This window comes from Brassica napus, chromosome C1 (genome assembly GCF_020379485.1).
Source record: "Brassica napus cultivar Da-Ae chromosome C1, Da-Ae, whole genome shotgun sequence".
In the NCBI taxonomy this organism is placed as follows: Eukaryota; Viridiplantae; Streptophyta; class Magnoliopsida; order Brassicales; family Brassicaceae; genus Brassica; species Brassica napus.
In genome coordinates this window covers 34,108,694-34,180,782 of record NC_063444.1, presented here as the reverse complement: position 1 = coordinate 34,180,782, position 72,089 = coordinate 34,108,694, and the positions used below count along the sequence as shown (strand labels likewise).

The 72,089-nt window shown below is 37.7% G+C and overlaps 3 protein-coding genes, 2 long non-coding RNA genes and 1 pseudogene across 12 annotated transcripts; 3 read left to right on the top strand and 3 right to left on the bottom strand.

Annotated features, from left to right (window-relative positions):
* Positions 1-2,237: 2,237 nt before the first annotated feature.
* Positions 2,238-2,990, bottom strand: LOC125579954. Its single transcript, XM_048743874.1, has 2 exons — positions 2,897-2,990; positions 2,238-2,668 (listed from the first exon to the last, which is right to left on the bottom strand). Exons 1-2 carry the CDS (start codon positions 2,988-2,990, stop codon positions 2,238-2,240), a joined length of 525 nt encoding a protein of 174 aa, XP_048599831.1.
* Positions 2,991-20,713: 17,723 nt separating this feature from the next.
* LOC106376775 (replication protein A 70 kDa DNA-binding subunit B-like) lies at positions 20,714-22,973 on the top strand. 8 transcript variants are annotated; one of them, XR_007318498.1, is made up of 6 exons: positions 20,715-21,050; positions 21,324-21,395; positions 21,479-21,656; positions 21,744-22,232; positions 22,315-22,503; positions 22,578-22,973. XR_007318498.1 is itself a non-coding variant. In XM_022695099.2 (4 exons), exons 1-3 carry the CDS (start codon positions 21,329-21,331, stop codon positions 21,987-21,989), a joined length of 504 nt encoding a protein of 167 aa, XP_022550820.1. In that variant the 5' UTR covers positions 20,714-21,328; the 3' UTR covers positions 21,990-22,232; positions 22,315-22,973. The 8 variants fall into 8 exon arrangements, 1 of the variants encoding a protein (XP_022550820.1); XR_002655317.2 differs by having other exon boundaries at positions 21,315-21,395; XR_007318499.1 differs by having other exon boundaries at positions 20,714-21,050; positions 21,315-21,395; positions 21,466-21,656; positions 22,315-22,973.
* Positions 22,974-31,583: 8,610 nt separating this feature from the next.
* Positions 31,584-33,191, top strand: LOC106374796. Its single transcript, XR_001275090.3, has 2 exons — positions 31,584-32,602; positions 32,835-33,191. It is a non-coding gene; the product is annotated as an uncharacterized LOC106374796 (long non-coding RNA).
* A 561-nt stretch (positions 33,192-33,752) lies between these two features.
* On the bottom strand, positions 33,753-37,142 carry LOC106376774 (annotated as a pseudogene).
* An 11,219-nt stretch (positions 37,143-48,361) lies between these two features.
* LOC106373724 (putative G-type lectin S-receptor-like serine/threonine-protein kinase At1g61610) lies at positions 48,362-51,658 on the bottom strand. The gene is made up of 7 exons (XM_048745838.1): positions 50,306-51,658; positions 50,106-50,213; positions 49,729-49,940; positions 49,419-49,629; positions 49,116-49,353; positions 48,892-49,039; positions 48,362-48,806 (listed from the first exon to the last, which is right to left on the bottom strand). The coding sequence occupies exons 1-7, from the start codon at positions 51,600-51,602 to the stop codon at positions 48,507-48,509; spliced, it is 2,514 nt and encodes an 837-aa protein (XP_048601795.1). The 5' UTR covers positions 51,603-51,658; the 3' UTR covers positions 48,362-48,506.
* Positions 51,659-60,733: 9,075 nt separating this feature from the next.
* On the top strand, positions 60,734-62,465 carry LOC125580758. The gene is made up of 3 exons (XR_007318497.1): positions 60,734-61,168; positions 61,256-61,606; positions 61,715-62,465. It is a non-coding gene; the product is annotated as an uncharacterized LOC125580758 (long non-coding RNA).
* The last annotated feature ends 9,624 nt before the right edge of the window (positions 62,466-72,089 follow it).

Below are 72,089 nucleotides of genomic sequence, written 5' to 3'. Positions count from 1 at the left end.
GGGCCCACGTTCACTGCGGCTTGTTCTCGAGGCATGAGCTCGGAGCAAGCTCTCCGAGAATCAATGGTTGGGGCAGGTATTTTGACCTTTTCTGCATGTTGTAACGAAGAGGAAACCTTTGATTTGCCTATGTCCCTTGGTATTTCATATGCTAAGTTTATAGGGGAGTCGGGCCAGCTCTTGTCTATTTGATGTTAAGATATGTACCTTGTTAGCTGTAACACCCCCAAACCGTTTTAGACATCGGTCAGTCAACCGGGCAACAATCAAACAAGAACATGCCCGAATGACCTTCCTCTGCCAAGTCCGGAAGTGTTACGACGGGTTGAGAATAGACTTTCCAAGTCACAAAACATAATTCTGTAACCCAGAATATTCATTCAAAACTCGTTTCCTCTAATCTTCAGCCTGAGGCTTTGCAACTCGTACCGAATCATAAAGTTGTGTTAGGTTGGACTAACCTAATATTAGATTCAACACGTCACGGTTATAAATATACTTTATTTCATATATATAAAACACGAAGTTCACAAGCCCAAAATATTATACATTGGGTCCATGGACGCAGTCGAAAGTAAAACATACATTCATATATCTTAAAAATGAGTCTTTAGCAAAAGATGTCCAATCTACACCAGCTACTACAGTTCCGCGAGCGCTATGGTCCTTTCTACTGGTCACCTGCAAAAGGATGTGAGGAGTGAGTGAACTAGTTTCACTCAGTGAGCCTGGGTTCCCTATCTAGCATATACAACTACCCGTCATTCTAAACCCCACCCCAAACACAAGCAAGACGGGTAGTTCAACAATCAATATTCAAGATCATAAAGCATGACCGATTTAAGCAATAAACCATTAAACCGTAATAAATCAAACACTCTTTATGAGTGTCATATCAATCAACCATATATATATACTTCTAGGGCCCAACATAATCATTCTTCCTCCACATAAGGGACACCAGCAATCTCTTCACTATTACACCACACAGGCGTAGACGCTCGGGAATCGCCCGGTCATGGTCCTCAATCGGAATCGCCATTCCCCGGTCCTCTATCGGACTCGTCGGGGGCTGTCACATCCACGTGTGACACTCGGCCTTGGTGATCAAGCCAAGTTAAACCGAGCCCACCACTTTCCGGACCACGACCGGTTTAGTGGTACCATTTGAGGAAGCAATGACCTGCAAACTACTACTAGAACCACCACGAGGTTTTTCACACAACAGTACCAACACGAGGTACATACCATAACAACATATAATAATCACACAATCACAATAACCCGGGTGCTTAGACTAGTCTTGCTATCCACTTAGCCTAGACATCGTCTCAAGCCTCGGATCCACAAACTGACACCTAGACCGGTCCAGCTATCCTAGCTCGGAAGCCGTCTCCGATGTCAGGAACCTGTATTAAAAATTCGTTAACAAACAATTAACTGTGACTCACAGTGATTAAGCGATGTGGCTCGACTCTTTGATTCCAGATGTTGACCAAACCCTTTTTATCCCCTCCAAATCTTCGTCTTGGTACCATGATGTTAAATCCCAAAACTCAACCTCAATGTCTTGAATGAATTGGTCTGGACTGATCGCCTGTGTGTCGTCCTGGGTATATATAGAAGTTGTCGGCCAATAAGAATGAGCCACCTGATCGCCTGTGTGTCGTCATGCATGCTTCTGGTCGCATGCGTGGCGACACATGGGCGTCTACATGCCCTGTTGCATGCTCTCTAGCCATGCCAGAAGACACCTCCACTTCCACTTGCCCTTCAGCATGTCTGGTGTTCATGCATCGCGACACACGGGCCTCTGCATGTCAGTTCGCATGCGCAGATCGCAGGTATTGCGACATCTGGTGCTTCTATGTGTCAAGCTGCATGAAACTGCTTCATGCACGTCTACACCTCCTTCTTGTGTTGACACTCAGCAGGTTAAATGGTTGACACCACGTCCTGGTCCCTTAGATCAAGCCACCTCGAGCTTTTCGGTCGATTTGCGCGATTTCAGCCCTTCTGGTGAATTTTCGTCCCGCGATCAATCCCGAATATTTTTCCCCTCCCGTTCTGATGAGCTAAATATTTTTAATAGACTCCAGACTAACCTTAACCTTGAGGATAAAAATTTCCCGAGCCTTCGGCTTCCCTGAGAAATTCCATAAAATCGAAATTAGGTTTTTTTTTTTAAGATGGGGATTACATCCTCCTCCCCTTATTAGAATTCGCCCCCGAATTCTCTAAGGATCCGATGATCCCCCTTCTTCTATCACTACTTCTTCGTGGAAGAACTCTGGATGCAACGCTTTAAATCTTGATTCATCCTCCCAGGTCACAACTACACGGTTCCGTTTACCCCAGAAAACTTGGACTTGAGGAATTTCTCGATTCTTCAATCTTCGTATCCGACGTTCACCTATTCGGATTGGTCTCTCTGTATAAGTGAGGTTTGTTTGCAGGTTTTCGATTTGCTCTGTCTCAATAGCGTTGGGATCATGAACTTGTTTCCGCAGCATTGATACGTGAAATACCAGATGTATTTGCATCTCTTCAGGTAGGTTGAGGCGGTAAGCAACATCTCCGATTCGTTCTTCAATCTGGTAAGGCCCAATGAATCTAACAGCTAGCTTCCCGACCTTCCCGAATCTCTCCTTTCCTTTCTGAGCTGACACTTTCAGATAAACCCAATCACCAATACTGAACACCACTTCTCACCTTGATTGATCGGTGTACTTCTTTTGTCTATCCTGCGCTTTCTTCATTTTGGTTTAAATGATCTCTAACTTTTTCATCATCTCTTCTACAATTTCGGGTCCAAACTCTCTTCTTTCTCCAACTTCGGTCCAACATAAAGGTGTTTTGCATGACCTCCCATAAAGCGCCTCATATGGTGGCATACCTATGCTAGAATGAAAGCTGTTGTTGTAGGAGAATTCGACTAATGGTAAATGCTTTTCCCATCTTCCCGCCCAATCCAATATACGCATCCGCATCATATCTTCTATGGTGCGAATGGTTCTTTCGTTTGGCCGTCCGTCTCACGATGATACGCGGTGCTTATGAATAACTTAGTTCCCACTGCTTCTTGTAACGCCTTCCAAAACTTTGAGGTGAATCTAGGATCTCGATCGGAGACTATATCTCTGCCAATACTTCTACCTTATCGGTTTCCTTCGTAGGTAACAAGTGCGCCACCTTCGTCAGTCTGTCAACAATCACCCATATTGCGTTATTTGATCTACCTCGAGCCGGGGCTAACCCAGTGATGAAATCCATGGATATGGAATCCCATTTCCACTGAGGTACTGGTAAGCTTTGTAACAACCCTCCTGGAATCTGATGCTCGACTTTGACTTGTTGACAAGTTTGACATTGAGCCACCCATAGCGCCACTGATATCTTCATTCCTGGCCAATGATAATACCTTCGGATATCTCGATACATTTTCGTACTTCCGGGGTGGATACTGAGTAACGAATGATGCGCCGACTTCAAGATCTCATCTCGTAGCCCTTCTCCTTGTGGTACTGAAATCCTCCCATTAAGTAATAGTGTACCATCTGGCGCCATATGATAGCCACTTGGATTTGGACCTTCTTGACTCTTGACTTCCTCAATAATTCTCTTTAACTTTTCAACATGTTGTTGCTCCTGTCTGATCCGTGCGAGTAAACCCGCCTGGTTTACTGCATGCATGCCTAATGGCTCACTTGGCTCTCCTTCAATTGCCCATAAAGTCAACAACTTAAGTTCATTCGATAACGCTTCCACTTCATTTCCAACATCGGACGCCAACTTTCTACGACTTAGTGCATTTGCGACTACATTAGCTTTGCATGGATGATATTGAATCTTCAGGTCGTAATCCGCCACAAACTCCATCCATCGCCTTTGTCGGAGGTTCGAATCAGGCTGTGTGAACAAGTACTTGAGACTCTTATGATCTGTGAATACTTCCACGACTTCTCCATATAAGTAAGATTGCCAAATCCTTAACGCAAACACCATTGCCGCCATTTCTAAATCGTGTGTTGGGTAGTTCTCTTCATGTTTTCTAAGTTGCCTTGATGCATAAGCAATTACTTTGCCTTCCTGCATCAACACAAAACCCAACCCAAACCTAGAAGCATCTGCGTACACAGTGTAAGGTTTACCTTGTTCAGGTAATGCCAATACCGGTGTTGTGGTCAAAGCTTTCTTCAGTCTCTGAAATGCTTCCTCCGTTTCTTTTCCCCAGATGAACAGAACTCCTTTTCCAGTCAACTTTGTCAGGGGCTTAGCGATCGAAGAAAAGTTCTTGACGAACTTTCGATAATACCCGGCTAACCCGAGGAAACTTCTTACCTCGGTTACCGTTGATGGCCTTTGCCATTCCTTGATGGCTTTCACTTTTTCCAAATCTACGGAAACTCCTTCTCCAGACACACGGTGCCCCAAGCACCCGATCTCTCTTTTCCAGAAAGAACACTTGTTGAACTTGGCATACAGCTTCTGGTTTCTTAACCGTTCCAACACTAGCTTCAAGTGTGCTTTCTGCTCGACCTCTGTCTTGGAATATATTAAAATTTCATCGATAAAGATTATCATGAACTTGTCGAGATAATCGTGGAACACTTCATTCATCAATCTCATGAAGGCCGCCAGTGCGTTAGTAAGGCTAAAAGGCATTACTACGAACTCGTATTGTCCATAACGAGTTCTAAACGCAGTCTTCATGACATCACCTTCTGAAATTGGAATCTGATGATAGCCCGACGCCAAGTCGATCTTTGAAAACCAACTTGCTCCCCTTAGCTGATCCAACAACTCGTCTATCCTCGGAAGAGGATACTTATCTTTGATGGTGATATTGTTGATTCCTCGATAATCAATGCAAATTCGCATGCTACCATCCTTCTTCTTGACAAATAAGACTGGAGCTCCCCATGGTGAAGAGCTAGGTCTTATGAAACCTTTCTCCATTAAATCTTGAAGCTGTTTCTTCAACTCTGCTAACTCCGCAGGTGCCATGCGGTAGGGAGCCTTTGCTTTTGGCTTCGCTTCAGGTTCCAAGTTAATTGTGAAAGGGTTACTCCGAGGTGGAGGTAACTCTTTCAACGCTGCAAATACATCCTCGAACTCTTGTACTACCGCAATATCCGTAATTTCAACTCCACTGCTAGCGGGCCCTTCACTAGCAGTTATTGTTACCAGATACGCTTATCCATCCTTAAGCAAATCTTCCACTCTCAAGGCAGCTACTAAAGACACAGACTTGCTTGGACTGATCCCGTAAAACACTATTTGTCGTTGCCCGTTCTCCTTGAACAAAATACGACTTTTTCCACAATCTAATTGTGCCCGATAGCCTGATAACCAATCCATGCCCAAGATAACTTCATATCCTTTTAAGGGGACCACCAACAAATCTGCCACAAACATCTTCTCGCAAATGACTAACAGAACTCTTCTGAGGCAGTCTTTTGCTTAGAGGGTTTGGTCTCCGGGAGTCATCACAGCCACATCCATCCTGTCAATCAAAAATGAACCCACAAACTCGACAGCTACCTCAGGGGCCACAAAGATATGTGTTGCCCCTGAGTCGAACAATACATGTGTGGGACGCCCCGTAACATGTAAAGTTCCTACTACAACATCAATATATATCAACAACATAAAAATTATCCAATAGAAATTAACCAATCCATCACAAGAAATCACACAACACAAAATCAATATAGTAAGGTTAAAGAACCCAAATACCTGTGATGGGACCCTTAGATGGGCCTTGAGGTTTAGTATCCTCTAGTTCTAAAGCGTAAACTCTACCTCCTATAGCTTGCCTTTTTGGCGCAGGTGCGATTGCAGGTGGAGCTGGAGGAGGATGGACAGTGATTGGCGTAGCTGGGATAGGACGATTGACACTGCACTGGGTAGAGATATGTCCTTTCTTTCCACACGTGTAGCATGTAGGATTGTATGAGTTTGACTGAAAGGATCCAGGTTTCTTCCCGAAGCATTCACTTGACTTATGGCCTGTCTTGCCACACTTAAAGCATTTTCCTGTGAACAGAGGTCGTCGACTTGGCCCTCCCGATTCCTTTTCCTTATCTTTACCCTTAAAAGATCTTTGGTTTCCACCATACTTTCCTTCTTGATGCTGCTTGAATTTCTTACTTGCCGCCTTCTCAGCTTCCAATCCGATCTCCACATTCACAGCATTTTCCACTAGCTCGGTGAGACTCTCGTAGTTCCCGACTAACAGTCTATTTTTTAACTCTGGTTTTAGACCAAACAGAAAGTTGGATATCATGGTCTCCTCATCATCTTGTCCTCGCAGCACGTGTCATCGGAGTCGCATAAATTCAGATTCATATTCTCTAACTGTCTTATCTCCTTGTACCAAGTTTGCAAACTAGCGTTGAAGCCTTCGCTTGGATTCAGGAGTGAAGTACTTGCGTTCAAATTCTTGTTTGAATGCTGCCCAAGTGGTGACCAGATGTCCCACTTGGCGATCCCTACTCTCCCACCATTCTGTTGCGTCTTTGTCTAAGTAATATACTGCCATTTTCTTCTTAGACTCTTCAGAACACGTCAGGGTCTCAAAGTTTTTCTCCATAGTTCGAAGCCACTGGTCGGCTTGGAATGGATCTGTCCCGCCTTCAAAATGTGGTGTCTTCATATTCTTCATCGCAGTTATCAACGGTAACATCGGTGTAGCCACTGTAGGTTGTGGTGGCATAAGTGGCTGAGGTTGCACCTGAGGTTGTGGCAGTGACCTCGCTATCACGTCATAAAGCATCTCCAGAATGTGCTCTATTCCTACTCCTTGTTGTGGTTGATCATGAACTTCTGGTTCAATCGGGTTGTTCCGCCTCACTGGTCTAGGTCCTTGGACACTTGACTCGCTATCACCAGTTTCTGGTCTTCCCCTTACAGTACAGTTTGGTGGAAAGTTTTCTTTTGGTGGTATCTCTTGATCATATCCAAACAGATTGTTGTTTCTTCCTACATTTTCTTCACTGGATCTTTGGTTGGTGTGCACCAGTGTTTGCACCCTTCCCTCGGATTCATATCCCAGTCCTCTTCTTCTTGAGACTCTTTCTGTACCCAACATCCAATCATGTCCTCCTTCACTCTTTCCCCTTCTTGCCATCTGCAATCCACGAACAGGGAATTTCCTATTAAGAATACTAATTAAAACGGACATCTGCTGGTTTCCTAACACATCTTTTGCGACACATTTGACTCGATAAAACACGGAAAGTACGTGATTGACCGCATGATCTAAACCATGCTATGATACCACCTCTGTAACACCCCCGAACCGTTTTAGACATCGGTCAGTCAGCCGAACAATAATCAAACAAGAACATGCCCGAACGACCTTCCTCTGCCAAGTCCGGAAGTGTTACGACGGGTTGAGAATAGACTTTCCAAGTCACAAAACATAATTCTGTAACCCAGAATATCCATTCAAAACTCGCTTCCTCTAATCTTCGGCCTGAGGCTTTGCAACCCGTACCGAATCATAGAGTTGTGTTAGGTTGGACTAATCTAATATCACATTCAACAAGTCACGATTATAAACATACTTTATTTTATATATATAAAACAAGAAGTTCACAAGCCCAAAATATTATACATAGGATCCATGGACGCAGCCGAAAGTAAAACATACATTCATATATCTTGAAAACGAGTCTTTAGCAAAAGATGTCCAATCTACACCAGCTCCTACAGTTCCGCGAGCGCTATGGTCCTTTCTACTGGTCACCTGCAAAAGGATGTGAGGAGTGAGTGAACTAGTTTCACTCAGTGAGCCTGGGTTCCCTATCTAGCATATACAACTACTCGTCATTCTAAACCCCACCCCAAACACAAGCACGACGGGTAGTTCAACAATCAATATTCAAGATGATAAAGCATGACCGATTTAAGCAATACACCATTAAACCGTAATAAATCAAACACTCTTTATGAGTGTCATATCAATCAACCATATATATATATACTCCTAGGGCCCAACATAATCATTCTTCCTCCACATAAGGGACACCGACAATCCCTTCACTATTACACCACACATGCGTAGACGCTTGGGAATCGCCCGGTCCCGGTCCTCAATCGGAATCGCCGTGCCCCGGTCCTCTATCGGACTCGCCGTGCCCCGGTCCTCTATCGGACTCGCCGTGCCCCGGTCCTCTATCGGACTCGCCGGGGGCTGTCACATCCACGTGTGACACTCGGCCTTGGTGATCAAGCCAAGTTAAACCGAGCCCACCACTTTCCGGACCACGACTGGTTTAGTGGTACCATTTGAGGAAGCAATGACCTACAAACTACTACTAGAACCACCACGAGGTTTTCACACAACAGTACCAACACGAGGTACATACCATAACAACATATAATAATCACACAATCACAATAACCCGGGTGCTTAGACTAGTCTTGCTATCCACTTAGCCCAGACATCGTCTCAAGCCTCGGATCCACAAACTGACACCTAGACCGGTCCAGCTATCCTAGCTCGGAAGCCGTCTCCGATGTCAGGAACCTGTATTAAAAATTCGTTAACAAACAATTAACTGTGACTCACAGTGATTAAGCGATGTGGCTCGACTCTTTGATTCCAGATGTTGACCAAACCCCTTTTATCCCCTCCAAATCTTCGTCTTGGTACCATGATGTTAAATCACAAAACTCAACCTCAATGTCTTGAATGAATTGGTCTGGACTGATCGCCTGTGTGTCGTCCTGGGTATATATAGAAGTTGTCGGCCAATAAGAATGAGCCACCTGATCGCCTGTGTGTCGTCCTGCATGCTTCTGGTCGCATGCGTGGCGACACATGGGCGTCCACATGCCTTGTTGCATGCTCTCTAGCCATGCCAGAAGACACCTCCACTTCCACTTGCCCTTCAGCATGTCTGGTGTTCATGCATCGCGACACACGGGCCTCTACATGTCAGTTCGCATGCGCAGATCGCAGGTATTGCGACATCTGGTGCTTCTATGTGTCAAGCTGCATGGAACTGCTTCATGCACGTCTACACCTCCTTCTTGTGTTGACACTCAGCAGGTTAAATGGTTGACACCACGTCCTGATCCCTTAGATCAAGCCACCTCGAGCTTCTCAGTCGATTTGCGCGATTTCGGCCCTTCTGGTGAATTTTCGTCCCACGATCAATCCCGAATATTTTTCCGCTCCCGTTCTGATGAGCTAAATATTTTTAATAGACTCCAGACTAACCTTAACCTTGAGGATAAAAATTTCCCGAGCCTTCGGCTTCCCTGAGAAATTCCATAAAATCGAAATTAGGTTTTTTTTTTTAAGATGGGGATTACATCCTCCTCCCCTTATTAGAATTCGCCCCCGAATTCTCTAAGGATCCGATGATCCCCCTTCTTCTATCACTACTTCTTCGTGGAAGAACTCTGGATGCAACGCTTTAAATCTTGATTCATCCTCCCAGGTCACAACTACACGGTTCCGTTTACCCCAGAAAACTTGGACTTGAGGAATTTCTCGATTCTTCAATCTCCGTATCCGACGTTCACCTATTCGGATTGGTCTCTCTGTATAAGTGAGGTTTGTTTGCAGGTTTTCGATTTGCTCTGTCTCAATAGCGTTGGGATCATGAACATGTTTCCGCAGCATTGATACGTGAAATACCAGATGTATTTGCATCTCTTCAGGTAGGTTGAGGCGGTAAGCAACATCTCCGATTCCTTCTTCAATCTGGTAAGGCCCAATGAATCTAACAGCTAGCTTCCCGACCTTCCCGAATCTCTCCTTTCCTTTCTGAGCTGACACTTTCAGATAAACCCAATCACCAATACTGAACACCACTTCTCACCTTGATTGATCGGTGTACTTCTTTTGTCTATCCTGCGCTTTCTTCATTTTGGTTTAAATGATCTCTAACTTTTTCATCATCTCTTCTACAATTTTGGGTCCAAATTCTCTTCTTTCTCCAACTTTGGTCCAGCATAAAGGTGTTTTGCATGACCTCCCATAAAGCGCCTCATATGGTGGCATACCTATGCTAGAATGAAAGCTGTTGTTGTAGGAGAATTCGACTAATGGTAAATGCTTTTCCCATCTTCCCGCCCAATCCAATATACACATCCGCATCATATCTTCTATGGTGCGAATGGTTCTTTCGGTTTGGCCGTCCGTCTCAGGATGATACGCGGTGCTTATGAATAACTTAGTTCCCACTGCTTCTTGTAACGCCTTCCAAAAATTTGAGGTGAATCTAGGATCTCGATCGGAGACTATATCTGTTGGCACACCATGCAACCTCACAATTTCGTCCACATAGATCTCTGCCAATACTTCTACCTTATCGGTTTCCTTCGTAGGTAACAAGTGCGCCACCTTCGTCAGTCTGTCAACAATCACCCATATTGCGTTATTTGATCTACCTCGAGCCGGGGCTAACCCAGTGATGAAATCCATGGATATGGAATCCCATTTCCACTGAGGTACTGGTAAGCTTTGTAACAACCCTTATGGAATCTGATGCTCGACTTTGACTTGTTGACAAGTTTGACATTGAGCCACCCATCGCGCCACTGATTTCTTCATTCCTGGCCAATGATAATACCTTCGGATATCTCGATACATTTTCGTACTTCCGGGGTGGATACTGAGTAACGAATGATGCGCCGACTTCAAGATCTCATCTCGTAGCCCTTCTCCTTGTGGTACTGAAATCCTCCCATTAAGTAATAGTGTACCATCTGGCGCCATATGATAGCCACTTGGGTTTGGACCTTCTTGACTCTTGACTTCCTCAATAATTCTCTTTAACTTTTCAAGATGTTGTTGCTCCTGTCTGATCCGTGCGAGTAAACCCGCCTGGTTTACTGCATGCATGCCTAATGGCTCACTTGGCTTTCCTTCAATTGCCCATAAAGTCATCAACTTAAGTTCATTCGATAACGCTTCCACTTCCTTTCCAACATCGGACGCCAACTTTCTACGACTTAGTGCATTTGCGACTACATTAGCTTTGCATGGATGATATTGAATCTTCAGGTCGTAATCCGCCACAAACTCCATCCATCGCCTTTGTCGGAGGTTCGAATCAGGCTGTGTGAACAAGTACTTGAGACTCTTATGATCTGTGAATACTTCCACGACTTCTCCATATAAGTAATATTGTCAAATCCTTAACGCAAACACCATTGCCGCCATTTCTAAATCGTGTGTTGGGTAGTTCTCTTCATGTTTTCTGAGTTGCCTTGATGCATAAGCAATTACTTTGCCTTCCTGCATCAACACAAAACCCAACCCAACCCTAGAAGCATCTGCGTACACAGTGTAAGGTTTACCTTGTTCAGGTAATGCCAATACCGGTGTTGTGGTCAAAGCTTTCTTCAGTCTCTGAAATGCTTCCTCCGTTTCTTTTCTCCAGATGAACAGAACTCCTTTTCCAGTCAACTTTGTCAGGGGCTTAGCGATCGAAGAAAAGTTCTTGACGAACTTTCGATAATACCCGGCTAACCCGAGGAAACTTCTTACCTCGGTTACCGTTGATGGCCTTTGCCATTCCTCGATGGCTTTCACTTTTTCCAAATCTACGGAAACTCCTTCTCCAGACACACGGTGCCCCAAGCACCCGATCTCTCTTTTCCAGAAAGAACACTTGTTGAACTTGGCATACAGCTTCTGGTTTCTTAACCGTTCCAACACTAGCTTCAAGTGTGCTTTGTGCTCGACCTCTGTCTTGGAATATATTAAAATTTCATCGATGAAGATTATCACGAACTTGTCGAGATAATCGTGGAACACTTCATTCATCAATCTCATGAAGGCCGCCAGTGCGTTAGTAAGGCTAAAAGGCATTACTACGAACTCGTATTGTCCATAATGAGTTCTAAACGCAGTCTTCATGACATCACCTTCTGAAATTGGAATCTGATGATAGCCCGACGCCAAGTCGATCTTTGAAAACCAACTTGCTCCCCTTAGCTGATCCAACAACTCGTCTATCCTCGGAAGAGGATACTTATCTTTGATGGTGATATTGTTGATTCCTCGATAATCAATGCAAATTCGCATGCTACCATCCTTCTTCTTGACAAATAAGACTGGAGCTCCCCATGGTGAAGAGCTAGGTCTTATGAAACCTTTCTCCATTAAATCTTGAAGCTGTTTCTTCAACTCTGCTAACTCCGCAGGTGCCATGCGGTAGGGAGCCTTTGCTTTTGGCTTCGCTTCAGGTTCCAAGTTAATTGTGAAAGGGTTACTCCGAGGTGGAGGTAACTCTTTCAACGCTGCAAATACATCCTCGAACTCTTGTACTACCGCAATATCCGTAATTTTAACTCCACTGCTAGTGGGCCCTTCACTAGCAGTTATTGTTACCAGATACGCTTATTCATCCTTAAGCAAATCTTCCACTCTCAAGGCAGCTACTAAAGACACAGACTTGCTTGGACTGATCCCGTAAAACACTATTTGTCGTTGCCCGTTCTCCTTGAACAAAATACGACTTTTTCCACAATCTAATTGTGCCCGATAGCCTGATAACCAATCCATGCCCAAGATAACTTCATATCCTTTTAAGGGGACCACCAACAAATCTGCCACAAACATCTTCTCGCAAATGACTAACAGAACTCTTCTGAGGCAGTCTTTTGCTTGGAGGGTTTGGTCTCCGGGAGTCATCACAGCCACATCCATCCTGTCAATCAAAAATGAACCCACAAACTCGACAGCTACCTCAGGGGCCACAAAGATATGTGTTGCCCCTGAGTCGAACAATACATGTGTGGGACGCCCCGCAACATGTAAAGTTCCTACTACAACATCAATATATATCAACAACATAAAAATTATCCAATAGAAATTAACCAATCCATCACAAGAAATCACACAACACAAAATCAATATAGTAAGGTTAAAGAACCCAAATACCTGTGATGGGACCCTTAGATGGGCCTGGAGGTTTAGTATCCTCTAGTTCTAAAGCGTAAACTCTACCTCCTATAGCTTGCCTTTTTGGCGCAGGTGCGATTGCAGGTGGAGCTGGAGGAGGATGGACAGTGATTGGCGTAGCTGGGATAGGACGATTGACACTGCACTGGGTAGAGATATGTCCTTTCTTTCCACACGTGTAGCATGTAGGATTGTATGAGTTTGACTGAAAGGATCCAGGTTTCTTCCCGAAGCATTCACTTGACTTATGGCCTGTCTTGCCACACTTAAAGCATTTTCCTGTGAACAGAGGTCGTCGACTTGGCCCTCCCGATTCCTTTTCCTTATCTTTACCCTTAAAAGATCTTTGGTTTCCACCATACTTTCCTTCTTGATGCTGCTTGGATTTCTTACTTGCCGCCTTCTCAGCTTCCAATCCGATCTCCACATTCACAGCATTTTCCACTAGCTTGGTGAGACTCTCGTAGTTCCCGACTGCCAGTCTATTTTTCAACTCTGGTTTTAGACCAAACAGAAAGTTGGATATCATGGTCTCCTCATCATCTTGTCCTCGCAGCACGTGTCGCCGCAGTCGCATAAATTCAGATTCATATTCTCTAACTGTCTTATCTCCTTGTACCAAGTTTGCAAACTAGCGTTGAAGCCTTCGCTTGGATTCAGGAGTGAAGTACTTGCGTTCAAATTCTTGTTTGAATGCTACCCAAGTGGTGACCAGATGTCCCACTTGGCGATCCCTACTCTCCCACCATTCTCTTGCGTCTTTGTCTAAGTAATATACTGCCATTTTCTTCTTAGACTCTTCAGAACACGTCAGGGTCTCAAAGTTTTTCTCCATAGTTCGAAGCCACTGGTCGGCTTAAAATGGATCTGTCCCGCCTTCAAAATGTGGTGTATTCATATTCTTCATCGCAGTTATCAACGGTAAAATCGGTGTAGCCACTGTAGGTTGTGGTGGCATAAGTGGCTGAGGTTGCACCTGAGGTTGTGGCAGTGACCTCGCTATCACGTCATGAAGCATCTCCAGAATGTGCTCTATTCCTACTCCTTGTTGTGGTTGATCATGAATTTCTGGTTCAATCGGGTTGTTCCGCCTCACTGGTCTAGGTCCTTGGACACTTGACTCGCTATCACCAGTTTCTGGTCTTCCCCTTACAGTACAGTTTGGTGGAAAGTTTTCTTTTGGTGGTATCTCTTGATCATATCCAAACAGATTGTTGTTTCTTCCTACATTTTCTTCACTGGATCCTTGGTTGGTGTGCACCAGTGTTTGCACACTTCCCTCGGATTCATATCCCAGTCCTCTTCTTCTTGAGACTCTTTTTGTACCCAACATCCAATCATGTCCTCCTTCACTCTTTCCCCTTCTTGCCATCTGCAATCCACGAACATGGAATTTCCTATTAAGAATACTAATTAAAACGGACCTCTGCTGGTTTCCTAACACATCTTTTGCGACACATTTGACTCGATAAAACACGGAAAGTACGTGATTGACCGCATGATCTAAACCATGCTATGATACCACCTCTGTAACACCCCCGAACCGTTTTAGACATCGGTCAGTCAGCCGAACAATAATCAAACAAGAACATGCCCGAACGACCTTCCTCTGCCAAGTCCGGAAGTGTTACGACGGGTTGAGAATAGACTTTCCAAGTCACAAAACATAATTCTGTAACCCAGAATATCCATTCAAAACTCGCTTCCTCTAATCTTCGGCCTGAGGCTTTGCAACCCGTACCGAATCATAGAGTTGTGTTAGGTTGGACTAATCTAATATCACATTCAACAAGTCACGATTATAAACATACTTTATTTTATATATATAAAAAAAGAAGTTCACAAGCCTAAAATATTATACATAGGGTCCATGGACGCAGCCGAAAGTAAAACATACATTCATATATCTTGAAAACGAGTCTTTAGCAAAAGATGTCCAATCTACACCAGCTCCTATAGTTCCGCGAGCGCTATGGTCCTTTCTACTGGTCACCTGCAAAAGGATGTGAGGAGTGAGTGAACTAGTTTCACTCAGTGAGTCTGGGTTCCCTATCTAGCATATACAACTACTCGTCATTCTAAACCCCACCCCAAACACAAGCACGACGGGTAGTTCAACAATCAATATTCAAGATGATAAAGCATGACCGATTTAAGCAATAAACCATTAAACCGTAATAAATCAAACACTCTTTATGAGTGTCATATCAATCAACCATATATATATATACTCCTAGGGCCCAACATAATCATTCTTTCTCCACATAAGGGACACCGACAATCCCTTCACTATTACACCACACATGCGTAGACGCTCGGGAATCGCCCGGTCACGGTCCTCAATCGGAATCGCCGTGCCCCGGTCCTCTATCGGACTCGCCGGGGGCTGTCACATCCACGTGTGACACTCGGCCTTGGTGATCAAGCCAAGTTAAACCGAGCCCACCACTTTCTGGACCACGACTGGTTTAGTGGTACCATTTGAGGAAGCAATGACCTGCAAACTACTACTAGAACCACCACGAGGTTCTCACACAACAGTACCAACACGAGGTACATACCATAACAACATATAATAATCACACAATCACAATAAACCGAGTGCTTAGACTAGTCTTGCTATCCACTTAGCCCAGACATCGTCTCAAGCCTCAAATCCACAAACTGACACCTAGACCGGTCCAGCTATCCTAGCTCGGAAGCCGTCTCCAATGTCAGGAACCTGCATTAAAAATTCGTTAACAAACAATTACCCGTGACTCACAGTGATTAAGCGATGTGGCTCGAGTCTTTTATTCCAGATGTTGACCAAACCCCTTTTATCCCCTCCAAATTTTCGTCTTGGTACCGTGATGTTAAATCCCAAAACCTAACCTCAATGTCTTGAATGAATTGGTCTTGACAGATTAGAACTCGGAAAGAACCTTCTTTCTCTTCTGGACAGTCTTTCGGAACTTCCCGGCAGTTTATCGGTCTTCGAAAAATGTCTATACTTCTAAAGCACCTCACTTCTTTCTCTCTCTATCTCTCTCTAAGCCACGTTTTGGAGTGTCCTTGGTGTGTCTGAATGAGCAAAAATGAACCAGGGTAGTTGGGTATATATATAAGTTGCCGGCCAATAAGAATGAGCCACCTGATCGCCTGTGTGTCGTCCTGCATGCTTCCGGTCGCATGCGTGGCGACACATGGGCGTCCACATGCCCTGGTGCATGCTCTCTAGCCATGCCAGAAGATACTTCCACGTCCACTTGTCCTTCAGCATGTCTGGTGTTCATGCATCGCGACACACGGGCCTCTGCATGTCAGTTCGCATGCGCAGATCGCAGGTATTGCGACATCTGGTGCTTCTATGTGTCAAGCTGCATGGAACTGCTTCATGCACGTCTATACCTCCTTCTTGTGTTGATACTCAACAGGTTAAATGGTTGACACCACGTCCTGATCCCTTAGATCAAGCCACCTCGAGCTTCTCGGTCGTTTTGTGCGATTTCGGCCCTTCTGGTGAATTTTCATCCCGCGATCAATCCCGAATATTTTTCCGCTCCCGTTCTGATGAGCTAAATATTTTTAATAGACTCTAGACTAACCTTAACCTTGAGGATAAAAATTTCCCGAGCCTTCGGCTTCCCTGAGAAATTCCATAAAACCGAAATTAGGTTTTTTTTTTTTAAGATGGGGTATTAGATTTTTAGTTGAAGTTTTAGAAGGAGTAGTTATGGTGGAAATACTAAATGAACTCCTCACCAACATTGTCCCTTTATGGGGTGACTTGATGTAAGAGAGGTTTCTAGATCCGACTCTCACGTTGCAAGAATCCACATTATTGTTAACAAGATATGGTCTATTGGAAACATAGCGCAAAATTTGACATATTCACAGTGAACGAAACAACAGTAATGTTCAGAATCCATTTCTGGAATCGGAGAATCCAGTGAGGATGGAGCTGGAACAGAGTTTTGTCGAGTTAAATAATTTTATCTACAGTGTCGCGTGATTTTATGAGTGATCACCATTGCTGCAACTCCAAAGCTTTGGTTAGCCAAAAACTTCTAAATAGAACTTGATTAGAAGATTCCCGATGAAACTCAAATGATGAGGCAGAATCTATGAAGATGAATGAATCAATTGAGATTTAAGCCTCAATAGTTCTGGTAACATGTTCAGTGGCGGGGGCAGGATAGCTTTCCACTAGGGTCAGTCTGATAACAACTCAATTTACAAGGGTCAATAGGTTAGTTTTCTAATATTTCATAAAATTTTAGAAGGAAAATACAAATAATTATTTTTTTTGCATGGGTCATTTGACCACCCTAATTACATGCCGGCTCCGCCACTGAACATGTTAGTGAAACTCAAGTAACATAGAAAATGAGAAATTAAAAAAGATTATATTATTGATTAACTAATTCTGTTACACAGCTCTCTTATATATGAGGGATCAATCTCGTTTCACAACTATACCAAGACCAATTACATTGGTACCCAATCCATAAATTTCAACTTTGACCTTATATTCCAAATCCTAAATCTAAACTCTAAATATAATATTTTAAAACTTAAACCTAGACTCTACATCTCATTCTTCAAATCCTAAATATCAAACCTAAACTCTATATCTAAACATAAAAACATTAACTAAAAAATAAATGTTTCAAATTTTGGCATCAAATCTTAAACATAAACTTTAATTATATTTTTTTCAAACCGTAAACGCCGTACTACAAATTCTAAATATTTATAAACCCTAAAACTCAAGTCTAATCATAAACATAAAATTACAAACCCAAACTTACTAAAATATAACCGCTTAATTATATATACATGAATAAGACTAATATTCTTTTTTTTTTTTACAAAAATTACATATATACTTTACATATTTCAGTTACAAATATTATCATCTTTAAATCCAAACCAATAGACACAATTTAGTATGTGGCAAAATTGTGACTAGTTCGTGTATGTTTAGTAACAAAATGCCACATATTAGTTTGGTATCCATGCTATAACCATATTTTCGTGACAAAATGTGGCTATAGAGATTCTAGGCACGATTTTGGCCATAATCGCCTTTTAATTTATGGTTATGCGCGACAGATTTTTACTAGTAACATCGGGTATAAAGCAATGGGACTGAGATACACGCACTCATGTTTGCTTTTGCCATAGAATTAGGGTTTACATGGTGAAAATAATAACCTTAAGGACAACTCCACTGTTCCTCTAAAATTATTCGTTCTCGTTAAAGTGTTTGTTTGTAAATATTTAAATAAGTGTGTTTTATATAGAAACCCTTATATATTAATTAAAGATCATTTAAAAAGTTGTGACTTTGAATTTGTACTAATTAAAAAGAGACTTTGCTTAAATGTTACTTAATTAAGATAGCAATTTAGCTTACGTGACAGCTTAAGAATCAATTGAAAAAATGTTGGTCAAAATCTAATTAATAGGAAACATTATATCAACCCAAAATATAAGAAGTGTGTATTTTTTCCTTAAATAAAAACTACAGAATTACCTAATATTATTAACATATATATGACAATTAATGACTATAAATAATAAAGATTTAATAACAATTTTTGCATCTTTCTTCATTTTGTTTAATTTTACATTATTAAAAAATTAAACAATCACATTAACCATATAATAAAAAAATACATTTTTTTCTTATATGCTATATTTTGATTTTTTTTAAATGACTTTAAATTACAAAAATGAGGAAACCTTATATGTTATGTTTTAAAATTTTTAAAATGATTTTAAATTACAAAAATGATGAAACCTTATATGTCATATTTTTCTTATATGTTAGATTTTTTCTTATATGTTATATTTTGAATTTTTTAAAACGACTTTAAATTACAAAAATGTAAGTTTTCTTTAATTAAGCATACGACAAAAAACATTAAAATAACATATATCAATTCGATGGTTGATCTGAAACCTTTCAAAACCATATGGAAGATAAATGTCAAAATAATTCAATTGTGGAAACAATACTGTTCACTTTTTTCAAGGATGTGTTTGGTGGAAAAAAATTAAGTTTTTTGTGTCATAATTTGTTTAATGTCCAATCCGATCAACCAATGATATATTAATTATAGTTTAGTTCCACAATTTTTAATAAAAGTTGATCATGTCCATTGGAAAGAAATTATATAATAATAACAAAAAAATCTTATATATATAAATAAAATGATCACATATATAAAAACTTTTCCATAATATATACAAATAAACTTATCTTGCATAAAGCGCATGTCTTACCCTAGTTGGATAACTATTCATTTAATAGTTAAACTTGGGAAAGTGAACAGTTAAACTTGGGACCAAAAATTAAAAATTTGACGCTGTTTAAATTAAGAAGGAGGTAAATTTGGTGTTTGGTCGTTAGTGGCTTAAACAATCAAACACGTTACTAACACGCATGGTAAAATAATATTAAAAATATTTTTAGTTTGCATTATGTTAAGATAGAGGGTGCTAAAATTACTGTGAATTTTAACTGAATCTTTATATAATAGATGGTATTATTTGGGTTAGTACTACATGAAGCCATCACCAATTTTAAATTTATTTTTCGAATATCTAAATTTTTGCATATAAATCTATCCCCTATATATTATTTGTGAAACATTACAACTTCTTTTTGTAGCCACATGTCATCACTAGGATGATTCTTAGAATTACTAGAGAAATATGTTGGTCCATCTAATTATATAATAAACTTTTTATTAAACTAACCATAAATTCATTATTAATGTCAATTATTATTTCCTTAAATAAAGATTATGGAATTGCCTAATGTGAGTAAAGTATATATGACAATAATGATTTTGAATAAAAAAGATCTGATAAAAAAAATGTATCTTCTATCAAATTTGTTTAATTTAAAACTATTAAAATAACTTTAAAAAACAAAATAACCATATTATAAAAATTTAGATTTTTCTGTATATTTTATATTTTGAATTTTAAAAAATGACTATAAATGACTAAAATTGTTAAAAGTCTCACATTCAAATTTTGCGATCCATGGTTTAAAATTTTTGTTATGACAAAATACAAATGATTACAAAATCATATAAGTAAAAGTCTAATTTAATTAATCATTAAGATTTAAAATATATATGTATATATATATCATTCTAAATTAAACTATAAACCATATTGAATAAATAAATATTTTAGTTTCAAAATTTACTTTGAATAATTTTTTTGATAAAAGTTTTGAACTAACATTGATAATTTTTTTTTAAATTATCAATTACTAAAATTATTAGTCCCACAATGAAAATTTTGTTATCAGTAATTTAAAGTTTTTGCTATTAAAAATACACATGATAAAAAAAAACATATGAGTAGAAAACACCATTAAAAAAAAAATAGACATTAATATTAAAAATATACCATGTATGTTAATATCATTTAAATTTAATTACATATCCTATCAAATTTTTTTTAAAAAAATTGTTTGTATTAATAAAATTGATTTATACGTTCACACCAATTTTATTATATATGTAATAGTTACTGACTTTTAATTATTTAATATATATTTATTATTTCATAATATGTAAGAACATATAATACATAATAAAATAATTTATATATATAATTTTTATCCCGCGCAAGGTGCGGATCTTACTCTAATCTAGTACTTATTATAATGGGACAGTTTGCTCACTTGTCCACGTGTGCACTTTTTTAAAATTTTGTGGGCCCCACGTCTTTTTTCTGGTTTTGTCTAGTAAACTAGGTTTGGAGTTTGGTGGTTCACATATAGTCGGATAAATTAGAAAAGAAGTGAAACATTGCGGCTTATGCTTGAGTCGCTTAGGGCTTCCTTGATATTGTTTTTCCACAGTTGTATCTTGCCGTCACCGTTTTTGTTAATCTGCAAAGCTCATGATTTTCCTCTCATCTCTTAACCTTCCATGTCGTTCAATGTTTCAAAAATCGCATCCTCACCATCGGCTTCACTCTCAACACCGGAATCAGGAGGATTGAGAATCCGTCTTTCTCAGTCGCCGGCTTCGTTGACCTCGATTCCCTAGGGTTTCTCGATTACGAAGAGGCGTCGTCTGCGAAGCTCAGGAAACTACTACTGATTGTACGTTCTCTCTCTCTCTCTCTCTCTGTTAATATCACTTGGTCGATTCGGTTTCAATTAATCTTCTATATCAAGAGAGATCCTTCGAAAATGTCTGATTCTTTGATCAAAGAAACCAATAAATTGTTCAGTAAACATATGTACATAACTAATCTTTTGTCTTGTCTTGTCTTGTCTTATCTCTTTCTTCTAGATATTTGCTTGTAACAAAATGCGAGGCTGTTGTTTCTGCACTTGACTCATAGATTAAATTTGAGCTTAAAGCTTTTACAGGCATAATGTTGAAACCAAAGCAGGAGTTTTTCGCTAAGTCAGTTTCACAGATTATCAATGAGCAGAGAGGAAGTAAGAAGATTTTTTCTACAGCTTATTTTCATCATACTCATTGTTATGAAGATTACTTACATTTCTGTAGTTTTTTTTTGTAGTGCTGCGCCAGGTGCAAGAATGGCTATGACCAGGAGGGTGCATCCGCTTTTGTCCTTGAACGCTTACCAAGGAAGTTGGACCATTAAAGTCCGTGTTACAAACAAAGGTGTGCTGAGAACTTACAAAAATGCTAGGGGAGAAGGGTGTGTCTTCAATGTGGAACTAACTGATGAGGAAGTAAGACTCCTTTGATGAATCGTATGGTTCTGATTATTGTCCTAGAATTTATGCGGTGGTTGATTTTCTTTGTTTCTAAAAATCCAGGGAACAGAGATTCAGGAAACGATGTTTAACGCAGCTGCAAGGAAGTCTTATGACACATTCCAGAAAGGAAAGGTCTATTACATATCGAGGGGATCACTTAAGCTTGCTAACAAGCAATTCAAGACGGTTCATAATGATTATGAGATGACTCTGAATGAGTATGAAGCTGGGAGCGAAGAAATGTTTATCACTGAAACAAAATTCAACTTTGTACCCATTGACGAGTTGTTGGTAAGAGATAATTAGTCACTTGAATGGTGATTATTTCATTTTCAGATGTCATCGGTGTTGTCCAAAGTGTTTCTCCTACCATGAGCATTAGAAGAAAGAGTGACAATGAGATGATCCCAAAGAGGGATATAACTTTAGTTGATGAGGTAAAGAGTCTCTTTGGAACGATGTAGCAACTGACTTTGGACAACAACTTCTAGACATGGCTGATAAGTGTCTGTCATTGCGAACAAGTCTCTTAAAGTTGGAGATTTCAAGGTACAATCTTCAATTTTCGTTTTAAGTGACACATAGGCTGCATTTTGTCAAATCAGTTGCTGATAGAAACCAATTCCTCCAGGTGTTTCATTATCCACTATCAAAAGCTGCAAAGTTGAAATCTTGGTATGATTCTGAAGGTATAGAGACATATATGTCTGCTATTGTCTCTGGGATGAGCCCCTCTGCGAACAAAGGATCAAGGTCCATGTATTCTGACAGAGTCTGTCTCTCTCACTTCACAACCAACCCCTCTTTAGGCGAGGAATTGGTACTTCTAACACTTCTACTTATTAATATCTAAGGAGGAAGAAAAGTTGGTTTATGTGAGCCTGTTTTCTTCAGTACTAGAGCTTACATAAGCTTCATCAAGCCAGACCAGGAAGGTGAAGCGAATGAGTTTCAGACAAAACTGAAAGAAGCTACGTGGTCGTCTCATCTCTTCCATGTTAGTGTTTCTCAACAAGAGTATAACATCGAGAAGAGACAGAGGATAACTGTAAGACGTGTTTCTCCGATTGATTTTGCTGCTAAAACAAGATTATTGCTCCAAGACGTTTCCAAGAACAAGAAGACATCGCAATAGTTCTTGACATAGTTAATCTAGAGCTTTGCTAAACTGAAGTCCCAAGCTTTGTATTATACAATTTTTTATGCAGTCAATTAATTTGGTTTTGTATGTCATTAAAATGTTGATTCAAGTTGAAGTTTTCCTACTGAAGAACATGAAATTTTCCAAGATATGTGGGTCTAATGATATGCACATTATTAACAAACCGTAATAGCATAAATAGCTAAGGCAATTTGATTCTTTTAGGGAATATAACAAACTTTCCATTGATGTCTGTAAGTGTTTAATTAATTTTAATTAACTAATTTAATTAATTTTTAATATTTTATCTTTAATTATAGCATTATATTTATGTTATTATAAAATATTTTACAACATTTAAAAAAAGTCATCCGAATATCATAGCACGATTTAAATATTATAAAATATTAATTTATAACTCACGAATAAACACTATAATATCTCTACTTATTTTAGCATATAACAAACGTTACGATAGAGGAGAGAGTCTATTATAGCTGCGATTATCATATCGTTTTTGGAAATGCAACAAAAACCTTATGGAAACGTTCACGGTGTGCTACTAATATTTCTTATAGTGTGAATTTGAAAAATGACATAATTTTAAATATGACCAATCAAACAATGAAAATATATATAGAAAAGAGAGAAGTGATATACTCAGTAAATATAACAAAATAAAAAACAACATACACAAAACAAAAACCATGGGCAAACAAAATTTTGTGAAAAACAAACAATACAATCATATACATAAACAACATAATGCATCGATAATGTATCCACCTCCACGCTTGAGCGGGGCTATGCCTTTAGTGTTAGCTAAGAAAGAAATTAGTTACATGAAGTCATCAGTTGGTCGCCAATCCCTTATATATTAATTGAGAAACATTACAACATTGATTGGTACCCATGCGTCACCATGAGAACGAAATTAAGAATTCTTAGAGAAATAAGTTGGTCTATCTTAACTTATATTATACTTTTTATTAAACTAACTATTAAATTGATAAATAGAATATAAAAGAATATTCTCGCACTTTCCTTAAATAAAAGCTACGGAATTTCCTAATATGATTAACGTATATATGACAATCAATCATTATGAATAATAAATATTTGATAATAAATTTTGTAATCTTAGCTCTTTTTCGTTTAATTTTATATTATTAAAATATATTAAACAACCACATTAATTATATAATAAAAAATTCTTATATGTCATATTTTGAATTTTTAAAACGACTATAAATTTCTAAAAACGTTAAATGTCTCACACTAAAATTTTGTGATCAATGGTTTAGCTTTTTTTTGGTAATAACAAGATACAAATGATCATAAATTGCATGAATATGAAGTCTCATTTACTAGATATTCATATTATATATTAAAATTTTAAAATTAAACTATATAACATAGAAAAAATACTTAAATATGATAATTTCTAAATTTGTATTGAAAAAGTAATGAAACCTTAATATTTTAATTTTGAAATTTGCATTAAAAAAATCGCACATTAGAAATTTTGTGTTTATCACATGAGTATCAATTTTCAATAATAAATATTAATATTAAAATATACTATATATATATGTCCATGTCATTGAAATTTAGCTATATACCTTATAAAATAAATAAAATGATTATTTTGCTTTATTTACCAAAAGTGTATCGTAAATAAACAAGTTGTATTGTTTTGATTTATGTCATTATTCTAATTTAATTATACATATAATACGTAAATGATACAGATAAATAATAATAGATAAAAAATAGTTTTATATATAACATTCATTCCGCGCAATTGCGCGGATCTTAAACTAGTTAATAAAAAAAAACAAAGACAAATCAATCATAATCCCTAAACTAAACTAGAAGCAAAAAAAAAAACAAACTAAATCAAAATCAGTTATAAGTTTCATGTTGTTACCTATTTTGACATAAATTTTATTCTCTGTGAGTTCGCCCGTGAATCCATTGTTGGTGAATCTCAAATTACATGAATCGAATGAGAAATTGATGGAATAAGAAATTAGAAAATTATACAGGCGAAATTGTAGAAAATGATGGTGTAGAAATTAAAATAGAGATAGTGTGTATGTGTATATATTTTTGTAGTTAGTTTAGTGTGAGAAATTCCCAATAATAACACTAAAAGTTTTGGGTTTTTTGCAAGATTGACTCAAAACTCAAAGTCAAACCTAAAACTAACACATATTTTTCTTGGAATTTTCTTTTGTCCTATTCACCCCACAAGTTCATATAATTCACGAAAATGCCATCAATTTTTTTTTTCTTTTTCCGAAAATGATATTTTTACTCTCTCACCCTCATCATCTTCAAGTAATTACAAGATTGCCATTGTCATCAATACCCCAACCACCATGAACAACCAATTTGAAGCTCTTAATGCACCTAAAATCGATTTACACACTCTCTCTTTCTCATTGTTATGAACTAAAAACAACATCTCTTTCACTTTGCCTCCATATTCATCCAAAAAACTCAAGCTTTTGATTCAAAATTTTTTTTATGGTTGCTAGAGCCATTCAAGCATACTATTCTTGGTGGGTTACTTTCGTTTGATATTTTGGGTGGTTGGAAAAGACTCTGTGTGCTAAGGAAGTCATCTCACTAGTTTAAGGTATGAAATTGAAATTTTTTCCAGATCTGTTCGTGTAGAAGACTTACCCGTAAGTAGTCTGGCTGTAGAAGACTTACGGGTAAGTCTTCTGGTCAAACGGACGACTTACTTTTAAGTCATCATCTTTGTTTGTTAAAAAAAGTCTAGAGAATACCCTAGACGACTTACTGATAAGTCGTCTAGGATAAACGGGTTAGTTTTGCATTTGACCGAATTGTGTCAGATATTTGACTTTTCCTGGACGACTTAGTAGTAAGCCGTCTCCGGGAAAACAAAAATTTCAATATTTTATTAAAGCTGGATGACTTACTTGAAAGTCGTCCAGGATAAGCAAAGTTGTCCAGATTTATTTCCTAGATTATGGTCAAACCTTGCTTATCTCGGACGACTTTCTCGTACGTCGTCTGCTTGGACGACTTTCAAGTAAGTCGTCTGGGTAAAGTTAAATATTTAATTTTCTTTTTCGAATTGCAAACTAACCTGAGAAGACTTACAAATAAGTCGTCTAGCTTTAATAAAATATTGAAATTTTTGTTTTCCCGGAGACGACTTACTGGTAAGTCGTCCAGAAAAAGTCAAATATCTGACACAATTCGGTCAAATGCAAAACTAACCCGTTTATCCTAGACGACTTACCAGTAAGTCGTCTAAGGTTTTTTTTTTAACAAACAAAGCTGGACGACTTACTTGTAAGTCGTCCTATTTAAAATTCAATTGCAAAAATGAACTGTTTGGACGACTTACTGGTAAGTCTTCCAGACGACTTACTGGTATGTCGTCTGCGTCAATGTTTAGTAAACTTTCATTTTCTCTATGTTTACTAATGTGTTTTATTTTGAATTTTTGTAGATGATGCGTCAGTTACATGCAGTGTATGGAGAATGATTGTTGAAAGATTGCCGTTGGGATTTTGTGGTTGATAATGTCAAAGGAGCGAGAATAATTTTTTGGGGGGAAGGTTCGACACATGCTGAACTTCTTGCAATGGCTTAAGAAGATTATAACCTGGACATGAGCACAAAATCTGTGGAGATAACCTACTCATTACCAGCAGAAATGATGCAGGCTCCAGACATCCCTCCTATTCATGTTACAAGTGATAGACAAGTTCGAAACTTGCTCGAGATAACCAAAACGCATGGAGTACGGCTTTGTGTATCAAGCCGTAGCAAAGTGAAAACGATTTCAGAGTTCAGGGAAGAAAATGATGAAGCTGATGAATGTTTTGAAGATGATGATGATGATTTGGTTGAAGATGGAAATCATGATGGGAAGGAGGATGATGGGGAGGAGGACAATGGGGAGCAGGATGCTGGTATCTCTATTGTTGCTGAAGCGGACGAGAATGGTGAGGATTACAGTGTTTATGGAAAGTTTGAAGATGAGGATGAGGAAGATGATGATATGTGTTTTGAAGATATCAAAAAGATTGAAAGAGAAAGATCGAATGGTAACAATATCTATGTCAACCAGAGTTTTGTTAGCAAGGATGCACTGCTTTCAGAGCTGCGGTTGACAGCAGTGAGGTTTAGGTTCTCCTTCAGAATATACAAGTCAACGAAAACTCTCCTTGTGACAACATGTCCGGTTAGTGGTTGTCAATGGAAGGTCAGAGCGAGTGTGAAACATGGGACAAACACGTTTTGGGTAACAAAGTATGTGGAAAAACATACATGCTCAGTGGGAGACCGACTCGCTCAGCGGAGACACTGTACTCCGAAGTATGTTGGTAGGCTTTTCATTGATCATGTTGGAATCATTGATGGGTTGAATCCGCAGCATATCACTGATGCAATGAAGAACATGTTTGCCATGACGCTTGATTACACCACTTCATACAGAGCACTTTTATATGCACAAACATTGGTGAGAGGATCAGCAGAAGATGGGTATTCGCGTCTGCCATCATATCTCGAGCAAATCTCTTTAGCAAATCCTGATTCTATCACGGCTATAGAAGATTTAAGTATCTATTTCTCTTATTTGGAGCTTCTATCAAAGGTTTTAAGTATCAGAGAAGGGTCATTGTGGTGGATCGGACTCACCTAAGTGGGAATTATGGAGGTGTTATGTTAGTTGCAGCCGCACAAGATGGAAATTTTCAGATATTTCCATTGGCTTTTGGGATCGTAGATGCTGAAGATGAACCTTCTTGGGAATGGTTTTTCACAAAATTGGCTAGTTGTGTATCTGATGAGCAGCCTCTGGTGATAGTCTCTGACCGGCACGCGTCCATTAAAAGTGCGTGTGATAAGGTGTTTCCTTGGGCAACCCGAGGAATATGTTATTATCACCTTCAAGATAACATTGTCAAAAAGTATAAAGGGAAACATCCCTTGTACTTGGTGAAAGGTGCTGCTTATGCTCATACGGTTTCAGATTTTGACCGGTACATGGCTGAGATACGAAGTGCAAACCCGGACCTTGCAATGTATTTGGAGAATGACGACGTCAGCCTATGGTCAAGGGTTTATTGTCTGGGGAACATGTACAACATAAAGACAAGCAACATCGCTGAATCTATTAATTCCGCTCTGAAGCAAGCTAGAGGATTTCCGGTTGAGTTCCTGTTGGAGTTCATAAGGGAGAAGCTAGGAAAGTGGTTTTGGAAAAAGAGAGAAGATGCTTTGAGTCTCCCAACTCAACATAGTCGAGGTGTTGAATACTTGCTTGCTGTTCGATCGGAGATAGCAGATAAGATGACGGTACAACCAATTGATGGATGGCGATTCTTTGTGAAAGGTGGCAAAATAGACTGTGTGGTTGATTTGGAACATGGAAAGTGTGATTTTGGTGTCTATGCAGTGGAGAAAATACCTTGCTCTCATGCTATAGCTGCTTGAACATCTGCTGGTTTGCATATCTCCACACTTGTATGTCCAGTGTACTCAAAGGATTTTCTGTTTGCAGGATACTCAGAGAATATATATCCTTGTGTTGGACAACAAGTTGAGGAACGCACATGCTTTCCTCCGGAAGTAAAGCGTGGTCCGGGAAGATAGAAGAAATCAAGATGGCAATCTTGGTTGGAGCTATCTAGGATGAGATGACGCAAACTCCGGAAGCAACACATGATTTATAGATGCTCAAAATGCATGGAAACTGGCCATACGAAACCACAATGTAAGTCGTCCAGCGTTTAGTCTTCCAGAAGACCTTCAATTAAGTCGTCCAGAAGGTCGTCCAGGGTTTTTTCTTCCAGAAGACCTTCAAGTTAGTCGTCCAGTGTTTAGTCTTCCAGAAGACCTTCAATTATGTTCTCCGCGGGCATGTCCTCAACATCAAACTCCCATTTTGGAAACATTTGACCAATGTCCTTCTAAACAAAGTTGATCACCCTAATCTACAGTAAATAGAAGATATGAACTTAGATATTTGACGGATTAAGAAAGATAGAAAGAAAAGACTTTGCAGCCGACTTATAATTAAGTCGTCTGGAAAGTCTTCCAGTTGGACGACTTAGTAGACGACTTATAATTAAGTCGTCTGGAAAGTCTTTCAGCTGGAAGACTTAGTAGAAGACTTATAATTAAGTAGTCTGGAGAGTCTTCCCAGACGACTTAATTATAAGTCTTCTACTAAGTCATCCATCTGGAAGACTTTCCAGACGACTTAATTATAAGTCTTCTACTAAGTCGTCCAGTTGAAAGACTTATCATATGACTTAATTATAAGTCTTCTGCGAAGTCGTCCAGATTGAAGAAAATACCTGACTGAGGATAGCCTCTTTAAACTGTCTGCGTCCTTTGCGACCCTTGTAAGCCAGTATCGGTGGAGACGGACTGTTTGGGAGAGGATTACCAAAAGTAGCACCCAATTCCGGAAGAGCTGTGTACACCCAGACCTGGAAAGCTTGCGCAAACCCATTAATAGTGTAACAACCCGAAATATCTCTGCCCTTCACAGAGTCCATCAGCACCTTAAACGCGACTCTCTCCATGGATAATTCTCAAACTGTTCTAGCTTCATCACTAGCCTTGCCAGACTAACCCTTGTAGGGGTTGAATACTTTCTCCCTTCAATGTATCCAGTGAAGATGGCAAGGTACGCGAGCCACTTGCGATCATCCCGAGACCACCCTTCGCATCTCTCAAGTGCTGCTATTATTTCCTGAGTAGATGGCCAAGCTTCGACATGAACTCCCAACATCTCCCAAAAAGAAGTCAACTCCTTTGTAACAACATAGTGGGGTCTCTCAAGGTCCTCGATGTACTCGCAGTTTAGACCAATGAGGTTTTAAAACTCTAACAGTGAAAACCTCACAGGTTGTGGACCAACGAGACTCCACAGCTCATACTTCTTCTTTATGTCCAGCTGGAAACCGAGCATGTAGTGAACCAGCCTTGAAGCCCAATCAAATCCCAGCTCTTGGAACATGATGAAAACTCCCAACTTCAACTCCTTCAGCTCTTCATATTCGTCATCATGAAGAGTTTTCTTTAAAGCAGCATGCAACGTCCAACAAGTATGATACGAAATGCTATGCACTGCAGGGGGCTCTTCCCCTAATGTATATATCCTACGGGGGAGTTCTGGCATCTCCATTTTTTTGGCCTGCAAAACAATCAAAGACAACCATCTCAAACAATCAAAGACTTATATTTAAGTCGTCTGACAAGTTTTCCAGCTGAAAGACTTATAATTAAGTCGCCTGGAAAGTCTTCCAAGACTTCCAGTTTTATGTTCATCTTTTCCTCAATCAATCACTCGACAGTAAGAGATATAACTTACCGGCGGCGGAGTTCAACGAGACGCCTCTGAGAGAATGTGCGCTAGGGTTTCCTCTCGGATCTTAAATAGAGGAAGCGGCTGTGAGAACGGTGGTGAGAACGACAGTGATAACGGCGGAGAGATAACCGGCGGTGAGAACGATGGATTAGAGAGAATCGATGAAAATCGCCTTCGAAATCGCCTTTGAGAGAAACGGCGTTAGGGTTTTCTGATTTTCGCGAAACAGTGAATAAAAAAAAAAACCCTTATATATGGCCGGTAAATAATCCGGTTAGGTTTAAAAGTACATTGTAAAATTAAAGGTTCGGTCCGGTTTGGACGACTTACTAGTAAGTCGTCTGTTGAATACTGTACATCAGACGACTAACTAGTAAGTCGTCTCAGACCCTAAATTTAACCCCTAAACTAAATTTACTAAATTAACTAACTAACCACGTTATAAAGCCGTAGTTCTACTTAAATAGTGTTTATTATACACAGAAATAAACACACTTAGGTAAATTTTAAATTTTTCAAAAAAACATTTATGCATTCCAAAATCTAACCCTCAGAACACATACAATACTACAACATATGTTGGCAAAACATAAACTAAAGAATATCATGACTCACTACTTTCACTCATCTATGTTGAAAACAATTAAATTTTGTTATATCTTAATTTATATCTCTTAAAACATATGTTAATTACATGATTTCAATTTTTCACTTATCAAAATATTTTTTACAAAAATTTTAAATTATTTCTAAGTAGAACTATACCAGATGACTTACGGGAGTTAGAAACGTAAAACAATTTCGGTTTTTTTTGTTTGTTCACAAGGGGCTGGTTGTAATTTCAATAGCCTTTTATGTTATTTTTGCATTTGATTCAAGTTTGGGTTTACCTTTGTGTTTGAAATCAAGTTGTGAGTCATATTTTGACAATTTTCCCAAAAGTTTTTATTACAAATATAGCATTACAAATATTAAAATGATCAAAATGTTTCATTAATTAGGTAAATAGACATTTATATCTATAAGGTTTATTAATCTAGATTTGGGGGTTATATTTGAAGGGTGTGGTTTTGGTCAGAAGTGGGTTTTAGGAATTTTTTTATAAAAATAATAAACAAATACTAAGAATTTAAAATAAAATAAAAAATAGTTTCAAAAAAAATTGGATTTCAATAAATATTTAACTTTTTGAAAATTTAATTAAAGTTTGAATTCAGAAACTTATTATTCAAAATAGTAAAAATTATATTTATTATTTATTTAAATAATTATATATATTTATATATCTATAAAGTAAGGGTGATGACAAAAAAAGTTTTATATATATATATAAAAAGTAAGGGTAAAAATATATTTTACTTCTCTAATATAACATTTGGTCATTTTACTCCTTGTGAATTACTTCGATGAAAAATCTATTTTATGATATTTTGAAAGAATTGCCCTTTAGTTAAAGGCTTTTGGTCTTTTATGCTTTCCAGTTTCCAAAGTGATCAAAAGACCGTAGGTGCTCTTTTGTGTAAATCATAAGTCAAAAAAGTGTGTTAAGTGTAAATATTCAACTTTGTACTATAGCTGGCCTAAAAATATTGCAAACCTTTCTAATCCGGATTGTGATTTGTGACATTTTAGTTAAGAAAATAAAATAATCTTTACATACTCATTTCGAACTTGAGATTGATAAAATAATTTTTTATGCTTTAAGACACATTCCCACTTTCAATTTACACGATCAAACGCATGTTGCTGGAGGCACACTTTCTGTGTGTTGGTTGTCTCTTATACTCCCAATTTCGTTTCTCCTCAACATTCGTTCTTTCGTAACTATAACAACAATCCAATTAGACACACATCTCAATTAAAGAAATATAGCAAAATACAATTCATCCCTTATTTCTCATATTTTGAGACAAATTTTGAAATCACTTTCATAGTTTTTCAAACCCTAATTGCGACGATCCCCTTTCATCTTTTATCCCCGAACCTCGTTCAGCTTCGAGTAACCATGGCGAAATCGAAGTCAAAGAAGAAAGGGAACCTCAATAGTCAACCTTCTTCACCGCAGATCGATCGGAGGTTTTATATTTTGAATTCCTTAACTCTTGTTGACTTTCAAGAGTTTTCAAAATCCTTAACTTTTTCTGTTTTTTTCTTGTTTTTATTGTTTATGTTATAATTTCCAATTGAATCGAATCTCTTGAGATTTTGTGGACGGGAGAGATGACGAGCAGATCCGAGAGCTCCGGTGTGAAGAGGACGACGCGACAACGAGCAGGTCTGAGCTTCGTTGTGGTGAGGATGACAGGACGGCCAGCAGATTCGAGCTCTGGTGTGGAGATGACGCGGCGACGAGCAGGTCCGACCTCCGTTGTGAAAAAGAAGACGACAAGCTCTTGTGGTGTGAAGGTTAGCTTCATTCCTTTTTTCTACAAAGAGCTTAATTTTGACATTTACAGATTCCAAAATCATTTCCTTTGATCGTATCAGAATCTGAGATTTTAAATGTTGAACACTTCTTTTTTGTATCAGAGATCTGAGAAGTAAAAGTGCTTGACTTTAATTAAAACACTTTTTTATTTATCTTTTTTTGGTCTCCCACAACAAGTGTTCTGAATCGATACTTTGATTATATGACTAGATAGATTTTTGGGCCAAACTTGACACGACCACAGCAAGAATCCATGGATGATGCAGCAAGATATTTTGACTACATGACCACATCAAGAACAACGTCCTAAACATCAATCTTGTTCCCACCCATTAAGAGTCCATGGATGATGCAGCTTAACACTTCCTATCCAGACTCCAAAGCGTGGTCTATCTACTTTCACTTGATCTTGCATTTCACAACTATGTCAACATATGTAATTATTATAGACCAAACTTGGTGAAAGTATGGATGTTAACGTTTTAGTATTAGTGTCCAACTTTGATGTTCATGTCCACATATAGTTTATAACTCTATTATCTAAATATCCATATCCACATTTTTATAGATATTATTATATATATATATATGAAAATGAATGTTAAAAAATAGATTATTTTATATATTATTTAATTTGATATTTATTTTGTTTTATATATGTTAGAAATTGAAATAAAAGTAAATGAATATAAAGGGAATAAGAAAGACAAAAAATATATAATATAAAGTAAACATAAAAGGTAACTAAGTTTGGTCCTCACACCAACTAGACACAAAGCTACACCATCTCGTTCCTTCTCTCATATTACACAGCGAAGGGCATTTCCGTTTCACTTCAGCCTTTCATATAGAAAAAGCGTTCCTCCAGCAGGACAGGAAGTGTCTTAAAAAATTTTAAAAATAAAGAAAGACAGGAAAGTGTCAAAGGTAATGCACTCTTGATAAAAGCATGAAGCATTGAAGCATTGAAAATGAAGCATGAAGCATGAAGCATGAAGCATGAAGCATGAAGCATGAAGCATGAAGCATGAAGCATGAAGCATGAAGTGACATATCTCCACATGTTCCAAGGTCAATTCTTTGGCTTTCACAAATCTCAATTAAGTGTTGCTGACCCAAAATAGAAACTAGAGTACAAATCTGATTTTATTTTTTCCCTTGACAATGTTTAGATTCAAGTATGTACGTATTATAAAATGTTAAAAAGACGACATATTTATGCACAAAAAGTTGAAAACTAAGAGACTTCCCTAGTAAAAATGAAAAATCTAAGAGCAATGGGAAGAACAATTTATTGTCAAATTAGTTATCTTCCAACAACAGTGGTTAAAGTAATATCGTTGACCGTGGCGACATTCTGACCTTCCAGGATCTCGCCAAAGTTCAAGAAAGAGTGGAAGGTAGGCTGTCTTGGTCGTGGAAGGTGACTGGTTTGACTCTCCAACATCAACAAAACTGAACCCATGTTTGGTCTGTAAATCACCGAGTCTTGTGTACACAACATCCCCACATGGATGTATCTTATCGCTTCGTTTACGTCTCGGTTGTCCATCATCGTTGGATCTATTAGTTCTTTGGTCTTTCCTTGGCTCCATAAATGCCACGCCTGAAGTTTTGTCCTTTTAGAACATAAGTTTCTAGAAATGGAAAAAAAATAGTTCGAACCAAACTTATTATCAAGAAAAACTTACATAACCGATGAGGCTTCCATGTTCAGATCCTCGAAAACTAATGTTCTTTCTTCCACTAACAATTTCCATTATCAACACGCCAAAGCTATAAACATCAGATTTTTCTGAGAACCTCCCCTCCATTGCATACTCTGGAGCCATATAACCACTACACAATTTTTCAAGATCAAAATCATGAGAAATCGATACAGCTTTCACAATGTTTTATAGAAGATAAAACAATAAGGAATATCGGTTAGTTACTATGTGCCGACAACTCGGATCGTGTTGGCCTGATCTTGTCGGTAGTTGAAGATCCTAGCCATACCAAAATCCGAGATCTTAGGATTAATTTCCTTGTCCAGCAAGATATTGCTAGCGCTTTTAAGTCACGGTGAATTATCTTTAGTCTTGAATCTCTATGCAAGTAAAGCAGTCCTCTTGCAATTCCTCCAATGATATCCCATCGTTTTCTCCACTCTAAATTTCGTTGTTTACTCTCATCTGCGCATAGATAATATGAAATTTTCACACTTGTTTCTTGATAATGTTGTAAAAGAAGTCATACCAAAAAGGAAATGGTCCAAGCTATTATTTGGCATGTATTCATAGAGAAGTATTTTCTCGTCGTTTTCAATGCAACATCCTAGTAATCTAACGAGATTCCGATGCTGGAGTTTTGCAATTAGTAAGATCTCGTTCTTGAATTCCTCTAGTCCTTGCTTAGATTTTCCTGATAGTCTCTTCACTGCGATCTCTCTTCCTCCTGAAAAGGTTCCCTGTCCAAACATAAAACATATATGTTTTGCATAACTACTAAGCCTAATTATCTAACCAAAGATTAAGGTCGCATAAAAATTAATTAACATTTTTAAAAATAATTAAATATTGTTTTTGAGAACTAAAACTAATTAACCTTAGTCTCAGGAAGGTCGAGTTTAGTTGATTCACCTTATATACAGTACCAAATCCACCTTGTCCAAGCTTGTTTTCTTCAGAGAAATCACATGTTGCAGAAGCTACGCTGTTGAAACTGAAAGTTGGCAAATCGGGTGTGTCAACTTGATCCCCCACTAGAACTTGGAACATCGAGCTTGTGGGCTTAACTGAGTATTCTCTGTTCTTCCGCAAGAAATCTGTAGATCATGAAATAACAATTCTCTCAGTCTCAGACCATTTTGAAACAAGACTATGTGTGTGTGTGAATAGATGCTTTACCTTTAACTCTTTTCCTGAAGTTCCATAAGATCCAAATGCATAAGCAGCATAACCCGACCATCAGTGCACCTATAGTACTAAAAATAATGATCCAAAATTTCGATTTTTCCTTCATGCCTCCTGTGTATACATAAGAAAAGGAACCCAAACACAGATTTCAGACTAGTCATATTCAAATATTATATGATACCTAAAATGTTTTACAAACCTATTTCAGATGCTGCTAGCCGGATGTTGATGGAGTTTCCACCGTGCTCAAAATGCTCCATATCAATCAAATCTCGAGTCCAAATCATGCATCCGATCCCTGGTACGACCTCATAAGCCTTACACGAGCAATCCCTCACGCATACTTCCTTACAAGTCCCTGACTTGTTAAGTGAAACAACTGATCCAAAATCAGGCACTTTCATACCCTTGAGTACTCTAAACCCATCAACTTTATCGCTACAGTTCAATGAAACTCTTCTTTTGCAGCCACCAGAGAAATTTCCTTTGTTCCATTGGTTTTGATAAGCCGGCTCAAAACCATAAATGCAACTACATTTACCAGAATCAAAGTCTTTACTATCATTGCATACGCTGTAATTACCGCAACGGTTATACTTCTCGCATTCCTTGCTCGGTTTCACTTGAAGTGAAGTCCAGTTCCTGGCATCCCTATTCCATCTTAACTGCTTTACAATGCCATCAAATCTTATCCGAAACCTTGATAAGTCGTCCTTATTCGATGGAACATATGTGAGGAACACGCTACCATCTGGGTCAGGAGGAGAAGAGAGCTTAAACCCATGAATATAATTGGTAAAATGAAACATATCTGGTACGCCGGTAAAGATAGCTGAGTTCCACGGTCCGCTTCGCCATTTCCTCGTTTCCCCTTCCCAAATCACAATCTCTATTGCCCCAAAGGGATCAATCCCCATTGAATACCTTCCTGGTGAGGGATCAGTTTCGGATTTCCACGGGATAAAAGCGTGATTCTCTCCGATTGATGGGTTCACCCTAACCCGCATACCGGGCAAGAAAGTATCAGTTGGGTTGTTAAAGCTCTCCCAATACCTAGTGTCCCTGTCTGAATCTGAACACAGAACCAGATCCCCTGTTTCCAATAGAACAGCAACGGTATTGTTCAACTTGGGCGGCACGTTTGTGGACCAAACGGTGTTGTTTTTTCCGTCGACGACCAACAAGTTCCCGTCATCTGCAAGCTTTATTGCTCCGTTGTGATCAGACAATGGCTTCTCTCGGTTTGCTACCCAGACAATTGTTTGAGGTTGGATGTTCTGGTACCAGATTCCGACATATCTTAAGGATGAATCGTTCGGGCTGAAGAATCCGAGCTCGAAAACTTCTTCCTCGCTGATCAGTGTGTCTCCGTCTCGTATCGTGTTGTTTCTAGTGATTAAGGTGATTGTGATGCAAGATACGATGCTGCATAGTTGAAGCAAAATCAAAAGGGTGGTGACCAAAGTAAGGTTTCTTTTAAACTTTGCCATATCAGAGAAGATTTGATCCTCAGATGTCTGTATGTTACAAGAAGGAAATTAATGGAAAGAAGACAAATAGTACTCGTTGAATTTTTATCTTTTTTTATGTTTGCTGATTTTTCAGGAAGACTAAACTAATTGCTTTCTAACAGCTTGTATTTTTTTTTATATAAAAAGAGATTAAGTCATGAAAATGGCCATGTTCGTGAGGTCACTGCGTCTGCGACACCGCGGCCTGCAACCAGCAACTAGTCTTAGATCGCATTTTGTATTCATTTTACTGTCACTTGACTGGTCGCTTGATCAGTCAAAAGTCTTATTTCATATAGTTAAAAAAATTAGCTACTAAATATAAAAAATTGAGAAATTCCCCTGGATAAACCTTTTAATTTATTTTCATAAAAATAGATTCGGAGGGATGAAAATGACCAAAAGATATTTTAGTGAAAGATAAATATACATTTATACTCTTAGGGGTTCACTAATATATGACTTAAAGTTTAGAGTTAATGGATTGAGTTTTGGGGAAGAGTTCAAATTTTTAAAAATTAAAAAAATTAAAATTAAAATTTTGAAAATAAAAAAGGCTATTTTGGTCATCTTATTTTTTAGGGCTATTTTGTGACAAAAACATAAAAAAAAAACTATTGAAAGAATTGCCCTATAAAATTTTCAGTGACCTGCAACTAGTCGCACAAGATTCTTCGTAGGCATGGGCATTTTATCCGGATCCGAACACCCGAACCGGAACCGGCACGAAAATACAGGTTCGAGTCCGGGTCTGGGTCCATGCTAAAGTACTTATTGGGTCTTTTTTTGGATCTGCGGGTCTCGGTTCAGGTTCGGGTCCTGCCCAAGACCCGTTCGGATACCCGAAGTACCCGCAAATAATTGTATATATTAGGTATATCTGGGTGATTGGGTATATTTTTGGTATTTCAGTTTTTTTTTAAAGTTTCAGGTTCGGGTTTTCGGGTATAATTGTAGGTTTCGAGTCAAATTTTAGATTTTTAGAAAATATAATTCGGGTATTCGGGTAAAATTTGGATATATTTTGGGTTTTCGGGTCTGATTTTGGATAAATGTTTGGGTATTTTCGGGTATTTTGCGGTTCTTCGGGTATTTTTAGAGTTTCCGGGTTCAATTCGGGTATTTCGGGTCCTAAATACCTGGACCGACCCAGATCCGAAATATACTCGAAATTTTTGGGTATTTTACGGTTATTGAAATTATAGACCCGAACCGCCCGAACCCGACAAAACCCGACCCGGAACCGACCCAAAAAATTATAGGTACCTATATGGATCTAAATTTCTAGGATCCAAAAGATCTGGAGCCGACAAGACCCGACCCGAGGACCCGGATGTCCAGGACTAATTCTTCGACAATCAAACAAACAAACATTTGGTAACAGGTCGTAGTTGGCCAATATATTTATATTCTAGAAATGAACTGAAATAATCCAAAATAAATAATACCAACGAGTAAAAGGAAAACCCATGAATCGCATTTGACACGAATGACAATTGTTGGGAAAACAGTATAAAAGGTGGGGTTCTTAGCGGAATATAAGAACTCGTCTCTTAATTTTTAACTAAAAAAACTAAGAACCGGCTCTTAAATAAGAGTTTTAAGAGACGGTTCTTAGTTTTTTTAGTTAAAAGTTAAGAGATTGGTTCTTATATTCCGCTAAGAACCCCACCCTAAGAACCTCCCAATAATCATGCTCTAAGGTTCTTAGTTCTTCGTGATACAACGAAAATAGAAAATAAGATAATTATGGAGATCAAATGTTGTGTTTTATTAATCTTAAGAGCACGAGTACAACTTATTAGTCTATAAACCTAGTTCTACATGTCAGCTTCTTAGTCGAAAGTGTTTCAGTCTTCTAGGATTTTAGACTCCTTTATATAGGTAGCTTTAGGTGAGAACTCCGTTAGATTTGACAATATCCTAAGATATGAAATATCTTTCTATATCTAGAAGTTTTCATTTTACCCCATATGCAAGAAAATGCTCTATCCAAAGGCCGAAAGCTAGAAATCCGGAGACATAAGGTCCGCGTCCTTCTTTACCTAGGAGGATTTGCTCTTGGCTTTATTATCTCCAAAATTCTGACCCTTATTTTCCGAGTTCATGTTTGAAGTCAGAAAATAACTTGTACTTATATGATGACCTGAATAGTACCTTCGCGACAAGTTCTTTATGCCTTAGGGAGCAGAACATCATGTAACGATCCGCTCCAGGAATATTTTTGTTTATAAAAGAATATGTCCGAGAAAAGGTTGAGTTGTTTAGGTGTATATTTTTCTAAGTGTCAGAGCACTTGTAATCGATGTTAAAGGAATAAGAAGATGGTTTTATCTAAGTATTGAATGTCTTTTGTTAACTAAAATGATATTGGCATAGACCAAGAGACGATAAACTTATCATGGAACGATTGAAGTCTAATTAAGGGAATAACGGGCCACAAAGCCAATTAAGAAAGTTTGGCCGTTGGAGAATGTGGGTTCCAAGTAAGACAAGTTTGACTAAGTTATCGCAATGGGATTATACAACAGGAAGTTCAGTTATGTAGGAGTCAAATAAGGAAAGAATCGTAGAGACAGAGTCGAGACATTTATGGTAGGATTTGACCATGACAGATAAGGAAACAACATTGATACTTGATAGCCTGTCTTGGTGAGGAAGTATACAGAACGTTATAAAAAGGATGTTCAACTCTCATTTCTCTCACAACTCAGAAAACGAGTCGAGAGAGAAGTTAGAGAGGAGAAACGAGTCGGTAGAGAGAGAGAAGTTCAAGAAGCGGGATCGAGCAAAGAGGGGCTGAGGAGTTCATCGCCGGAAAATCCTAGGAAGTTCAGAGTCTTTGAATCTTTGAGATTCAGCTAAGGTGAGGACTTGATTTGTGGCAACTTGTTAGCATAATGTTTTTAGTAAATTTGATCTGAAAATGCTATGGTATGGGAATGAATGTTGCGTTTATGGAAAGTTTTTTCTTTGTTCCTCGAAGTGATTCTTCAGGGTTCAAAGAACGTTCTTCGCGTTTTTTGAATATGGCATGTTAGATTATGTGTAATGATGGCATGGAATTTTTTTATGTGAAGAACGTAGGATTTGATCTGAAATGAATTAACATGTTAAATGGAAAATGTTAAGAAAATGGAATAAGAATGAAAGTACGGGATTAAGCAGATGGACTTAAATAAGGAAATTACGCTTTGATTTTAGGCTGTAAAAATAAATAATGATTGTATTTTGGCTTCGGTGCCTTATGAGGGACCTTTAAGGCCGTTGGCCTCGGGCCTTACGAGGGACCGATATATCAAGTGGCTTCAGGCCATGTATGATAGCTACAGGACAAGAACTAGCTTTGGGTCGTGCATGATTGGCTTTGGCCGTATGTGACCTTTGGAGTCAAAATAAGTAGAAAAGTGTTTAAGTAATGAAATGTGTAGGAATAACTAAGTAAAAAATGGCTAACCGAAAGGAAAATGGTTAATTATAAGGAATAAATGAAATGTTAAGTTGCTAGAATGAAATTCCTTGTTTGATGTTAGATATGTTAGGGGTTGCATGTAGGCTGTTTTGAGCATTCTTATTGAGTATTTTTGCATGCTCATGTTTCTTTTTCGTGATGCAGGTGAGGAGTAGTTGTATGGACCGAAGCGCGAGATTGTGAAGACCAGCATGACTGGGTATTCATAAACATGGAAGATTTTATAAAAGCCTACAAACTTTTTCTTATTGTCCACGTTATTTAACCCGGTTCTATTAATAAAGTTGCAGTGCTTTATTATGTTACTTTGTGAAAAATTATTCCAGTTTTATTTTGAATTTCCAAAGAATCTTTCATGTCGCCTCCGAAACTGCCTAGGGTGTTCATGAACTAGGAGGAGCCCCTTTTCTTCCGCTAGGTAAGTTGAGAAGTCCAACATAAGGCGAGTCAATCACATCGAACCTCATCAAACAACCTTGCTAGAGATGTTTTGTTGCAAAAGCGTATAGTTCCAAGAAAGTCTTACCGGAGTTTTTTAGCTTATTGGTCTACTAATACTTTGTTGGAGCATTCTTCTACTTCGCTTTGGTGATGGGTTTTAATATTTGCTCTAAGTTTCATCCTCTTAATTATTGTGAAGTTTAGTCAGGCTCGGTCCTGTGCATGTGATGAGGGTGCATTTATACAGGGCCTTTACAATTTTTGACTTTTTTCTAGCCTAGATTAGAGCCGAATAAGTTGACAAAAAAGGGCTCTGTTATGAAGCAGATTGTGGATGGCTCATAACCAAGAGATTATGATTTGTAATCTTTCCATTTATCTATGACGGTGTAATCTCCTATATAAGGAACCTCTATGTTATGAATAAAAACAGATTTTTCCATTACTTTTATAACACGTTATCAGCACGAAACTCTAAAATCCCTAAGCTAAGAAACCAAATCGATAAAAACCCTAAAACCCTAACCCTAGCCGGCGAACCGACGAACCCTAATCCCGATCGCGTCTCTTGTTCCCGTGTCTGTTCCAGCTCGCATCCCCGTCTCAGCTTCAGACGATCTCAGTCCGATCTCAGCCTCAGCCCGCATCCCGGATAGCTCGCGTTCCCGATCAGATGTCTGCAAGCCGATAGCGATTGGCGCGCAAGCATACCATTCGCGTTCCCGATGATATAGGCGTTCCCGATCAGCTCGTGTCCAGCTCGCAGATAGCTCGCGTTCGTTCCCGTTTGTGTTGCAGCTCGCGGTTCATAATCTTTGGTGGTCCGGTTTCAACAATCATCTAAGTTAAAGGTAATTCGAAACCTAAGAACCTATGATCAAATTTGGATTTCTTGATAAAGAATGAAACCCTAAAATCATAATCTTTATGAATAAAAACCATAGGGTAATAGATCAAAACCTAATTGAGTAAATCGAAGCTCAAAAGTTCGATACCCCAAACCCTAAATCGAGATTGATCTATTGATCAATTAAAATCAAAATCTTTAATGGTTTTGAATCTCAAATCAAACCCCTTTGATCTAAGATCAAATTCGAAACCCTAAACCCTAATTTGAAAATCGGTTTTGATTGTTTGAATTTGAATCTTCATTGATTGTTTTGATCACCTAGAACTGTTGCTAAGATTGTTTAAACTCAAATCTGAATGAATTGAAATTGTTTTGCTTGTTTTAAACTGAAACCACCTGTTAGGATAAGTGTTTCCTTATAACCTAGTCTTGATTGTTTTGATATAGAATCTGAAACTGTATAATCCGGTTGAATCTGAAACTGCATGCTAGGTTAATTGTTCTAGACTTGATCATACCTCGAGACCGTGCGACCTTATTGCATTCATACCTAACTTGATCTCATTGATTGATTGCAATTACATCTAGAATCTTATGCTAGGTAATGAATTGATTGTATTAAGTATCTGTGTGGCTTGATCTTTGACTTGGCCGTGTGGCCAGTTTGCATCATATATCATCCTGACCAACATGTTTATGTTATGCGTATGATCTGATTATTATCACCTTTGCATGATCTGATTGTTTTAAATTGAGGTTTCATAATTCCACTCCTGTACATATAGAATCAGTATGCTAGGTTTGCATTTTAACCATATGGCCGCATGAAAACATATAGAAATTGCTTGTTTGGTCGATACCCTTGCTTGATAAATCTGTGTGACTTATTATGCATCATATATCACTTTGGCCGTGTGACCTTATTGCATTATATCACATTTGGCCGTGTGGCTTGTTTGCTTATTAGAAATGTATTGACCTGATAGCATGTCTTGTTTATGGCCGTATGTTAAATATTTTATGAGATCTAAAATTTATTGATATATGATTTGAGATGTCGAAAATTAACTTGAATTTTGCTGCCCTAAATCTCTCAGGAGATAATTATTTGAAATGAGCACTGGATATTGAGTTTATCCTAAAGTCAAAGGACTTGGTGAATGAATCACAAAAGGCGATAATGCCAAATGAGAAAGATTGATACAGAGCAATATTAATTATTAGCCATCATCTTATTAAGAGTCTCAAAGATCAGTATCTGACTATAGGGAATCCTCTAGACCTTTGGACAGAGTTAAAAAAAAATCGAGATATGATCACCAAAGAACGGTGTTATTACCAAAGGCTCTATTTGATTGGAGGAATCCCAGAATTCAGGACTATAAGTTCGTGGATGAGTCTATTGCTAGCTGGGCAAAATAATGGATTACTGATGAGAAACAGTGAATTGAAACCTCCTGGATTAACCACATTACTTGATACCAATAAGGCCGCAGAAGAAAAAAAAGGTAACCACGTCCAGAATGATAGACCACACGGTCATAGCCGTGGAGGGTGGAAAGGACGTGGCCATGGCCACTATAACACATTTGGCCGTGGGAATCACTATGGCAGAGGCCGTGGGTATCAACCCAATTTGAGCCATGGTCGAGGCAGTGGCCATGGTATATCCTTTAAACCACAAAGCTCGACCAAATCAGTGTGCCATAGATGTGGAATGGAGAACCATTGGGCTAAGATATGAAGGACTCCCAAACATTTTTGTGACCTCTATCAAAGAGAGTCTGAAAGAGAAGAATCCTGAAACCCACTTGGTCTATAAAGATGGTGAAAATAATTTCGAACATGATCAAGATGATCTTATGGAATATGAGACTTATGATTGCCTAAAAGAATCAAGTTGATAATCTGATTTCGACATCAAACTTGTGTGATTGCTTTGCTTGTATGTTTTCTATAATTTTTATCTCCTTGAATTTATTTCTATTACATTGTCTGCTTAGATTAAATGAATGAATGATTTTTCTATATGAGTACACTGAAAAACGCCAATATAAGTACTAAAGCAGGTATTGCCAGTCTGAAAGAAGACTATGGCTAGGCTAATATATTATTGCCTAAGGGTATGCATCTAGAAATCAGTGATGCCTTATATTCACCCAGCTCTGAGAGCAAGAGCAGCCTATTGAGTTTAAAGTTATAAGAATGAATGGTTTCCATATTGAAACAATGGGCGAAGGAAACAAAGAGTTCCTTCAGATATATGTATAAAATCGCCCAATGCCATAATAAGTCCTAAAGACTATACCTGCATTCTCTACTGACCTAGACTATGCATAGATCAGTATGATAGAGGCTAAAAGCCTGCGAAAATATACACTTTATGGCACGACCAGATTGGCCATTCTGGTCCAAACATGATGTGAAAATTGATATTCAAAAGACACACATTAAAAGGTAAGAAGAGTTATCCCAAAGAATCTCACGTGTGTAGCATGTACACAAGGGAAACTCATTAGACCATCACCAGTAAAACGGCTACGAGCCCCTTTTTCATAATAAAGAATATATGTCTAGATAATACTGGTGAATACATGTCCCAAGCGTTTAAATGATTATGGTATGTCCATGGGGGTAAGTGTGGACAATTCTGTGATACATGTCCATACCAAGAACGACTTGGCCGAAATCTTTTAAAACGTAAATAGCTGATTGATAGACCATAACTTATGAGGTCAAAACTCCCATTCACAGCTTGGGCCACACGAAATTTACATGCACCTAAGTTAATACGCATCAAGCCATTTAGTGAGCATAGATATCCCCTATCACAATTATTAACGGGTCAAGAGACAGACATACCCCATCATAAGACATTTGGATGTGTTGTCTATGTACTAATTGCTCCACCACAGAGAACTAAGATAGGACCTCAAAAGGAGGATGAAGATATATGTTGGATATGATTCTACAATAATAAAGTACTATGAGCCAACTATGGATGATTATATTTGAGGCCAAGTACACGGATTATTTTAAGACCAGGAGGAGAAAAATAATAAAACTAGTAAAAGAATGGTAAAAAAAATAGAATGGAATCAATCATCAATGTCTTGGCAAGATCCTCGGACAAAAGAATGTGAAATAGACGTCCAGGAATTATACATTTACAAAGCTAGCTAATCAAATGTGTTGCAGTACCCACAACTGAGGTTCCCATCATCCGCAAAGGTCCTACCACAAGGTCCGGTTCAAGGGTTATAAGAGCTGGATTTGCCAAAGCTGTCCAGGAGCTGCTTGCACATGAACAAACCGGATTCAAGCAACTATTGATCCAGGAGTTGGCCGACTTAAAGCTTGAAGAAACCAGCGAACCATTAGAGGTCCCAGACTCCTTTCATTGAAGCCAGTTCTCCTCCATTGACCAGAATGAAGCCGGCCTGGCCATTTCCACCTTCATCCTCAATCCATCCAACCAACTTGCTTCCGGTTCAGAGATATAGTCGCCATCAGAAGGAGTAGTATGCTGTTGTACTCTTTTTCCTTATCGGGTTTTGTCCCACTGGGTTTTCCCGAAAGGTTTTAACGAGGCAACATGCAAGCATACTATGAGTTCTGATCCGGACATCTCAAACCGCGACCGGTCTATTGTTTTTCTTTAATTTATTTCGGTTAAGACTTTGGCCATTTGTCTAGGCCTTTTTATCTTTAGAGTCCATTAAGGAACAACTATTTAAACCCTTGTATTTACCAAATTTTCGGCCAAGTCTTTTTATGATATTGTTTTGCCTTAGCAAAGAAACCCTAAGTCTTTCAGTTGTGTGAAACCATTGAGAGCAGCCGCCTGACATATCAAAGAACCGATCCATTGTTCTTTGTGGAGTCCTTCGATCCAGTTCATCCCCTGTCCGATCTTGAGAGAGACATACGTCCAGCAAGAACCGGATCCATATCTATCCTTCAAACCATCCCCTGTTCTTGTTGAGAGAGACACACGTCCAGCAACTTGAATCCATCAGCCATCTCTATCCTTCTCTTGTTTTTGTTTCATTGCATCTATTGTTTCAGATCGGCCATTAAAATAAAAATCCATAAAAATTCATATTTGTTTCTGTTCTTTATTTCTCAGTTAACATACTCTCTGTTATTCATTTTTAATCCATAAAACTCATAAAAATCACTCTCTCTTGTTTCAGGTACAAACCGGCCGATCCTCCCCTCATCGCACTCGTCTAGCTGCTCCCGTGGCCATCCGTTCATCCTGTCCAGTCCGATCTCTTGAACCTCGGTCAAGCCATTGAGTAGTCTGGATCCCAGCCTGCAACAAAATGCCAAACACATTTGATGACCCGAAAAAGAATGACTAAGTCATATATAAACCAGCTTGTAAAGCACCAACGAATTTGATGTCCAAGAAGAGACACAGTCAAGTTGATACAGAGTCTATACAACGTATGAAACGTGGTAGACCAAATAGGTTCCAAAAGATAAGAATCCTCGGAAACAAAAGAAAGGTGCAGAGAATGATAATCAAAATCCAAATCCGAGGTTACTAAGGAAACCATCCCAGACATGGAGATAAGGCCGACCGGCTCTAAGGTACAGGTACCAAACAATGTAACTTGGGACGCCAAGCTGCAAAGTATTAAAGGTCCTGATAATAATGAATCTCAATCGATTATAGCATGTCTGGAACATAATGGAACCAATAAGGAATGTCGACATAAGATGAATTATTTGCATATAAGATAGCACTTGAATTTATGAATATAAGCGAGGATCATGAACCCACGTAAATATAAGAGTGCGCACTCGTAGAATAGATTGGATTGAATGGAAACGTGGGGTTAAATAGTTTAAAGAAGAAAGCGTATTTGGCCATATGATTAAGACGTCATATGATGTTAAAACCAGTGGTATAAATCGGTCTTGTGAGGAATATAAATCGTGAGATATACTCTCATGTGGTGGATGCAACTACTTTTAGATTTCTCTTAAGTCTGGCTATATAAGAGAGAAAATTAGACTTGAATCAAGTTGATGTAGTGACTGCATATTTATATGGTCCACTGGATAATGAAAGTAATAGAGAGTATTGAGCTGAAAGTACAACAAGTTCTCGAGAACAATATTGATAATCATCAAAGTATATGATCTGAATATCCTAGGAACCTCTGGATACAATTTCCCAAACAGTTGAATATCTCAAGAAAGAGTTTGAGATGAAATATCTTGGAAAACAAAGTTTTGTTTGGGATTACAGCTTGAGTACATTAACAATGAAATCCTTGTGCATCAAATAGTATATACAGATAAGTGTACTCAAGAGATTTAATATGGACCAGTCTCACCCATTATCTAGTACATGGGCGTGAGATCACTTGTTTTGGACACTGATCCATTCAGTCCAAAGGTGGACGATAAAGAAATCCATTTAGTCCTGAGATGGACGATGCATAAGTCTTGTTTTGGACACTGATCCATTCAATCCAAAGGTGGACGATAAAGAAGTCCATTTAGTCCTGAGATGGACGATGCAGAAGTCTTGTTTTAGACACTGATCTGATTGGTCCATAAGAAGGACGATGAAGAAGCCTTTGATTTTGATTTATTTTATACTAACCAGCCCAAAGAGGGGTTATTTGGTTTTGTTGATTTGTTTTCAGACATGTTATGTTTTATACATGGTGGTAAACGCATATCACAGCAACATCATCCAAGATTTCGTGTGTGTGTATTTGAGGTCGATGACTCAATATGTTCGATCAGATTGTGGCATGACCGATGGTAAAAAAGAACCAACTATCATGTTCGAGGACGAAGCATATTCTGCCCAAGATCTTCATCACCCACGGATTGCAGAAAATTGGAGAGGTCCAAGGGACCTTCAGTAATGTCCAAATCAGGAGGAGTAATGTGTGTTGTACTCTTTTTCCTTCACCATGGTTTTGTCCCAATTGAATTTTCCTAGTAAGGTTTTAATGAGGCAACATTAAAGCACATTACAAACCCTAAATGGTTATGGCATCCAAGGGGGGGTGTTATGAACCAGATTGTGGATGACTCATAACTAAGAGATTATGATTTGTAATCTTTTCATTTATCTATGACGGTGTAATCTCCTATATAAGGAACCTCTATGTTATGAATAAAGAAAGATTTTTCCATTACTTTTATAACGGGCTCAATATTTTTAAAGTTTTTTTTTGTATGCGGAAATATTTTTTTAGCTCAGGGCCCATATAATACTTGAGACCGGCCTGAGTTTAGTTTAAGTTTGTGCCAAAATATTTTCTTACCTGAAACTGTAAAAGTATTGTCTCCGAAGAACTTGTTTCTGCCAGTTTAGCTTTCAAGGAAATCCTTTATTTTCCCGACGATCGGTATCGCTTTTTAGTGTTAAAAAGTCGTGTGGACTTTAGAGATTAATAAATAAATAAAGCATGAAGTCTAGTTGAAGTGGCTTTAGAACCATATGAGTTACATGTCTTCCACATGCTCTAACATCTATTATTTGGCATTCACAAATCGCAATTAAATATGCTGACCCCAAAAAACAGCTAGAGTATAAATCCGATTTGTTTATTTTCCTCGACAATGTTCAAATTCAAGTATGTATTTGAAAATGTTAAACAAGACGAAAATTTATTATCTACAAAAGTTGGTTAAAGTAAAAGAGCATTGGGAAGAACAACTAATTCATCAAAGTAGTTATCTACCAACAACAGTGGTTAAAGTAATATCGTTAACCGTAGGAACATCCTGACCTTCCACGATCTCGCCGGAGTTCAAGAACGAGTGGAAGGTAGGCTGTCTCGGTCGCGGAAGGTTACTCATTCGACTCTCCAACATCAATAAAACCGAACCTATGTTTGGTCTGTATATTACCGAGTCTTGTGTACACAACATCCCCACGTGGACGCATCTCATTGCTTCGTTCACGTCTTGAGTGTCCTTCACCGTTGGATCTATTAGCTCTTTGGTCTTTCCTTGGCTCCATAAATTCCAGGCCTGAGTTTTTGTTACGTCCTTTAGAACATTAGTTTCTTGATTTGAAGAAAAAAGGAACCAAACCTAAATATCAAGAGAAACTTACATAGCCGATGAGACTTCCATGTTCAGACCCTCGAAAGCTAAAGTTCTTGCTTCCACTTACAATCTCCAGTATCAGCACTCCAAAGCTATACACATCAGATTTGTCTGAGAACATCCCTTCCATTGCATACTCCGGAGCCATATAACCACTACACATTTTACCAACATCAAAACCATAAGAGATTGATAAAGAAGAGAAAACAACAAAGAGGTTCGCTTAGTTACTATGTGCCGACAACTCGGATCGTGTTGGCCTGATCTTGTCGGTAGTTGAAGATCCGAGCCATACCAAAATCCGAAATCTTCGGATTCATTTCCTTGTCAAGCAAGATATTGCTAGCTTTTAGGTCACGGTGAATGATTTTTAGTCTTGAGTCTCTATGCAAGTAAAGCAATCCCCTCGCGATTCCTCCAATGATATCCCATCGTTTCTTCCAGTCTAAACTTCCTCGTTTACCCTCATCTGCGCAAAGGACTAGTTATATACTCAATCCAGAAAACTTCCAAATTTTTTTGAAGAAAACATACCGAAAAGGAAACTGTCCAAGCTCTTATTTGGCATGTATTCATAGAGAAGTATTTTCTCATTGTTTTCAATGCAACATCCTACTAATCTAACAAGATTTCGATGCTGGAGTTTTGCAATCAGTAAGATCTCGTTCTTGAATTCCTCTAGCCCTTGCTTGGATTTCCCTGATAATCTCTTCACCGCGATCTCTGTGTCCCCTGGAAAGTTTCCCTGTTCAAACACAACACAATTGTTAGATAAGGATTAAAACTTTATCACCAACATATTAGTCTCAATAAGATTACTACTAGTAATATTCCAATGCTTGACCTTATATACAGTACCAAATCCGCCCTGTCCAAGCTTGTTTTCTTCAGCGAAATTTCCTGTTGCTAAGGCAACGCTGTTGAAACTGAAAATGGGAAAATCTGGTGTGTCAACTAGACCCCCTACCAGAACTTGGCTCGTCGAGCTTGAGGACTTCACCGAGTAGTCTTTGTTCTCTTCGAAAACTGGAAGGTGTTTATTCCTCCACAATATAGCTGCATATTATTAAACAATTGATACTTTAGTTTTTTTTAAAGCTGATTTATTCTATTAAAAATAACGAAAAAAATATTACATGACTTACAACCAACAAATAATTGATCAGTTAGCATATATGCACGTACTCTTTTTAAAGCAGTGTGTGTGACTAGAGACTTTACCTTTAACTCTTTTCTTGAACTTCCACAAGATCCAAATGCATAATACGAGCAAGAAGGCTCCTATAACACTTAAAATAATGATCCATAGCTTTGAGTTTTCCTTCCCACCTACTCACACAACAAAAGAAATCCAAGTATTTTAGGATCAGTTATGTTTAATCTTTCAAAATGTATTATGACTACTCAAACATTTTACAGACCTAGTTCAGATTCCGCTAGCCGGATGTTAATAGACTGTCCACCATGCTGAAAACGCTCCATATCTATCAAATCTCTAGTCCAAATCATGCATCCGATCCCTCTAACAAACGCATAAGCATTACACAAGCAATCCCTGACGCATACATCTTTACAAGTCTCTGAGCTTCTAAGGGAGACAAATGATCCAAAATCAGGCAACTTCATTCCCCTAAGTTCCATGAACTCGTCTTCTCTCAGACTCTGGCTACAGTTCAATGGCACTCTTCTTTTGCAGCCACCCGAGAAATCTCCATCGTCCCACAGATTCTGATTCACCGGCTCAAACCCATCGATGCAACTACATTTACCGGAACCAAACTCTTTGCTCTCGTCACATACGCTGTAATTACCGCAACGGTTATACTTCTCACATTCCGTGCTCGGTTTCAACAGAAGCAAAGTCCAGTTCTTGCCATCTTTGTTCCATCTGAACTGCTCTATTACACCATCAAGCGTAATCTGAAACCTTAGCAAGTCAGAGCTATCTGACGGAACATACGTGAAGTACACGCTACCATCTCTTTCAGGAGGAGAAGAAAGCTTAAACCCGTAAATATAGTTTGTGACACGGGACATGTCCGGTATACCGGTAAAGATAACCGAATCCCACGGACCGCTTCGCCATTTCCTCGTTTCTCCTTCCCAAATCACAATCTCTGGTGGTCCAATAGGATCAATCCCTAACGAATACCTTCCTGGTGAAGGATCAGTTTCGGACATCCATGGTGTAAAAGCGCGATTCTCTCCGCTTGTTGGGTTCACCCTAACCCTCATACCGGGCAAGAAAGTATCAGTTGGGTTGTTAAAGCTCTCCCAAAACCTAGTGTCCCTGTCTGAATCTGAAGACAGAACCAGATCCCCTGTTTCCAATAGAACAGCAACGGTATTGTTCAACTTGGGCGGCACGTTTGTGGACCAAACGGTGTTGTTTTGTCCATCTACGACCACCAAGTTCCCGTCATCTGCAAGCTTCAGAGTTCCGTTGTGATCAGACAATGGCCTCTCTCGGTTTGCTACCCAGACAATTGTTTGAGGTTCGATGTTCTTGTACCAGATTCCGACATACCTTAAGGTTGAATCTTTCGGGCTGAAGAATCCGAGCTCGAAAACTTCGTCCTCGCTGATCAGTGTGTCTCCGTCTCGTATCGTGTTGTTTCTGGTGATTGAGGTGCTTGTGGTGCAAGATACGATGCTGCATAGTTGAAGCAAAATCAAAAGGGTCGAGACCAAAGTAAGGTTTCTTTTCAACTCTGCCATATCTGACAAGATTTTATTCTCAGATATCTGTATATTTCATGAAAGAAATTAATGGAAAGAGCAAAAATAGTGGCCGTCGAATTTTATACTACGTCCGTTCCTGAAAGTAAGATGTTTTAGATTTTTTTCTTGTTCCACAAAGATAGATTTTCTATATTGTTAAGGTATTTTTTTATACTTTTGAGGAACATTAATTGAGAATATTTGAATTGATTAAATTTCATTGGTGAAAAGTTATTGGAAAGTGTATAATAAAGTAAAAAGTAATTTAAATTATAAACATTTATTAAATTCTTAATAAGCGTGCATATTCTAGAAAATCTTACTTTCAGGAACAGAGGGAATATCTTTTTGTAAGTTTGCTGATTTTTCAGGAAGACTATACTAATTGGTCTCAGATATCTGTATATTTCATGAAAGAAATTAATAGAAAGAGCAAAAATAGTGGCCGTCGAATTTTATATCTTTTTGTAAGTTTGCTGATTTTTCAGGAAGACTATACTAATTGGTCTTTCCAAAATTAGCGACTTGTATTTGTTTTCGTATAAAAAGATGAATATATATGTATTTATATTCTAGAAACGATATTGAAATAATCCAAACAAAATACAGTACCAACGACTGAAAAAAGACAACCAGCGTATCGTGTTTGACTGTTGACGAATGACAACAGTATGAATTTTTCACGTTTTTATTTAGACTTTTAATGGAGAACTGTGACTTGCAAGGCCAGAAACGTTTGTGTCAATCAATTTTTATCTTCTTATTGAAGATGCGACTTCTTTGGTTTGGTCGTTGCGAAAATTCCAAGATTTATTATTCCACAATCTATTTTACTATTTTTCTTTTTCGAGTCTTTCTAGTTACTAGTACTAGCCTATCTAGTACCATACTATTATACATTAAAAAAATTATTTTCCTTTTCAAAATATTAATGTACAGTAATATTTATATTAGTTAATATAAATTTAGTCTAATTATAAATCTATTACTATAAAAACGGTTTGAGACCTCCGCGTCATCGTCCACGTAGGAAAGTCGCACGTCTTGGAGTCGCCACGTGTCCACTTATGCAAAACGTACTGTATCACTTAAACTTCAGCGTGATGGGCTTTGATCTTATACTTATATTTGTAAGTTTTTTGTTCACGGTGTTATGAGTTTACTGGGCTTTCGTTTTAATATTGAGAATGACAAATATCCAATCTAATAGAGAGCGACAGCTCCATTCGCTTGCGGAGTCTTCTCAGTTTAAGGTTTCATCGTCTTATTCGATCTCTCTCAATTTAGGGTTTCATCTTCTTCTTCGATCTGTCAGTGGGTTAACCAGCAATGGAGATTCAACATCTCGCGTTTGACGAATCGGCGTGAAGAGAATTTGTGCTCTGCGCCGTTAGCATCGAATCGTCTTTTGTTTGTAGACGTTACGGGATCTATTGATTCATTGTCTTTAAGTAACATCTTTAATTAGCCGTCGCAAATCAATGAAGACGATTCATTCAATGATAATTATCATAGTTCTAGGCGGTGTTTTCCATGTATAAATAGGTAATCCTGCATCCATTGAGCATCATCCTCACATTTGGTGATAATCCAAAGAAGTTATATGAAGAGTTCTTTTTTTTTGTTGTTGGTGGTAATGGCTAACCCATCTGTTCTTGGTGGTAATGGCTAAATAAGAGGAGAACGAGAAGAAGAATATGGAGGTTTGGAAAAGGATTTAAGCTCAGCTTTATTGTGTGGAAGAAGAGACCGAGCAATTGGTGAGGCTTATATAATTTTATTATCTTCATCATAATCTTATTTTTCTTCAAATTTTTGTTTCAGGATTTAACAATTGGATTGAACCAAAAAAAACTTTTTTTTTGTTTTGTTCCATAAAGGATCGGACTCTAATGTTAGGCCTAGAACTGAAGTGATCATCACGAAAGACATGATATAGTATATGGTTTTGGGGGCTTATATGAGTTATGTGGATCAAAGCTCTTTATACTTGATGTTATGAGACGAACCATTTCTTCTTCTCGGTAATGTTATACTTGATAACTAAGAAGCTTAGTGGTGGAATTACATATCAGGAACTTGAAGGTTTAGCTGACCCCATGAGGAAAGAAATTGCTTTGGACAGGAAGGAGAATGATTCTGTCAATAAATAATTAAAGCCATTGGCAACGTAAGCTCTCACTCCATCATCATTTCATCTTTGAATCTGCCATTGATAGATTTTTGTGTGTCAGGTTGTTTGAAGCTTCTTCCTCCTGAAGAGCTTGAGCATCTTGATACCTTAGAGCGTAACGAGTCAAGCTCCCATGTAAGAAACTTGTGTACCTAACAGGTGCTGATGCAAGCTCTCCTGTTCGTGGGAACGGGACACGTTTTAATTTGTTTACTGAGAACCAGGCTTTTGCAGAGAGAGAGTAGTTTTCAGGCCAACACTTGGTAACTCTTACAAGGCTAATAACTTGAGTTTCATTATCATTATATGCTTCTTTATTGATGAGTGCTGTTTTGTTGTGATCAGGTGAGTGAGACAGTTTCGGTGCACTGTGGGTTTTCAACGAGAATGGAGGGTTTAGAATTTTGGATGAGAATAAGAAGTATATGCGAAGTTTTCAAATTGTAGTCTCCGCATGTGCCTTTGGTGGGGGAGATAACCTTGACCAACCTATTGGAATGTCTAAGGCATCACCTCAAAAGGTTTTTCAATCTGATTCTGTTGAACTGTTTTAATTTTTGAACACACCTTAAGTCTTTTGTTGAACTGTTCTATCTGCTGCATGCATTCCTGAATTGAAGTTTTTTAATTGTGAATTCAGGTTTGCTACGTATCGTTTTGGCAGAGCCGTGCGACCTTGAGACCAAAAGAAACATTGGCTTAATTAGGGCATCATTTTAAAAAAAAAACACTTAATAGCATATGTTTAGTTAATATTACCAATCATAAGTACTAATATATATTTTATATGGGCTTGAGTTTTAAACTATAATATTATCAGTAGGCTAAATATGGGCCACAACACATAAAGACATTCATTAATACTTCACTAATTAAAGTTAAATTTACTTAAAAAAATTATTCATGTAATTTTACAAAAATTAGGGTAACAAATCCAATTTCACGACGTCTTTTGTCTCTTCCAACTTCTGATCACGTCTTCTTCTCACACACAAACCTGCAGTTCTGATTTTTGAAGTTTAAGATTTATTAACAAAGTAGCTTTATCTCACTTTCTCTCTTACAATTCAAACTAAAGTAAAAGTACTACCTATTGTTATCTATTTTCATCTATTTTGTGAAACAGTGAATAACAATCAGAATTTTATATGTTGATAGAACGATGTCATCGAACAAAAGACATCAACCGTGTGGAGCAGACAACAGAAAAAAAGAAGAACAAAAAAGATGAGGAAACAAAATTTCAAAAGAATGGTTTATTAAGGTATTTCAAAAAATCTGAAACTCTTGATACCTTTGTAGAGAATAATGATGAACAAGAACAACATGGTACGTCTAGAGAAGATAATGATGAACAAGAACAACATATTGAAGTGCTAGACTTTTTGCAAAGTGTTCATGATTTTTATCCGAACTCATGGATTGCTAATCGAATATTGTTGACCATTCCTGTTTCGGTTGCATCTGCTGAGAGGAGTTTTTCGAAGTTGAAGCTAATAAAATCTTATCTTCGTTCGACTATGTCACAAGAAAGATTAAGTGATTTGGCTATCTTATCTATCGAGAGAGAACTCTTAAGGAACATTGATTTTGAAAGTTTAGTCAATGAGTTCTTAGAGAAGAAGGGAAGACAAATTATGTTTTAGAATTATTATGCAGTGTTTTTTTTTGAATTGACTCTTTATAAGACATTTTTATGAATGAAGGCATATTTTTTTTCTCGCTTACGTATGGTTTTAATGCTCGCACGGCTCTGGGTTTTGGGATGATGTTACACTCGCAACGCAGGAAGCAGAGGGTCATAAGATTGGCGCGACTCTCTTATCGATAAATTCCTAATAATATCATAAGTCTTATAAAAGCAAAAGCAACAAATATTCATAAGCCATAATAGTAAATGGTCATCAAAATCAGTAGAAGTAAAGATAATATGTGACATAAATTATTTTGGAAGTTGTCATGCTCACATGCGATATGTATATGGTATTATTTATCTTTCGCAGCAAGAACATTACATTGTAATAAAATTAAAGAACTTTCTTCGTGAGATTTATGAACTGAAGAACCTTATTTGCTACACATCACACCCTCTCTACATTGTTTTTTGGTCAAACACCCTTTCTACATAATTTTTATAAATTTACACAACACAAAAAGCAAAAAGCAAATGCTAGTTTATCTCTACTATATAAAAGGAGCTAATTTTGAGATTTCTAAAGGATGCCACATTAGTAAAAATATTCCACACCAATCATTTTGCCATATCATCACGGAATGGACTTCAAACACAAGATATCCAGCCCATAAGTAAAGGTTTGTTGGCTTTAGTGGCCCGAACCTAATTCTAAGACTATTCCACCGTAACGAAAAGAAATGAAGAAAAAATTACACTGAAGGTTACTTTTATAAGTTGCACTAGGGTTGGCCCGCCCTACGGGCGGGATATATTATACTTGTGGTATACATTATTATTTTGTATGATTTTATGGTTTGAATTTTTGGTTTGCATTGCAAGAGAAGTGGAAATGGATGATAATGATTTATATTTAAAACTATCGATTAATTGATGGTTTGACCGGATGAGGGATTATATGTGGTAGATTTATTTTGCTTGTCTATTTGTCTATACATAAATCTTTGTCCTTGAGACTTGCTTCGGAGAGCATCTCCAGCGTTTGTTTAGGTGTCTCACCTGACCGAACCAAGGCTACTATTCTCTGGTCGAGAGAGTTACGATGGACCTATCTCATCAGCGAATCTTTTCTCGTTGATTTGACGCATCATATATTTGTTGTGTTATGGGTGATTGTCAATTTTGAACTCTTATGTGGACATGGTCACAAAATAAATAAATAAAACTCTAATGTGGACATAATATGTAAATTTTTTCGTTTTTGTTTGTTTGATGATGTTAATTATAGAGTCAGTTGGGATAATTTCAAGAAAAAAATATGGTTTTTCTTTCATTTTATAAGGGTTGCATTATTAGTACTACTATTGTAAGGGTGTTCTTTTCAACAAAACATTTATGCATTTAATACGAATAATTGTTAATTTGATCCAAAAATGAATTTGAGAGGGGACCATGATTGAAAAATCACTTTAAGAATTAATCTGGCTTTTTTAAGGAAAAATCTGCAAGCAAAAGTTTATCTTTAAGGAAAAAGTTTATCTTTCCAGTAAAAAAAAAAAGAGAAATAAAAAGTCTCTTTTTCTCCATATATTTCCATCTTCGCTTTGTAATTGGTGACTTAGCTCTATTTTTTCTCAAATGTTATTTATCAATCCCATTGTTTCTCGAGAATCTGCAAGCATCCCATTCTGAGAATCACACAAACATACTGAATCATATATGGTTGCTTCTTCGGTTACTCTTGAAAATTCACAATGAAACCAGTTTGGTATATGAGAACTGATAGAATGTACCTGTTGACACATACTCGGTAGCCGCATAGCCAAAAATACTCAACTTAGCTAGAATCATCAATGCAGAGCACATTTTATACATAGAACAAACGCTGCTAAAAATAAACACTCCCCTGAAACAAAGAAACACGGTTGATATCTGAACTCTATAAACAAATTCTCTTTTCTTGAACAATCCCAATATGCGTGACTCCAACGTCATCACACATACACATAGCCTAAATTAAAAGCCTAAATTTACAGGGACATTCAGTACTAATTAAAAGATATGGTTACTCTATACATAAGGGCAAAGAAAACGTGAAGATGCATTGCTATTGTGAGAGAAACCAAGATAGGGAGAAGGCAAAAAACACATTTATTTTAATTCTTAGTGCATGATTGCTAGGCAGCCATAAGGATGCATTCAGACCAAGGAAACTTGATCATGGAATGCAGGTAACATGGATCCAACAGTCTGAAGAAGTATTATCGATGCATTTCAAGAGCTCCTGGTTTCTGTTTTGGTGTCTGAACACATCTCATCACCTGCTCGGCTGCCAGTCAAGTTCATGTCCTAAAAGAACTCTCTGATCAGGTTCTATGACATCAAGAGCCTACACCAGAACGAATTTTCACCCATTAGTCTAGGAAAAGTGTAGTGGCTTTGTACCTTTTGTAGCACTTTGCAACCGTACATCTGCAGACTAAGTGGAACTATTCCATAAGATGACACGCTTGTTGATTTCTCTATTCGAATAACTGGAACAGATATAGCACAAATAACTAAGGAAAGGGACAACCTGACGGGCAATGGACAGTAAAACATAGGATCAATTACGAACAAACCTTCTGAAGCATGAGTAAAAGTTTCCCTAAAGTCAGCTGCTTTTCCTTCTGAATTACAATTATCAAGCTTTTTCTGATTCAATCCGCTCCTGTGCTGGTACACTCTGAAAGGAAACAAAAATTTGGTTAAAGTTTATTAGCATATATGTTTGAGTGGAAACCCAAAAAAAATCTCGTGAAAGGTAAAAACTTCCTCGAATTCAAAGTGGAATTAAGCAAATTCCGCCGTCATCATCTTCATCTTTCTCAATCCAAAGTGGTGAGTTCCTCGTAATCAGCTACAAAAAAACTGAAAAAAGATCACTGAGCAGTATAAAAAAAGAAGGTGCTTCTATTCTTTCGACTTCTATAAGATGAAAAGTAAATCCTGACGTACCCAAGTGACTTCAGACTTGGGACTCAAGTCCAGAAATTCTGATGCTGCTGTGGATCTTAGATTAGTAGTATATCTGAGCAGTCAATCTGGTAGCCAAGGTGAAAAGGGTATAACCGGCGGCATAGAAGGAGGTGTTGCCGGAAGGGCTGAACCTAGCGCCACTGAATATGATGATGTAGACGTCCACGAAATCGGCGTCGTGGTGATAGCCGGCTGTACCCAAGTGATTATCTGAAAATCATCGACGGAGACATTCACCGTCGTATGTAAACCAAAGGTCGTGGAGAGGACACCAATATATCTCCAATCGCTGATTATATCACACTAAAGATATATATGAGGGAAAGAGAGGGATTCCAAAGGGCTGGATCGCATTAGATGCAGGAGTTACGGGCATGGATTGATTAATCTGATTTATGGCCCTTCGCTAAACCAAAGTCTGAAACCTTTCCGCAGAATGAAACGCATAGTTTTGGTGAAGGGGACAGGTGTCATCCTCACAGAGACTGACTTTCTGACCTGTTTGCCTACGTGTCTCATCCAGGAGAGAATAAACCATATTTTATATAAATAGATTTGCACTATGACATACTTTATACATGCAGAGTACTTTTTCTCTTTAAAATGTCCAAAACACTCTTTACTACACGTCTTTCTCTCTCGTCTGCTATTTTATTTTTCGAGAAATCAAATCATCTTCTACTTTCAAATTAAAAGCAATTGATTTTCCGTTAATCTTCAACACAAAGTGAAGAACAAAGAAAAAATACAAACACAACTGCTCTTGTAATTGCAATTCTTTTATCAATTACAAAAAATCATATCTACCCTAATCTGAGGCATCTTCTTTTTTCTTCTCCACCGACAATTTCAATTTGCAAGAAGAAACATGAACGCAGTCCCGATTCCTCACAGAAGCATCAAGTACTTAAAGACCAAGATATTGAGCTCGTCAATGTCGCTTATAACCACATTATTATCTTTGGTTGGTCAAAGTTGTGGATAAGGAAATCGTAGGTGGGGCTCGTGTGGTCAGAGTGGATATGAATGGAAGATTGGTGGTTGTGACTGTGTGTATTTTGTGTGTGGGCATCAAGGATGGATAGGATAACCGTAGATGGGGGCTGTGTGGTCATTGGAATTGTAGTTGGAGGAAATGTGGATGTACATAGATCTACACTGACCGAACATAAATCATGCAACCACAACAACTCTGACCACATATTCATAGAGGTTGATTGGTTTGTGTTTTGGTTGCTGTGGACAGCAAAAAATATTTCTACAGCCACAATATTTAACAATCAAGCTTTGCTTTGATTTTTGAAACCTACAGCTTCGTTTCTTTTTTTTCCTTTTCTTTTGGCTGTATACACTAATATTTCCGCAGCAAAATAACAGTGCTTTAGAAACTTATTAATAAATCTGTGAGTTTTATAACATACAAAATCACAGCAAAAATTTTACAGCTACAGCAAAAAAATACACAGCATAAATTCTACAGCAAAAAACTAAAATCACAGCTGTAACCAATCAGACCCATATATTCTGGGTTTGAAGTAAGTGTAGATTTCCACAAAATAGTTCTAGAAGAAGAAGAGAAAGATCGATAGGAAAGAGAACTGAATTTTATGTTTTTGTTTATGGGTCATGTGTATATGAATGCACCTCTGATGTTGACATCGTTGGAAAATGACTCGTTGAACTAATAGGTATTATAGTCAAAACAATAACAATTCCAAGGTTAAAAGTACACCTCATGCTTAAAGTAACTCATTTTGCCAGAAGCCACAAGAAAGTACCTATATGTGTAATGCTCTCGGAAATGAATCTGGTGTTGCTTAAAATATTCAACCAATCGTATCAAACTACATTATTAAAAACCTATATCCCTTGATTAAAAACTTTTGGATTTCTCGATCTCTTCAGGACAACAGAAAAAAAAACAGCCAACGTTTAATATTACTCATCAGCGATGATTTTAATGATGATCCTCTTTTAAAAAGCTCACAAAACCGTTTCTTTCACAGTCTAATCAACAAACTAAAACCTCTCCCAGAAACCTCTGAAATCCAATCATAGCTTCAAAAGATCTACATCTGCTACTTATTTCTTTCGGGGATATCTTAGTCTTCCGGATTCTGTTTCAGCCAGTTTAATATTATATGATATTGATTCTGTCTATCTCGCTTTGGAATTTAAGTTTCAGTACATGTTTCCTTATAAATATGTACGTGCTTTTTTTGTTGTGTACTTTGATGTGTCCAGGGTTACATTTGGACCTATACCAAGAAAAAAATAACTACAGGTGACCTGTTTATTTTTTTTAAATGTGCTCATCACGAGTTTTGTTTTCAGCTGGCTTTGATTTTTTATCTCAGATTACGAGTTTTGTCTGTATTGAATCGGGGGTTTTAATTTGTATTATGGTTTGAGAGGGATGCTTAGATTGCTGAACCCCATGTAGTTAAATAGTGAGATCAAAACTTAATTCATGTTCAATCCCAAGCAGAGTTACAAAACTGCATGGTAAGAAAATACTTACTGATGAGTTGAATCAAGTGGGTGATAGCTGAAGATTCATAAAAAAAAAAAAGCAACCGTCTGTGGATAAAGGCATTCATACCATAGAAGTTATAGAGAAACTCTCAGCAATGAACAAGCCCTCAATTGGAGATAATTCACAATTGCGACGGTGTCATGTGATGGACCTCTAATAAGTAAATTCACATGCCCCTTTGTCAGTCTCCAGAAGACACATAGGTACTCTTCGCTACCTCACATTATAGTCCTGATGTAGACATTTAGGTTATTTTTACCATTTATTTAGTTGGAATGATTTATTGACAGGCATCGGAAGAAATGGCTCAATACCATAGAGGTTAACCTGTCTCTGCCGATTAATTTTAGTGGTGGGTTTACACGTTCACAAAAGAATGATAAGAAATCTGAATAGTAGTAAATGTTCGTACATATGCTTTTGATTATTGACTGGCTGAATATAAGAAAATGTATTACATTTTCAGGGCTCTAAATGTTTACTTCAACAACCTTACCGAAGTCAACCTTGATTTGGAGCTGACAAGAAGGTGGAGAATAACTTCCAGTAGCTGTGGCCGTGAAGTCGCATTACTTGGTTGTTACAATGCGAGTTGCAAGAATACATATGCAAAACTGATGCCAGGATGTAGATGGGACAATGTAAGTATTGCATAAGATTATATAGAAGCTCTATATGATAGTCCCTTATACGGGTTTTTAACACCTTTTCTTTTCAAAATGTAAACGTTGTAATCCTATACCCTTCAGATGCATCCTATAAGTTTCCCTGTGAAGAGACTAATCCAAAAGAAGAAAAATGCAAGCGTATTCCCACTAAATGGTATTGTCATTTTCATTTGTTGGTAGGAATTATGAGGAGATTCTTTTTTTTTTTAAATACAGTACTTACAATAACTTTATCTATCTATGTATCTTCTCTAGGCCACTAACACTCTCTACCTAATGAAGTATTCTAACATCATTGAGCAAGCATTTTCACGGATTACCCATGAAATTGGTTCTATGTTGTTCAGGACTTACCGATGAATGAGTATGTATACTTCTTTTTACCCTTTTGTTTCATGAAAACCTTGACTTTGAAAAACAAATTACATGCATGGATGGCTTTGGGTTACATGGTGTGATTTCGGAATTTTCTGAACTGTCTGGAGTTACCAGCCAATAACACAAATCATTGGCACGACCCAATGAAAATGGAGTCTGCAAAAGAACCCTCAAGTTCATGATGGGGGTCTTGGAGGGGAAATGGATTCTAAGCATATATTGTAAGTATTATAATTCTATCAGGAAGAAAACATGTGTGGTGCGGTTGATGAAATCAAAAATTGGTCAAACTGTATGTATATCTTTTCTTTCAGGGATCAAGGCATGCATGAAAAACACAAAATGTGTAACCCAGCCATATAGATTTCCATAGATGTTTATGCAACGCGACAAATACCTTATATTGGAAGACAGAGCTTTGAACAAGGATAGCTTCGTTTCTCTCTCTCTCTCTCTCTCTATATATATATATATATATATATATATATATATATATATATATATGTTCCAGCAGACTTGAGAATACTCACATCTTAATAGTTTCATTCACCGATATGTAGAAACCAACTCTTAATAGTACACTCCGGCGCCCAATTTGAACCACATCACTGATTCATCACAAGCTCATGTGGACGTTGGATCTTCATGGTGTTACCTTTTTTAATAATAAATATTATATATTTAATCAACTCACTATTACCGATATGCAAAAACCAACTCTTAATAGTACAGTAAATCTTTGTTACATGGTAAAAAAAGCTAATTACAATAAGCAGATTATTAAAAGAGACTGTTGAGGGAAAAAGACAGATCAAGCACGAGGCTTCCTATTTCGGTGAAAAACCAATTACCTCTGTGTTTTCTGGTAGCTTCATGAACCTAGGGTGTTCAAGACCAAACAAGGAAACATCACTGGAATCCTCCGAGAAGCCACCCACGGAGGCGTCCCGCGGCCCGATGGTGTTATTTATATTACTCATTTTTGGTTTCATAAATTATGAACCTAATTTATAATAACAAAAGCTTTGTGTTAATAATTAACAATATTGAAAAGTCAAATATTCAGTTAAATGGTAAAATATAAAGACTATTTTTTTTTAAATACAAATTTAGAACAATTAGCTTCTTAAGCAACTTTTTAAAAAACAAAATTTAAATATGCGCGTAGCACGGACAAAAACTCTAGTTATACTAACAGCTTAAGCATTTTAAAAATGAAAACACACCACTAATAATGAGACATGAAATAAAATTGAATACTAAGTGAATAAAAAAATACAAATAAATAAATAAAAGATATAATATGTTTATAACAAACAATATCTTATAAGCTCTTTTGAAAAACCAATATCTTATAAGTTAAATCACAACCGCTTATATACGAAGTATATATATATTACATATAATTTGCAGCAAAACAATATTACGGAGTCAAAAAGACACATGAAAAAGTAACAGAAACAAAACAAAGTTATCATAACAGAAAACATTAAACTATCATTTTCGGCAAACATAATACTAACTAATATAGTAACAAAATATTATAATTAATAATTAAAACCACAACCTATATATTGGGTTAGATTTAAGAGGCTAACATTTAACATAAAATATATAAGAATATAAAAACTATGATTACATGTTACGCAACAATACTGAAAATCAATGTCAAATGTATTTACTACAAACAAACTAAACAATTTGTGTTCATACTTTAAGCAAGAGAATTCAAGTTTTTCTTTAAGAAATAAATTAGAACTTTTTAAAATTATAACCAATCAATTTAGCAACAATACTATACATAAATTTAGTCTCCAGGTTTATTTTCCTTGTAAATGTCTTTAGGTTTCTCTAGCCTTTTGTAAATTCCTATTATTTTTACAAGATCAATAAATTTCACATTTCATAAAAAAAAAAAATTAGTCTCCATGTGGAACTTAAAATCAACAATCGTGAATTTTAAAAAGTCATTTCTTTTCAAAAACCCAACAATGATAAAACTTAATACACACAACTGACATAATATTTCAAAAATCAACATAATTCTAATGATTACTGAAAATAAATATAAAATAAAAATGGGAATGTACAATTGTAAAGCACAATTTAGTCAAATTCGAGGACCATAATATAAAAACAAATGCCATAATATCTCAATCCCGACAATCATGTATGATAAAATATTTTTCAACATATTATTTTATACCTATAAATTAACCAAATCTTTAAACCCACAAAACAAATATTTTGTATCATTTATTAATAAGTATCTGAAATTGATATTATTTGTTTTTCTGATAGTATTTATGTAATATAATATGTTTTTTTATTATATCATACACATCTCTTGAAAATTTAAATCTAAAACACAAACCACAAAATCATACAAAAAATAATAATTTAGATCATAAGTAAAGTATATCCCGCCCCGCCCGTAGAGCAGACCGATCCTAGTAATAATTATAGTTCAATTTGAAAACCCTTTACAATCCAACAACAATATAGTGAAACATCATCTCCGGGTCGAAGACTCATTGATAAAAAATAAAACCGGTTTAGTCTAATATGAAATCTAGAAAATGAAAAAGATGAATATGTGCTCATTTGTGGTTTTCCAAAGTAAATTAAGATGTAAATTCTACTTCTTTCAAATACGATGCCTTTGATATTTAGCACAAAAAAAATATGATGCCTTTGATGTTAAAAAAAGTTGTTTAGAAAAGGTTTTTTAGTGAATAAAAGTTTACGTTTATTTAAAACAAAAAGAAAATATATGACGTCAATTGAGGTTACATGTGGCGACATTACTACTTTCATTTCATGATTGAAGGTGAATGACAAATATTTGATGACGCTCAAAGTTTTGATGATGACGATGGTACGTGAAAAAAAATCTTACATCTTTAGTTAATCCTAGCATACCAAATTGACCCAATGAATTTGTTCTTTTAATGAATTTAAGTGCATGTACGCAAGATGAGGACCAATTATCTCTATCCCATGCAGGCTCATGGTGTAAGGAGTTTGGGGAAGACCCTTCTTTTTATCCTCCTGAGGATGATTTTTCTTTTATCATAAGGCATCTACTAATGTTTTTTATGGTTATGAAAGCCTTTTTTTGAAAAAAAAAAAAGATGAGGACCAATTGTCTAGAAATCTAGAATTGTTCAAGTCTGAAAATGTTGAGCTGGTCGATGAAAATTCACAGAAAATTTAGAGAGAGTTATAACGATCGCTTTCAAAATATTTTTTATTTTCGTCATAAAAAGTTTAAGAGATATTTTTGCAAATAAGTTTATATGTTTTAAAAAAAGGTTTTATATTTAAATGTCTAAGTACTTATAATTGTGTATGATTTGAATAAATAAGCTGAATTTTAACAAGTGTCAGTGAACGATCAATTTCTCTCCATTGGCAAAATAGAAAGAGAGACGTGAAAGAAAAACAACGAAGTTGAAATATGACATATAGACATAGGAGTATAATAGGATTATGCAAAGCTGAAAAGTTGCTCAATAGTGTTTATGAGTTATTTAGTTATGTTTATATCTTTGTTATAGAGTGCAAATTCTCTTAATCGTCATTTTTTTCCTTTTCAAATCTTATATAAATATAAAATAGTGATGTGTAATGGTAACAACAGCATGATAGAATTTTGCTGCACTGATAGAAGAAAATTGTATTAGTTTTGTATAAAACCAGAAGGTTATAGTAATTAAAGCATAAATGTATCTGAAGTTTTTTCTTAAAGCATCTCTTAAAATAATGAAATTTCACGTTACAAAACGCAATTGTGGAAAATGAAAATTAGCCTAATTGTATTACGAGACATGTATTCATTGTGCAGGGATCACATACGTGCGAGAATTTGACAAGATACTAGCGATCGCTTGACTCTCGAACAATCACACCACCGCTTATATCACTACAAGAAAACAGCGATATTCTGACGGACATTCCGACGAAAAATGAAATCCTCGGAATTTCCTCGGAATATACCGACGGAATTCCGAGGAAATATCAATCCGTCGGAATATTCCGAGGAAATTCTGAGGAAAAATGGGTTCCTCGGAAAAAACCGATGAATTCCGAGGAAATATTATAGCCGTTGGAGAGCCGTTGGGGGATTTTACAAAATTCCGAGGAAATTCCGACGAACTAGCCTTTTCCGTCGGAATTTCCTCGGTCTGTCGGCAGGATTTAAACTATAAATACAAGCACTACTCTTCCTCTTCATTCACTCCATATCTTCATCCTCCCTCTTACTCTATTTACACACGAATTTGATTCATAAAAAATATGTCTTCTTCAAATTATTTTCGTTCTTGGATCGATCGACCTCATTTGGATCCGAACACGAGATTGCTTACGGAAGAATACCAACGAGGTATAACCGAATTCATGGGGTTAGTTCACCGACAACCGGAAGAAAAACAGGTATGTTAAGATGTCCTTGCTCTAATTGTAAAAATAGAAAGGTTATTAAAGAGTGGGATGTTTGGACTCATCTATATTTGAGTGGGTTTACACGAAGTTACAAAATTTGGTATCATCATGGGGAAACTGATTATGAACATGGTAGTACTAGCGAACCTCAGCTAGCGGTTAGATTATAAGAACCAATTAGAACGGATGTAGATTATGGTGTAGGTACTGAGCATATGGTAAATGATCATTTTAGAGGGGAAGATTTACCCAATGCAGAAGCTAGGAGATTTTATGATATGTTGGATGCTGGAAAGCAACCATTGTACGAAGGTTGCAGAGATGGTCATTCAGCTTTATCATCTGCTACAAGATTGATGGACATTAAAACATATTATAATTTGGCTGAAGACTGTGTGGATGCGATTGCTGATTTTGTAAAAGGTATTCTACCCGAGGATAATGTAGCTCCTGGTTCATACTACGAGGTTCAGAAACTCGTAGCTGGTCTTGGTTTATCGTATCAGGTAATAGATGTATGCAGCGACAAGTGCATGATTTATTGGAGTGCGGATGAACAGCGGGTTACATGCAAATTTTGTGGAAAACCTTGTTATAAAGATACGAGTGGAAGAGTTCCAGTGCCATATAAAATGATGTGGTATTTACCTTTGACGGAAAGGTTGCAGAGGTTGTATCTGTCTGAACGCACAGCGCAACCAATGAGATGGCATGCGGAGCACTCAACAGATGGTGAGATCAGACATCCTTCAGATGCAAAAGCGTGGAAGCATTTCCAATCAAAGTATCCCGACTTTGCGTATGAGAGAAGAAATGTCTACCTTGGATTATATACTGATGGTTTCAGTCCGTTTGGCAAGAGTGGAAGACAGTATTCTCTATGGCCCATCATTCTTACACCATACAACCTACCCCCAAACTTGTGCTTGCGACGAGAGTTTTTGTTTCTCTCGATTCTCGTTCCCGGACCAGAGCATCCTAAGAGATCACATGATGTGTTTCTTCAGCCACTAATATATGAGTTGCAACAACTATGGGCTCAAGGTGCTGAAACATACGATGTTTCGTGTAAAGAAAACTTTCAAATGCGGGCAGTACTAATGTGGACAATAAGTGATTTTCCAGCATATGGTATGTTGTCTGGATGGACAACGCATGGAAGGCTATCATGTCCATATTGTCAAGATAACACTGATGCTTTCCAACTAAAACACGGAAGGAAAACGTGTTGGTTTGACTGTCACAGGAGATTCCTACCACCTGATCATCCATATCGTAGGAGTAGGAATTTGTTTACGAAGAACAAGAGGGTGTTTGACAGTCCACTTCCAGAAATTTGTGGGAAAGATTTGAAGATACAACTACGAGATTTTGGTGCAGAAAGGACGCCAGACGTCGGTGGACATGAGCGTTTTCCGGTAGATGCTGTTGGAGAACTACATAACTGGCACAAAAAAAATATTTTCTGGGATCTGCCATACTGGGAGGATCATCTGCTAAGGCATAATTTAGATGTGATGCATATTGAGAATAACTTTTTTGACAATCTCATGAACACGATCCTTAATGTTCAAGGTAAAACAAAGGATAATTTGAAGTCAAGACTGGATTTAGTCGATATATGTGCTCGTTCAGAACTTCATGTTGATGAGAATGGTAGGGCTTCTTTTCCCATATACCGACTTGATGCAGTGGGAAAAGATGCGTTCTTTGATTGGATTTCAAACGATGTGGAATTTCCAGACGGTTACGCATCAAATTTGCGTAACTGTATCGACAAAAAGGAAGGAAAGTTTACTGGCTTGAAAAGCCACGATTGCCATGTAATGATGCAGCGCCTCCTTCCGTTCGCCTTCAAGGAACTATTACCACGAAATGTTCATGAAGCAATTGCAGGGATAAGTGGTTTCTTCCGCGATTTATGCACGAGATCAGTGACTCTTGAAGGTATTGAAAATTTGAAGACTAACATAGCCGTGATTCAGTGCAACCTTGAGAAGATATTTCCTCCCTCATTTTTTTATGTTATGGAGCATCTTGTTATTCACCTGGCAAGAGAATTGGAACTTGGTGGTCCTGTGCAGTATAGATGGATGTATCTGTATGAGCGGTATATGTTCCATTTGAAGAAGATTGTGAAAACTTTAAGTAGGGTGGAAGGTTCTATAGTCGCACTGATGATCAATGAAGAAACTTCAAACTTTGCCGAGTACTACTTTCCAGCAGAAGTTCAGACCAAAAACAGAAGACCTGCTCGGCATGATGATAGAGGCGAACGGGCAACATATCATGTTACGGTTCCAGACATTTTCACAGACGTTGGACGACTTAGCGGAAAACCAAAGGACCGTCGACTTACTGAGCAGGAGCGCAATCATTTGCAAACATATTTGCTCACCAATTGCGAAGACGTTCTACAATATGAGAGGTAAATAAATGAGCTTACAAATTTTTATTTTAACAAGTTGAAATTTAAATCTTAATTAATTACATTATTGTCATCATATACACGATTTTCATGGCAGAAAAGCGGTTCGAGTATAGATACGCCACAGAGGACGAACTAGAAGAAATGAAGCAGAGAGAATTTACTGGATGGATGTTTACTTATGTGAGTGCTTTAAACAAATTAAAATATATTTTATCACATATTTATACTAATTCACATTTATTGATATAACATATATATATGTGCTATTAATAGGTGTCTGCTGGTTTGGCCAGAGGTGAAACATTTGACGATTGGATACGTGAGATGGTCGTTGGACCAAACTTTGTTGTGAAGTCATATCCGAGATTTTGTACTCGAGGATATGCATTCACAACTCAGAAGAGGAGACGTTCGAGTACGACTTATGATGCTGGCATTTGTTCTGCATCAGGAGATGATGTATACTACGGACACATACATGAGATTTTGAAAATCAAGTATTTGGGCATGGTTGGATTGCGCTGTACTGTTTTCTATTGTGATTGGCACGACAACACTCTAGATCGAGGTGTGAGAACAGATGCATTTGGTGTTACATCAGTAAATTCGAGGCGAAAGCTGCAATATTATGATCCTTTCATTCTTGCTTCTCAGGCCGATCAGGTAATTAAATGTTAATTATTCAGAATGATTCATCATCATGTGTATTAATTTATAATTTTTCTAAATGTTACAGGTTTGTTATATCAAGTACCCCCGGGTAAGGAACAGAGATGATCCATGGGTTACTGTTACAAGACTCAACCCGAGAGGCCGAGTTCAGGGAAGTTCTGAGCTGGAAGACCCACTACAACCAAGCACATCCGGCAACTTAAGTGCAGCAGAAGATTTAGCTGGAGTTGGCCTTGTTGTTGATTTAACCGACTTTGGAGAGGAAGCCGTCGTTCACGTAGAGGATGAACCAGTGATTGGAGAGTTTCACCAAGATCCAGATTCAGATTCATCTGGTGATGATGACTCGAAAACAGACTACCATTGATTTTTTTTTTTTTTTTTTAAGAAATACCGAGGAAATTCCGAGGAACACTTGATATAACCTCTTTCCTCGGATATTAGTTATTTGGTTTATCTAGCAAGGCAAAGCTGAATACGAATTAAAAACTACTCAAAACACAACCAAATAAAACGAAGAAACCATGTAAAAGAAATACGAACTCATAATTAAGAAAAAAAAAAACTAAGTTCAAAATTAACAGAAAATAAGACCATAAAACGTTAGAATAGAAAAGAAAATAAAATAGCGCGGTCGGAAATCAAATGGCAATACTGGCCGGTGATAGCTCCTACTCCTCGTCTCCTGCTCCAGATGTTCCTGCATCGTTGGGTCTCTTGGACCTCTTTCTTACCCTGTGTGTACCACTCGAACCCGAACCAGAGCTGGATGGAGAGTTGTCCCGATGAACTACATCATCCTTTTGGCAACGACACGGCCTGATACGTGAAATGGCAGCCCAGATCTTGTGTAGCATGTCGTTGTTTGTCTTTATGCTCTGATCTCTCCAATGTTGTTGCTGGCGCAAAGTGGCGTTCGGTGGAAGCTCTTGCAGCTTGTACTGGCTGGAGTCTGATGGGAGTAGCTGATGGGGTTGTGAATCATCTGGAATGGCTTGTGCAGCCTCATCTTCTCCTTCTTCATCAACCACGGCCTTGCTTTTGGTCTGATATTTTGGCGTGAAGAAAGATGGCTTGTCTACTAGTGCGGTAGCAGGGGGTAGGAACTCAACTGCAGCCTCTGAAAGTAGAGCAGCCAGGCCGATCTGAGGCAGGTGGCAGTAGAGTGTTTTCTTCGCTCAGTCCTGGAATACGTAGACGTAAGGACCATCCCGATCGATCCTCGAGTGGGGACCAGCTATGAACTCCTTACTTACAAGATTTTTAAACATCCAGGTAGTTCCAAGCAATTTTGTTCGATCTGTCCAGTGCTACCTGCTGGTTCTCGCAGTCTACACCCACATGTCTAAGGATCCGAGTAATCACTGCACCAAATCCACATGCATTGCTCTTGGATTTGGTTACTTTCCCCTTGTATCCTGCTAAGTTTGCGGCCAGCACCGCTCCCATGTTGAAGGCAGTAGCAGGTGGGAATGTAGAGTTTCCAAATGCCGGTAGCAAATGCCTTACACCTTGGTACAGGAGGCACAACTCCCATTGCATGACTGATGCGGCTGTGGTTGTCCCGTATAGCAATGAGCCAATGAGACGTGTGGCATATCTCAGTACTGGGCTCCGGATAAGTGACTCCTTTGCCTGAGAAGATCTATAAACCCCTGTGCCAATCGTTTCCCAGAAGTTCAACAGCTCTGAAGTCCAATAAAGACCAGATGTCCTCTCCCCTTCACTCAATCCAAATAGTTCGCAGAGGTCTGTGAAAGATACCTCAAAGTATACTTTCTGTACTACGAATGCCAGAAAACCTTCCTGATGGCTATCATCGGGACGGCTGACGTATGCGGATGCTATGAACTGGCGTACCAACTCCGGATAAGTGGGTTCGTTGAGGTTGCATAGTTGGCCTAGACCCATGTTCTGGAACAGCCCTTCAATGTCTGATTTGATTCCCAATATTGTCATCGTCTCAGGACATGCTAGTTGTGTAGCCGGAACGGCTACCTTCTTCATGTTGTTGTAGTGGGTGGTATCAGACTTATCCCACTTCTTTGGCCTTTGATTCTCTCGCTGAGACGAACCCTCTTCTTGTGTGTTCTTCTTTGCTGATGTTTTCGTGCGCTTCATTCTCTACAAAATAGAATCATTGCTCTCAACATGGTTATAATCAATTAAGAACTCAAAGCAACATGAAAATGAAAGGCGAAATCGAATTGTGATAAAAAAAAAACCAAATTGAAAAAAATTCTCAATCCCTAAATCATCTCAAATCCTGTTCCAAACTCGTTGATCACAGACAATTGTGTTCTATTCCATGTTTAAACATTTGTTTCATGCATATTTGATCAAGGAATCAACACGGAAATAAGAAATTCACAAAACCCAAAAAATTGCTCAAGAACACGATTTCAGAATGTGGAGATTCGCGGAGTATACCTGTCTTAGGGTGAAAACGAGTGTAGGAATCAGGTAGAGCTCGAAAAATCAAGGGGAATAGAGCCCAAAATTGTTCAAATCGGATGATTATAGAGAGAG

Bases quoted from the DNA above. Each gene is read 5' to 3' on its own strand.
- LOC106373724 (XM_048745838.1), bottom strand. From the start codon at position 51,602: ATGGCAGAGTTGAAAAGAAACCTTACTTTGGTCTCGACCCTTTTGATT. The intron at 50,214-50,305 runs GTCTGTAAAATG...TTGTGTGAGTAG, and splicing joins GCTAGCGGAATCTGAACTAG to GTGGGAAGGAAAACTCAAAG. The intron at 49,941-50,105 runs GTAAAGTCTCTA...AATAATATGCAG, and splicing joins GTTCAAGAAAAGAGTTAAAG to CTATATTGTGGAGGAATAAA.
- LOC106376775 (XM_022695099.2), top strand. From the start codon at position 21,329: ATGTTGAAACCAAAGCAGGAGTTTTTCGCTAAGTCAGTTTCACAGATT. The intron at 21,396-21,465 runs GTAAGAAGATTT...ACATTTCTGTAG, and splicing joins TATCAATGAGCAGAGAGGAA to TTTTTTTTTGTAGTGCTGCG. The intron at 21,657-21,743 runs GTAAGACTCCTT...CTAAAAATCCAG, and splicing joins TGGAACTAACTGATGAGGAA to GGAACAGAGATTCAGGAAAC.
- LOC125579954 (XM_048743874.1), bottom strand. From the start codon at position 2,990: ATGCGGATGCGTATATTGGATTGGGCGGGAAGATGGGAAAAGCATTTA. The intron at 2,669-2,896 runs GTATGCCACCAT...TTTATCTGAAAG, and splicing joins CAGCTTTCATTCTAGCATAG to TGTCAGCTCAGAAAGGAAAG.